At 33.9% G+C, this 72,089-nt stretch overlaps 2 protein-coding genes across 2 annotated transcripts; one reads left to right on the forward strand and one right to left on the reverse strand.

The window, feature by feature from the left end:
- The first annotated feature begins 16,359 nt into the window (after positions 1–16,359).
- On the forward strand, positions 16,360–51,558 carry LOC120251215 (CBL-interacting protein kinase 8-like). The gene is made up of 14 exons (XM_039259747.1): positions 16,360–16,626; positions 17,364–17,426; positions 17,531–17,602; positions 20,169–20,276; positions 20,362–20,436; positions 20,521–20,574; positions 23,531–23,656; positions 32,239–32,328; positions 42,034–42,156; positions 48,603–48,722; positions 49,142–49,258; positions 50,298–50,354; positions 50,453–50,527; positions 51,095–51,558. The coding sequence occupies exons 1-14, from the start codon at positions 16,468–16,470 to the stop codon at positions 51,188–51,190; spliced, it is 1,335 nt and encodes a 444-aa protein (XP_039115681.1). The 5' UTR covers positions 16,360–16,467; the 3' UTR covers positions 51,191–51,558.
- A 13,770-nt stretch (positions 51,559–65,328) lies between these two features.
- Positions 65,329–70,901, reverse strand: LOC120251639 (serine/threonine-protein kinase STN7, chloroplastic). The gene is made up of 10 exons (XM_039260235.1): positions 70,401–70,901; positions 70,233–70,322; positions 69,386–69,505; positions 69,159–69,263; positions 67,885–68,053; positions 67,699–67,792; positions 66,695–66,788; positions 66,550–66,606; positions 65,928–66,341; positions 65,329–65,762 (listed from the first exon to the last, which is right to left on the reverse strand). The coding sequence occupies exons 1-10, from the start codon at positions 70,797–70,799 to the stop codon at positions 65,604–65,606; spliced, it is 1,701 nt and encodes a 566-aa protein (XP_039116169.1). The 5' UTR covers positions 70,800–70,901; the 3' UTR covers positions 65,329–65,603.
- Between the last annotated feature and the right edge of the window lie 1,188 nt (positions 70,902–72,089).

The following is a 72,089-nucleotide window of genomic DNA, read 5'->3' on the forward strand; positions in this document are numbered from 1 at the left end:
GGAAGAAGCTAGAAAGCAAAGTTTCGTAAGAAATCCCTAACCAACCTGAGTTATATCAAAAGGCTGTCTTAGATACCTTACTTGGATGGCGAGAATATGTAAAGTGAAAGATCATCTTGACAATTTTAACCGAATTATTATAGATCTACAAGGTGTTGGTGTTAAAATTGATGATGAGGATCAAGCTATCATTCTCTTATGTTCCTCGCCAAATTCATACGAGAATTTTGTTTTACACTATGTTATACGGTAGAGAGTGATTTCTAGCATGTAGCAGGATGCTACGAGCCTAAGTAATTGAAGCGGAAGGTTTCTGGTTCTAAAGAAGATGGTGCACAAGCAAGTTTGCTTGTTAGCAAAGGCAGAATCAAAGAACGGGATGGTAGGAGCAGGGGAAAATCACGTTCTAAATCAAGACCTAGAGGATTATGTTGTTTTTTCTGTAAAAAAAAAAAGATCACTTCAGGAAGAATTTCCCACAGTGGATGAAAGGAAAATGAAAATAAAGAATCAAGTAATAATGCTAGTGCATCTTTAGTGCAGAAAAGAATTACAGTGATGTAAGATAATGATGATATAGCAGTGGATAGTTCGACGAATGGCGGAAGTGATGTTTTCGATCGCTAGTATTTCGTGATTCTCGCAAATACTTGGGTCTGGATAATCGAGCATCTTATCATATAACAATCTTAAAAGGGAATTGTTCACTTTTCTTTCAGGAAATGGAAAGGCAAGTGGGCATTTGGGTGATGATGAGAAGCTTTAGTATCAAGGCGTGGTTCTGCGTAGATTGAGATGTAATGATGGAATAGTCGTAACATTTGATGCATGGTATATTCCCTCGGGTCTCACGCAAGAACATGATTGCTATTAGTACCCTACCAAAACAGGGGTATAGTTTCTCTGGTGATGGTGAGCAGTTGAGAGTTTCTAAGAGCGCTCTGGTAGTGATGAAGGGTAGATTGCAGCATGGTATTTACTTATTGATGGGTAGTTCAATGATGCGAATAGTGGACAGTGGTTGTATCTCATTCCTCGGAGCAGCATGATGATAGAACAGAATTATGACATTACATACTAGGTTACATGAGTGAGAAAGGGCTTGTAGTGTTAAGCAAACAAGGATTGTTGGGTGGTGCAGAAACTGGGAAACTGAAATTTTGTGAGACTTGTGTTATAGGAAAGCAACGCAGGGTGAAATTCAGTTCCGGAAAGCACACTTCAACTTTTATTCTTGATTATATTCATTCAGATTTGTGGGGTTCCTCTCTAGTTGAGTCTCATGGTAGATACAGGTACTTCGTTACTTTCATTGACAATTATTCTAGAAAGGTCTGGGTATAATTTCTGAGATCAAAGGATGAGGTGTTTAGGAGGTTGAAGGAGTGGAAGACTATGGTTGAAAAGCGGACAGGAAAACAAGTCAAGACACTCAGAACAGATAATGGTTTAGAATTTTGTAATAAACCATTTGATGAGTTCCGCAAGAAAGAAGGTATAGTGAGACGCCACACTGTACGATATACAGCACAGTAGAATAGAGTTGTAGAACGCATGAACCAAACACTCTTACAGCGTGCTCGATGCATGCGATTAAGTGCTGGCCTCTCTAAGCAATTTCTTGCCGAAGCAGTTAACACTGCTTGTTATCTGGTGAATAGATCTCCATCAACTGCAATTGATTTGAAGACTCCTCAAGAGGTATGGTCCGGTAAATCCTCTGATTATTCTGGTTTGCGTATATTTGGTTGTCCTGCTTATGCTCATGTGAATGATGGTAAACTTGAGCAAGGGCAATGAAATGAATATTTCTAGGGTATATTGTTGGAGTTAAAGGATATAGATTATGGTATACTGAAAAAGATAGAACTCCAAAATTTATTATTAGCAGAGATGTTACTTTTGATGAATCTTCTATGTTTGGCCAGAGAGAGGAGCTTAATAATGTTGCAGTGTAATAAAGATCGTGGTGCTAACTGTAAGGTAGAGTTTGAGATTAAAGCTCAAAAAGGAATAGAAGAAATTGTTGAATCACAGAGTATAGCAGCAAGGAAACCAAGAAGGGAAATTAGAAAGCCCTCCCGAGGTACGCAGATTAGCGTCAATATCAGTAATACTAACTTTATTGCTTATGCCCTGGCGTAGGGAGAACATATTGATTCGGATGAACCGAGGTCATATAAAGAGGCAGTGCAGAGTAGAGAAGCATCAGAATGGTTGATTGCCATGAATGAGGAGATACAATCTCTAGCAAAGAATGGAACCTGGGAACTAGTTCCATTACCAAAGGGTGTAAAACCAGTGGGATGCAAATGAGTGCTCAAAAAAAAAAGAAGGGATTCCTAGGGTTGAACCAGAAAGGTTCAAAGCAAGGCTTGTGGCAAAGGGTTTCTCACAAAAGGAGCGAATTGATTATCATGAAGTATTCTCACCAGTTGTGAAGCACAAAATAATTCGGGTTCTTCTAGCCATTGTAAGTGCTTTTGATTTGGAGTTAGAATAGACTTGATGTCAAAACAACTTTTTACATGGGGAACTGAGGAACAGATTTATATGTCACAACCAGAGGGATTTTTGTTTCGAAAGGAAGACACCGTATGTTTGTTGAAAAAGATCTCAGTATGGGTTGAAGCAGTCCCCCGAGGCAAAGTGGTATAAAAAGGTTTGATGCATTCATGGTTTCTCATGATTTTGTGCGTAATGAGTATGATAATTGTGTTTACTCTATAAAGCTTCTAGATGGTTCCTTTATATATTTATTGCTATATGTGGATGACATGTTGATTGCAGGTAAGAATAAAACTGAAATTGATAGTTTGGAGGCATTATTGAGCAATGAGTTTGAAATGAAAATTTAGAGCAGTCAAAAAGATGTTAAAAGCATGGAGATTTGAGAGACAGAAAGCAGGACTGTTATATGTTTCACAACAGAAGTATATTGAAAAGTTATTGCTGTCTTTTCAGATAGAACACTCAAAGTCGGTTAGTACTCTTTTGGCAGCGCACTTTAAATTTGATGCTAGTATCTTACCTAGAACAAATGATGAGAGGGATTACATGAGTAGAGTCCCTTATTCAAATGTTGTTAGTAGCTTGATGTATGGAATGGTATGTACTAGGCCAGATTTGGCTCATGCAGTTAGTGTGGTAAGTAGGTTTATGAGTAATCTAGGGAAGGCTCATTTGAAAGGTACGAGTGATATTTGCTTGGTTTATGGTACTGATGGTTGTACTGGTGGTCTTGTTGGCTATACATGACTCGACCATGGTGGAGACCTTATTAAGAGGAGACCTTTGACTTGCTATATCTTTACCCCTATTTCGGTGTGCTATCATTGAAAAAGCAACACTTCAAATCTATGAGTTGCTTTTGTTCACTACTAAAACAGTAATACATGTCACCTGATAGAAGGGGTGAAGGGAAGGCATGGGGTGCGCTGGTCTTGTTGATAGTTTGGGCTTGAATGTTTAGAGACCAATTATTTATTATGATAGTCAGAGTGCATTAAGCTTGGCAAAGAATCTAGTCTATCATGAAAGATCAAAGCATATTGATGTCAGGTTAAACTTCATTTGGGATGTTATTGAAGACAAACAACTCTCCATAGAGAAAATAGGCACAGCAAACAATCCAGCAAATATGTTGACGAAGCCTTTACCTCACGTAAAAGTTCAAGCACACTTGACTTTGGTGAATATCCGCACAAAGATATATCTCTCTGGGGTGGATGGCAGCTGGATGTTCTTAGTTCTTGATGGCATGGGAAAAATTCAAGTCAAGATGGAGATTTGTTGAGATGCCTTGAATTTGAAAAATGATTGTGATTGTAACTCATCCAAATTATGACTCGAATTCTAATTTAGGGAGTTAACCCCTAAATTAGAGAATTCAAATGGAAACTGCGGGTGGGCTTTTTGCCTTGGGTTCGCCTGCAATGTGACTCGATCCATTGTGGGTTATATTATTTTTATTTTTAACTGGATATATATAGGGTTTTTATCTCAGATTATCTATATGAGTTTTTTCTTGAAAGAGAAGAATAAAAATCTTATCTCCTTGCTCCGTGGACGAGGTCATATAGACCGAAACCACGAATCTGCAGTGCAATTATTTTTCTTTTGTGTTTTCTTCATATTATTGTTGTGTTTGGCATAACAAGGAAGAGCTAACAAGAAGAGATGGCCTTAATAACAAGAGTTTAACCCCTTTATCAAGTACTTGATTTTCTTTTGATATGCTCACTAGTAAGCAAAAACCAAAAATTGAATGGGGTTTTTATTTCTTTGTGTTTCCCATAAATGGTGATTTCTTCCACTTTTTGTGAATGCATGTCGTACTGGACATTTGGTGGATGTGGCAAATATTTGTCATTCTTGTAACAAACCATAATACCAAAGAATGAAAGTTTGTAATTATGGCAAATTTCTAAATTATATTTTTCTTTTTACGCTCAACTTGTAGTCTTGTATGATATGAACTCTAATGACATTGAAAATTGAAGAAAAATGGTGTGTAAATTTTTGCTTGAAAGGTGTTTTGTGAAAAATGTCTTTTGTTCATCAGGAAATATTTCTCTAGATTTCTATTTTAAAGGGCATAACAAATTTAATTGAGCTTGGCCATTGCATTTTATTTACATTAGCTACCAAATCATAAGTAGTTTAAATAAGCATACACCACCTAAAAGATCATAAGCAATTTAAAACCATATGAAATATTATATAAAATTCTCTAAGATCAAACACTATTTAACATAGCAAAAAAAAAGTAAATCCCAAATAATTTGCTCATTTGTGTACAAAAACAACAGAAAAAATGACACAAGATCTTGCCCAATTAAAAAGATCAAAAACTAATTAAAAGAGCATCAACATTGCTCTAATTTACATTAAATCCCAAATATTTTAGTCAACTGTGTACAAAAGATCATGCCCAATTAAAAAAAAAATCAAAAACTTTGTAAAAGAGCATCAACATTGCTCATCTTTACATTCAATCCCAAATAATTTGTCCCTCTGTGTACAAGAGCAAAAAGCAACAAGATATACACAATCCACCAAAGCAAAAAATAAAAAATAAGAGAGCATCAACATTGCTCTATTTACTGGCAACAGCTTATAGTATTACATTTCAAAACAAAACCACATTTGAAAATCATATTTAAAAAGTCTTAAAATTCATCCCAAAATACATTGATCTACATTACATCCTAAGATACCATACAGAACATATGAATGAACTAGGTTGACTTTCTCTTGTGCATATGTTCATCTCCATGTTGAACTGCAAAATCTGGGAGTTGTCTAGGCCTTTCAAAATTGTTTGAGCTTGATGGTGAGTTAGGTGGCCCTTGTGCCCTGTGAATGACCATTTTCTATACACTTGACATAGTATGTGCATGATATGTTGAGGTTCTGCTTGCCATAGATGCTTCATTACCTGTTGGCTATAGTGAAAGGGTAAAGGATCAATTGTTTTAGAAGTGCAAGAACAATTCACAAGCACCATCCTCCAATCATGCAACAAAAATAAAGTAATGATAAAAAACAAAACAACATATATATATATATATATATACAATAAGTACATATGTATAAAATCATACTCTGTCCACTCCAAAGTCTATTCTGAGAGGTGGCTGGGACATTGGATTATCTTCTTTGCTTCGTGTTGAATTAGATGTCGTGTTTTGTTTACTCACTGGGTTTGTGTTCTTCCTTGGTCTTCCTCTTTTTTTTGGTAGACTCTAAAATGAAATACAACAAAAGTAGATTGTAAACCAAAAAATTGGAAACCAAAAAAAATGACAACAAACAAAGTAGACAGAAATTTAGAAAATAGATTAACATATACCTTGTTCGGCATATAAGCTCCACAATCCATTTCCTTTTGAATTCTAGCTCTTCTTTTCCATGATGTTTCCCCTGTAATAGAAGCTTTACATCCTCTAACATTGTGACCAGCTTGATGACAATTCCCACAAGTAACATTACCACCAACCCTAGAAACCTTGTAAGGGTTATGTGGTTCATCTGAATTTTTTCTCCTATTTCTCTTGGGTCTACTTGGGGACTTCCTCACAATCCATGGATGAATATTAGGCAAACTTGTCTTTTCCCAAGCATCTTAGCTAGGCATAGGTTGGATAGAATGCTTATACACTTCTAAATATGTTGCCTTTATAAAGAACTTGTGAACATATGCCTCTGGTTCCTCCTTATTACTGTGAATGGCAGCTATGGCATGTTTGTATGGAATTCCTGTGAGCTCCCGCATCTTATAGCTACATGTTCTGTCAGCCAACTTCACAACTGATGTGTTGTCATAAAAATCAACTTCATACATCCCTTGACAAGCATGTGTACAAAAACAATTTTTGCTCTAAATCGTAAGTTTTTATAGCATATCTTGATAGTTAGGATGAATATCACCCTTGTATTTTTTCATACCAGTTAGTTTCACATAAAACCTTTGCATTAGTTTCTTCCTAATCCACTCAAACATTCTTAAAATTGGTAAACTCCTAGCCTTCCTAATATAAGAATTGAAAGATTCACAGATGTTATTTTGTAGAGCATCTGATTTTGTATGTGTTGAGAAATAGCACCTGGCCCATGTATGAGAATTATGTTGCATAACCCAATTATATGCATTCTGATCCATCTCCTTCATTCTTGCCATATGCCTTTGAAAGAGCCTTTCAGTCCCAACAGAAGCTGTTGACCAAAGCATTTTCTTGTACTCAACTCCTTTGAATTTTTGTTTGAAGTTTTCATACATGTGTTTAACACAAAACCTGTGCTCTACATTGGCCATCAACTCGTTAAAAGCCTGTATTAGTCCCTACAAATTAAGGAAGGTAGATAGTTAATAGAGTATGACAAAATTAACTAAAGCTTGCCAGTTTAAAAATGCATAGTATGAAAAAATATGCATAGTATAAGTAAATATATGTACCAAATGCATAGTATAAGAAATGCACAGGAAAAAATAACTTAACCTTACCTTTTGCTGATCAGACATAAAAACCCAACCTGTTTCTTCTGGTCTACCAAAATTTGCACACAGAATAGTAAGGAACCATGCCCATGATTCCTTACACTCAGCATCAACACAAGCAATTACAATGGGCAACATGTTCTCATTCCCATCTCTGGCTATTACACATAATAGATGCCTTTCCATTGATGACTTTAAAAAACACCCATCCAAACAAATCAGAGGTCTTACACCTGAAAAGTAACACTACTTTTGAGCCATAAGCCTCATGTACATATATTGGAAGACTACAATTTCTTTTGGTATGCTTGCTACACCTTCAACTGAATGTGAATCCTTAGTCTGATTTTCTTTTTCAACAACCAAAGAAGTCTTGAATTTTACTGCACTCCCAGGATTTGTTTTCCTAATAGTTTCTGCATAGTCATACAACCTTCTATATTGCTCCCTTACATCTCCTGATATAATATCATTTGTCAATGCCTTAGCCCTGTAGCATTTGGTATATATACATCAGCTCCACATTCTCTGCTTATTCTTTTTTGCATACTAGATGCATCCCAAGTAGGAGCATCCTTATATTTTCAAGGTATCTTGATGCTATGTATTTAGAATTCACCATATAACCTAAAGTTTTCCTTAGACAACTATGTTCTGCCATAAAGGTCTTGATCTGAAATGAGAAAGTGTCTTTATATCTTGATGCATGAATTTTGAAGCCATAACCATCTTCACAGACAGCAGTTATCCTTGATTTGGTGTTCTTTGTTAATTTGTAGGAATATCCCCTTGTAATTACCCATGCTCTTAGGGCTTCTCTAAAGCATTTATGGCTGGAAAACTTCATGCCTGTTTCTAAATGTGGACTCTTTACATCACCATTTTCATTGAAATCAGCATACACATGACTAGTTTCATCATCAAACCCATGCAAACTAAGCAATTCATCCTCATAATGTGCAGGTTCGTTAAACTCCTCTATTTCATCTTCTTTCAGATTTTCTTTCTTTGGATTAGCTGCAGTCCCTTCCATTTTGGTAGCCTTAGAAGCATCAACACCATCTGATCTTCCATGATCAACATCTGGCCCTATGTTAAATATGTCATATTCATCTCCCTCAAAGTCTTCATACATCCAGCTAGCATTGCTTAAGTCTGAATCATCATAAATTTCTGCATCACTTGACTCTTTGGATGGCTGATATGTTTCATCTGAAGAACAACTGTCATGAATTCCACTATGTTCACCAGGTCTCTCCATGCTTTGTTGTCTCAGATCTTTGTTCATCGGAGGCTCATGCTCAACCATAAACACATCAATACTGTTACTGCCACTGTTGTAATATACCATATTACTTGTGTCAATATCATTCAAAATCTCTTCTATTCCATCATTAGTAGATAGTCCATTAATTTTAAACCACATTCTTCCCCCTCTTTCACACCCAACATCTAGAAAATAATTTAACAAGGTGAAGAATAATATGTAGTCAACATCCACTGATTTAATTATCTCAACCTGATCTCCCTCATACACTCTCTCATCCTCATTCCTCCATTTTCCTCCATAGTGTAGAACAAGGTCAACATATGTTCCCATAAGACTGTGTTATCAAAAGAGGATGCAAGGAAAAAAATTTGAATAAAGTTAACTGAGAAATAATTTGATATGTTATACGAACATTCTATAAAAAAATTAAAACAACAAATAATCTTAACATTTGTTTACTTAAATAAATTCATCAACCAATCATTTACTGCATCTTATACATGAATGCTCTCCTAATACATTAGCACTAGCATTATATGTGTTCATATTAATTTTACACTAGCATTAATTATGATGATCTTATATGTTTTGTTTTTAGCCTGTACATATACCAAACATTAACGCAGTCAAGTAAACAAAATCTACGTGGCTTTCATGCCTTTTGATTAATAGGTTCACATGGACTTTGATGAGTCAAATTTGGAAATAAATTGGGATTGTGCTAACAAAAAAAAAAAACAAGTGTTTCATCGTGAATGTATTCAAAAGAGGCCAAAATTAAAATTCATAGAAAAATAGAACATTATATGGGCAAGATAGTTAAACAACTAAAATTGAGACAAAGTGTTTTTTTAAGGCGTAGAATAAGTAAGCCTGGTTTCTTTGGAAAGAATTAAAGACCCAGATACATTCAATCTTATTCCTATAAAAGCATTGCAATGAAATTGGTTTAATCCCCACTTAATTCAAAGAGATGATCCTTTCATATAGGAATATAATAGGGTGCTACGAACATTCGGTTTTAAAGAGAAGTTCTACCGAACAAAACTTAAGCAAAAAAAAAATATCCCATTGTCTACATGCAACTTAGATTTGTTCACCAACCTTCTACAAACAAAAATTAAATTTTCCTAAACAAATCAATATTTTTTTTTTTTGTTTTAAGAAACAAGGCATATAGACAAGAAGGAAGGCATAATTTAGCACTTGAAGATCCCAGCACAAAAATCACAAGTACCACATATAACAGTATTCACAAGTAAATGAAAATATGTGTATCCAAAAGAAGGGGGAAAATTGACAAAATATAAGCTCAAAGTTGAAAGTTTGACAAACCAGGGAAGTAAAAGCACCAAATAGATACCTCCACCAAAATATAGTTTATTATTTTATGGAATAAGAAGAATGAAATGCATTAGAATCATAATCAAAAATAAAAATTTAGATAGAATAACTTCATCTGCAAAGGCACTACAACAATAAACAATTCACTAATCCAAAGCCTAAAAAAGAAAAGCTCAGGACATGAAGCCTGAAAAGCTTAGGAAAAAAATGGGTGCAAGCTGATAGAAAGAAAGTAAATGATGAAGTGAAGAACCCAGTATTGTTTGTTCAGCTTCAAGCATAATTCATCAGAAACAAATATCTAGATTTTTTAAACCAAACATCAAAGTAAGCATCTAGATTCTATAGGGTTTGAGAGAAATGAAAAAAATTTGAGAAAAAATAACTGAGTAGGAGATCGATACTCAATGATTCATACCTCTTTTTCTGAGAAAATTGGAGTGCCAGTGGCTCAATCACAACAATTCCTTGTCCGAAGTGGATGCAATACCCTAGCAATATTTGTCCAAAGAGGGCAATCTTAGTTATCTGACATCGATGCAATCGAGGCAAACCACATTGACAAAAGGGAATTGGGTTAATTAACAGGTTAATCTCTTATAATTAATAAAATAGGCACATAATATGATAAAAATAGTTTTTTTGCCACATCAGCCATACTTTATGGGATTTGACTATTATGCCCTTGCCACATAAGCAGCTATTAACGGTGTTAACGGATTTTCCTTTTTTTGCTAACTGGGGAAACCACAAGGTATCGAAACAAAAAAATAATTTCTCTGTCCCTAAATCAAAAAAGTGGGAAACCATTAGGTATTTTTTTTGAAATTTTCCCTTTTTTTTTTATTGCTCTAGAAAAACTCTAACAAGCAAATAAATAAATAAACAAACAAAAAAGAAATACATGTTAATGAGGATTTGTGATGGTGCGGCGTAATTTTATTAAATATATGATTTCGTATATTTTCTATAAAAATTCATGTACATTCCATAAACAATTTAAAAGTATAAAATAACAAAAACAATATAATAATGAAAGCCTAAAAAGGATAGGTCTAGTGATATAATACTACTTAAGACAATATAGATGTGTGATCTACATTGATAAGTAGAGAGAAAAATAAAAAAGATAAGATCAGATTGATGCAAGATATGTAAAATTAACAACAATGATCAAATAAAGACTCAAAAATAAATCGCAAGAATCTTACTTTTTAGACAAGATGATTAGTGCCGGGAAAGTGGAAGAAAAACTATTGTGTAATTAATTAAAAATAGAGGGTATTAAGGTCTATTTAAAAATTATATAATTTTAAGGAGGTTCTCTCTCCCCCAGCACTCCAAATCGAGGGGCTAGAAAAGTGGAGTTTGGAGAGTCGGAGTTAAACCTTTCTTTCCCTTCATTAGGTTAAAAAAATTTATTCAAACAAGGAAAGAGCTAACTCCAACCCTCCGAAACCTTCCCTCCGAAACCTTCCCCTTTCTTTATTTTCCCTCCTCGGCCCTCAATCCAAACATAGCGTAAAGGATGAGTACCATTAGATGGCCATCCATTTGTGTGATAAGTAAGAAAACAACATTCAAGACTTAAGAGAGCTTGTGTGAATGATTAGTAATACCTTTGTATTTTCTAATATACTTATCACATTTATGAGAATAGCGAATGAACCCATTTTATTGGGATATACAACATTGGTGACTGAACTGTCACTTGAAGCATTTAGTGGTAGTTGGAACAACCACTAAATAGCATTTAAATTGATGCATATATGTGCTTTTTGTAATGGCAATGCATGATATATGTTACGGATGGTTATGACATATGCAGTAATTTGAGGATATGGTTTTTGTAAGCAAGAAATAGGGCTACAATAATGGCATTGTATGCCTCCTAATTGCCTTGCCATACTCATCTGCCATAATACTTAGAAGCTATAGGGATAATAATAATCAATGAAGTCAAATAAATCCTTAACCTCCTGATATCAATTGCCAGTTGACTAAAAATAATAATAATAATAATAATAATAATAATAATAATAATAATAATAATAATTATAAAAAATAATTAGTGCCCCAAATATTGCCCTGCTAGTGCATCCCTTGGCATCGAGGTTATAAAATTAAGAATATAATATCCTACTCACGAAAATTTTTATTGGGCAAATATCAAATAATAGTGAAATAAGATATATTATAAGTGATGACAAAATAATGAAAATTTTAGAATATCAAAGAATTCAAGTATATTCATCTAAAATGTACAGCTCAGAAAGCTTTGCAGAAACAGAATAGACAACACCTATAGTTTCAGCATCATAAGACACAAAGTATATTATGAATATGAAGATGGTTTAGCTAGCTTTAAAACACTAGCTTTAAAACACAAGCCTATAATAAGAATGTTAATATTGAAGAAATCATTAGTAAAATGGATGAGTAATTAGATTTTATCTTTCATCAATAGTAGGAGGCATGCCTCAATGTAGAATCATCACCATAAAAATATTGGAAAAAAGAATTACATCAACAACATGCAAAACATGGTTGGAAGCCATGAAAAAGAAAAAAAATCGGAGATAATTGAAGAGCATGAAATAATTAAAGAAGCACGCACATCATCATAGAAGCATTGTACAAATAAATAAAATAAAATAAAAACACAACAACAACATACAAAACATGCTTTTAAGCCATGAAAAAGAAAATAAGTTTCAATTTAAAAGCAAACATGCATTCTAATCTTCAAATTGAAAAACTTAAGATTATCAAAGACAATTGAAGAGTATGAAATAATTAAAGAAGTATGAACATCACCATAGAAGCATTGCATAAAAATATTACAACAACAACAACATCCAAAACATGTTTTAAAGACATGAAAAAAAAAATGCTATCAGGACCATCCATACTATTTAAAAACAGCCAAATTCCCACTTAAGTTTTTGTTTCCAAAATCTAAGCACCAAAGTGAGGCTTTTGGTAGTATCACCTTATGGCATCAAGGCCCGACTTTAGGATAGATAACAAACGCACAAAATTGTCACATTATGCTTCACTTCAGTCATTTCGACCCCAAATTATGAAAAAACAAGTTAGCAACCCCGTAACGAGTACTCTAACAATAACATTACACATCCTACCACTACAAACTAACATAATTAGTGTGTTAGAAATAAAATTAAAGAAAAGACACATAGGATATGTATTTCATGACATATATTGAAAGAAAATATGAATACTTAGCTGGCAATGGGCATAAACAAATTTATTTAGTGGTATACAAAATTAAAGCAATAAAGTGAACCACTATATTATTTAATCAGGATGTTAACATTTCTATGGCAAAATGCATATCTCAATTGCCTTTAATTTAGCAAGAGAAATTCATGCTAAAGAGTATGAGAGTGTAAATGGCTGTGAGTCACCAAAATGTACCCTGATATATTTTTATTTATAAGTACTACAAAAGTAATTTTCTATTAAAATCTATTAGTTAAAAAATATATTATTGTAGGACCACATGCCAAGCAACTAATTTAACGGCTATCAAACAATAAGACCCATGCATGCTTCATAGAGTACAAAATTACCTTTGTTTTTCATTCTTGTGTCTTGTATGTTATCCGGCAATATACACTAAATAATACAATATAGTGGAAATTGCCAAAAACACCCTCTAAGTTTGCAATATGTACAAATTGTCCCTCTAAATTTGATTATCCATAAAAACCCCTCCTTTTGAATACAATGAATTTGAAACCCCCCCAAGCATGTAATGGAGTTAGTTTTGAATTTTTTGGACAAAATTATCTCTTGCATGGGAAATTGTGGCAAATGAGACATGGTTTGACCATAACGCCTTTTGCTGCAATAATTTTTCCTTTTGAAGAGGAAGTAGTTTTTTTTTCTTAGTTAATCCCAGAGAACACCATTATTGGCGCTGGTTTTCTTTTTTTCTCTTCATCTTTTCGAGGAACTCCCGCTCAACTCTTCGGTATTTCATTAGTTTGCGCTCCAAGGCATTGAGGCGAGGTGGACATCGTTGAAGATGTTGTGCAGTTTCCTTTTGTTTTGATATTCTATGGGTTTCTTTCTGGCTTGATTTGTAAAGTATTCTTTGCAAGATCTACGATTGTGTCCGCACTCGTGGTAGTGAAGTGAGTTTTTTAAATGGTTAGTGCCTATAAAACGTTGTCCGACATGCAATGACAAAACTTCAAATTGATCTAACGAGTAAGGAAGGCCTACTAAACCATCAGGATGGCCCTGAGGTGGAACGGATACGCTCGTACAATCCGAATACCTACTAAAATCATTTCTGTTTAAACAGAAACTGGATAAATTTAAACATAGACATAACATTTTAAACAAAAAACTTGATAAATTTAAATAGAAACATTTCTGTTTAAACAAAAAACTATATAATTTTAAATGGAAACAGGGACATGACAAGGATAGCTGAGAAAAAACATAAGTTTTAAGCGAAAACTGGGATAATTAATCAATAATTAACTTGTACAACTATGTTTCTGTTTAAATATCATTGTTTCGTTTTAAATTTGTGTTTATTTGTGAAAATGATTTTCATAAATAATGAGCAAAATGTACAATAATATGTGATAGTTTGTGGCAAACATATGTAACGAATATAAGTTGTCCTCTATGCTTAGTTGGTGACAGTTTCTTTGCAAGATTTTCGATTGTGTCCGCACTCGTGGTAGTGAAGTGAGTTTTTAAATGGTTAGCGCCTACAAAACGTTGTCCAACATGTAATGACAAAACTTTAAATTGATCTAACGAGTAAGGAATGCCTACTAAACCGTCTGGATGGCCCTGAGGTGGAACGGATACGCTCTTAGAATCCGAATACCCACTAAAATATTTTCTGTTTAAACACAAACTGGATAAATTTAAACAGAGACATAACATTTTAAACAGAAACTGGATAAATTTAAATGGAAACATTTCTGTTTAAATAAAAAAACCAAAAAGAATGTAAAAATGTATGCAAAAAGATTTAACATGATGTGATTGGACGGTTGTTTTCCCACCATTTTTAAGGGCAAGGATGGAATTTCATAACATTGAACCAATCCTAGTGAGTAGTGACATGCAGAGGGCAAAAAAGAAGTGAAACAATAAAGGGAGGGCTATCTGAGGTATTCAAAACTCACAGGGGCTGTTTGGGAGGTTTTGAAATTGTTGAGGGGTAAACAATAATTTTCACTACAATATATTTGTTACAAAGTAGTAAATCTAAGATTTTAATGTCATATAACAATAACAACTTACGGGAAAAAATTAAACAAGTATCTAATAGTAACACAAAAAGCAATTCAAAGTGATATATTTACGTATATATGCTAAAAAAAAAATTGAATCTAAGCTATGATTGTAATAGCTGAACAATTATAATATTTGACTCCCATACAGGAAGTTGAGAGTTCAACTTTCTTCTAATATGTAGTTAAAATGTAAATAGACCGTGTTTGTAAGTGGTGACTTATCTACCTATTAAAAAAAACCAAAAAACAAACATAACCTTACTGAAAACCAAACTACATAAAGCAATAATAATAATAATAATAATAATAATAATAATAATAAAAACTTAATACAATAATGCATGTAAGAATATATAAGTGTCCCAAACACTTCTCCTGGCAACCAAGTACAATTATTTATTATTTAATTTAATTTCACTCACTTTCAATAAAGTACAAGAACCTTCCTTTACTAAGAATTTATTTTATAATAATAATAAAATAAATGTTTTTGGCCCACTAACAAACCCATCTCATGAGAAGACACCACTATGTCGACATCTTTAGCCAAAATACTTGTCCTTAATTACATCGTCCGTCCAAACTTTCAAACGCATTTCTCAACAAACAGCGCAACATCATGATTCACGATTTCTCTCAAAATTGTGGTGTTTTACATTTCACCCCTGAAAAATTATAAATTATTTATCAATTGTTGTTTATTAAAAATATCTCATAATCACCCCTTTTTATTTTATTTCAGTTGCTCACAAAGCAATTTTTTATATTTTTTAATTAAATTATATATATTTATAATTATTTATCATGTTTACTATAAATTCTTTTAATCCAAACTATATGAGAATCATGTGTTGACATGTGCCTCGAAAAGCCCAAATAATAGCAAAGAGCTTATTTAATACTTTAATTTAATAGTTTTTTATTTGGTAGAATGTTATTGGTTGTTATTGAGATCTCTAACCTAAAAAAAAGTTATTGAAGCTATATTATAAAAATGTCATATTTGATATCTACTTTATAATTAATTTTTCATTAAAAAAATCAGTTTTTATTAGAAATAAATTAATATATAATTCGGTATTAATAAATAAATTATGATTTTTATAAAAATTAGAGTGATTAATAATCCATTCTAGTGAAAAGATAATGAGTTTTGATTATAATTAAAATATAATGTCTTATTTTGTCGATAACATTTGTATATATATATATATATTACAAAAAAAAGAATATATATTATACAAAATTCTTAATTAAAAATAAAAAAAATATCGAATATCCTTTGACTCAACTAAAAATTAAAACCGGCAAAAGGCAGCAAGAAAAATAATAAGAAGATTTATGAGGTGTTATTTGATAAATATGTAGTAGTAGGAAATATTCTTATTTTTTAGGGAGTGAAATGAAAATAATCCTCAAAAAATTTCCAATTCTAAAAAAGGAAGCAAAGCTTCAGTTCAAAAAGCTTCATCTCAATTGCAATCCGTCTTGCTTTCCCTTCTCCCCGATCGGAGTGTGGCAGAGTTGCTACTTCTGCTTCTTCAGTTCGGATTGGGGAAGTCGGAATGGGAGTTCGCAAGGTGGGCAAGTATGAGGTAGGGAGGACGATTGGGGAAGGAACGTTTGCCAAGGTGAAGTTCGCGCAGAACACGGAGACTGGCGAGAGCGTGGCTATGAAGGTCCTTGATCGCGCCACCATCATCAAGCACAAGATGGTTGATCAGGTTTTTCTCTCATTCATGAGTTTCTCTTGTTGCCCTCTTGATTTGCTGCACTACATTGTCTGCAAAGCTTGTTGACCTAACAAAGGAAATATTTTTTTCTGGTATTGTGATCGGAATGTTAGTTTTAGTATTTGAGAAGGAGTGTAGTAATTCGACTTTGTGAACTAGTGTTAATGAAGAATGCTGTGTGAATACCTGCTGTAGCTTTACTGGGGATAGGACTATAGGAATGATTGGTAAAGCTTCAATCTTCTGATGATGTTTTGAATTCTTAAACTACTTTATGAACTTTGTGAACTAGGATTGAAGAATGGTGTTGTGTGAATAATTACTTGCTATTAGCTTTGTCATGTTTCTTTTGATCATATTTTACAGATTAAACTAAAAATTTTCTTTAATGTCGGTTAAAGATCAATTTAACATAGGTTTTGCAATCAGAATGGTAGTTCTATTCTTTGTGGAGAAAGCTTGAATTTTGAGGCTACCATATCAAGCTTGTGAAACAGTAGTAGTGAAGAGTGCTGTTTAACTACTTTCTATAGCTCTATTGGGCACAGGAATGATTGTTGTATTATTAGCCCGTGGATGCATTGTGAGGAAAAACCATTAATCTTCTGATGATGTTTCTGAATTCTGTAACTAGAGCACAGACCTTGTGACCCGGTATTAATGAAAATTATGTGGTAAAGAAATATTTGCTATAACTCTGCTGTGCTCCTTTTGATCCCATTTTGCAGATCAAACGGGAAATTTCAATAATGAAGCTTGTTCGCCATCCCCATGTTGTCCGTCTTCATGAGGCAAGATTTTGTACTCATCCTTGTGAATTGTTGTTTCATGTTTTGGTATTATATTGACTATTTAGTAATAACAAAGTTTGCTTTCTTGAAACTGTGATGTTTAGGTATTGGCAAGCCGGACGAAGATATACATAATCCTGGAGTTTATTACAGGTGGCGAGCTGTTTGATAAAATTGTGAGCGTCAAACCCATGTTTTTTTAGCATCATTTGCTTACTGTTTTCTATTCATAGCATTTGATATAGGATCCTGCTACCCTCTTTGATAATGGTGATATGTTTGTAAGCTTAAAGTTTATTCACTTGTATGGTAAATGAATGTGAACATAATAGCTTGCAATGGAGAATAGAAAGCATTAATGATAAATGCAAGCCTACTTAGGACGTGCTTGTGTGCCCACACACTTATTTTTGTCTATGGCTACTGTACTGTTATATAAATCTCTATACATATATCGTAAGCATGATAATAATCATAAGTGTTACTTGTGGGTTTGAAACAGTGTGGTATTACTTGAGGAGGGTTTTAGCTAATGTTAGTGTTTTTAAATATTTTTTATTAATGTTTTTATGGCTTCCAGAACCTATAAGTGCAAATACAATGAAGGGATTCATGAATGGGATTAAAATCACGAATAATCCTTATGAGAAAATTGATTTTGAGAATAATTTATGATGTCTGCTTTTCTCTGCATATCATCTTTGGGAATAATATTTTTTCTGTTGGTGCTTCTTAATGTTTTGGATTATAAATTGTTCGGATTTTATCTCGCATTTCCAAGTCAAGGGACAAGTTTAATTTAGTTTTGCATTTCAAAATATAATTGAATTAGGATTTACTCTTGTTTGAGTGGAAAATTGAAGTGTATTGTTTTCAATGAGCTCTACATGACTTGCTAAGAAAAATAAGAATGTAAGTGTAAACAATCAAAATATAATTATAAAATATAGTATTATTGTGAAGATCTCTAGATTACATTCTTATATGAAAACATTAAACATTTACTATATTATATTAATTGTACCCTAAGTTATGACATGGTGGAATGCCATCTTTTTAGAGCTTCTTGCTCTTCTTGCTCATAAATGCTTGTTCAGTGGCTTCGCTTTTGGAAAAGTTCCCCATGACTCTTGTGTTTCACCATAATTGTTTCTAAAGTAATATGATGCAAAAAGCACCTTGCCAAGGTAATAATGAGATTAGAAGGAAAAAAAGATCATGCTCACAGATGATTTGATAAACAAGGGATATTACAAGCTCCAACTTTAGGCCTGATTGAAGTTTTTATATCAAAACTTGCATAAACAGCACAAAGAATAATTGCTTCAATTATTTGGATCGTGTACCTTATTGATTGGGTGCATGAATTTGTTTGACTATATACATAAGCTTACTAGAGATTAGAATGTAGCCATTGTCAGTGATCCAAACATTATTAGCTGCCGATGAACTTGCTCCAAGCACTGCCAAAGGATTTTTGGCGCACCAGTTTGCAGTGAAGTTCCAACTGATCGTGTAGCAGCCATTGTGGTTAATTGAGCTGGTGGATGCTGTCCTTGGTAAGAATGACCTGATTGGTTAAAGAATTCCAGTGCTTTGTGATTATTCTTCCCAAAAATTTGGCTTGGCAGTTTAATTGGTACACCATTAGGACCTTGTTGAACAAGCTGAACAGGGGAGCCAGAGTTTCCACCACGTCCGGATCTTCCGCCATGCTAAGTTCAATTAGATGAACGACCACTCCTTCTATTAGAATTGATTTGCAGACTTTGAAGGTGAGCAGCGAGCATAGCTGTAGGTTGGAAATTAGATTCCTGACATTTATCCTCCGATTAATTGCAACCTCTTCTGCTTTCAACATAACATGCAATTCTTCCAAGTGAAGAGGAGCTGAACGGGCATACAGGGATGTGGTGAAAACATTATAGACTTGTGTTAGACCATTAATTGTGTGCAAGATGATATCATTATCCTCTAAAATTACAAAAGCTGCCTGCAAGTTTGTCCCAGAGATCCTTAGGATGTGGTGAAAACATTATAGGCATATGTTAGACCATTAATTGTGTACAAGACAATATCATTATCCTCCAAAATTACAAAAGCTGCCTGCAAGTTTGTCCCATAGATCCTTAATGTGTCTGAGATATGAGTCGATCGATTCTCCAGGACATTGGGAAATTAGATCCAAAATGGGTTCAGGAACCCATGTTGGATTTGATAGGAAGATGCCAGAAATCACTAAGTTAACGCCAAAATCAACAAAACCCTAGGTTGACGGAGAACATGAGGTCAACAAAGATGGCGCTGGAAGTTGGAAAGCGGCGTTGGTTGGAAAAAAGGCCTGAAGTTAGTGGAAGAGGGTTGTTAGCTGTTGGCCTTTTGACGGCTCTGATACCATGAAGCAGTGTTGGATTAAAACAAATTTTCTATTCTTCTCATTAGGGCCATCCACCTTTTTCCTTTTGGAGGACACTAGTAGTGGTTGACGTGTATGCCTAACAAGGGCCATGCCATCTATTAGTTAAGGTATTAAAGATTTAGTGAAGCCATAATTTGGAGATTATCCTCTGACCCCCCATAATGTGCTGTCTATTTCTTTGAATTTTCACTCTTTCCTGTTTCTAGGCATGTGTTTGATTTCTGAATCTGACTTAAACTCTTTGCAAGTAACACATTTGTTTGAAGATTTTATTTCTTATTCATAATTGCTTTAATAATTTTTTTAATGACAATATACAACAGGTTCGCCATGGAAAACTCAGTGAAGCTGATTCACGCAAATATTTTCAGCAACTTATAGACGGTGTGGACTATTGTCATAGTAAGAGGGTCTACCATCGAGATCTGAAGGTCGTCGATGGCTTCATGTGGAGAAGCATGTTCTGAATTTGGATTTCTATGAGATTCTTAATTTTTTTTCCTATTGTATATACAGCCAGAAAATCTTCTTCTTGATTCGCTTGGAAATCTAAAAATTTCAGACTTTGGGCTTAGTGCATTGCCTGCTCAAGTAAGATTTTTTCTAATTTCACATATGTTCGTAAAATGGTCTAAATGTCTCAAGTAGTTGTTTATGTAATGGATCTCTGTATAGGGTGTTGGTCTTCTCCGTACAACTTGTGGAACACCAAACTATGTGGCACCAGAGGTATCTGTTATTCATTGAGAAAATGTTTTAATAATTTGCACGAATCCTAGTTTTATTATATTGTTACATATCTTAATTGCTGCATTTCTGAGACATTGGGGGTGCTAAATAACCATATTCGTTTTTCTTGTCTATCATTATGATGATGTCAAAGAGGTGATTCATATACGTGCCTATTATTGTTTTGTTTGCTCTTGATGTCCGTGTAAGAAAAGATGTAATTATAACATGCACATTAGTGATATAAATGTGTGAGGTCCTTTTGCTTGTTTTTCTTAGGAGCTATGCCCGAGTAATTGATGGTGCTAAAATTGCGAGGGAGTGAACAAATGCTGGGATATCATGTGGACCTTAACAATGCGATTTGATATTATCCAAAAATTTCTTGTGTTCATCTCTCTGTAATGCAGAACACATAATTTTGACAATTTCTTGCTACACATGACATTTCTCTATTGTCATTGTTTTGCAGAATGTTGATAGGATATTGGCATGCTTCTAGGTTAATGATCTGATTTACAATATGAGATTAGTGAGCTTGAAAAGTACCATTTAGGTTAAAAGGATATATTGCGATTTAAACTGCCATTAAAGTGCTACACAGATGGTCGAGTCAATCATGGTAGAAGTATGGGATTTTCAATTGACTTGAATATTTGAAATTCTTAATTTATTTCATATTTTTCTTAAAGAGTTAAAAGTGGTAGGTGAGTTATTTATAGGCTAGTCAGGGAGGAAAGAAAAAGGAAATCAAAATAAATTTGTAGGCTTTTTTATTTTGGAGAGTTTGGATAATGTCAGAGAGAAGCAAAATTGTGGTATGATTATCATTGGCATTTGGATTAGGTGAACCGATTGTGAACACTCGCCTTCGTGGTAAGGTATACTGATCCATGATCTGATTCCTTTCTAGTATTTGTGAGGTTGTTAGTGTCCAAGATTTACAGTTAGATTTATAATTTTTACCAATTATAATTTCCATGAGTAATATTTTTTTTCCTAGTTTAAAATTAAGTATTAAAAATTAATTAGTATTATGGATTGAAAACTAGATGTTAATTCCTTCCATTAGTTGAAGCATAACATTTTGATGATGAATAAGTTTTCCTATGGGTTAATGTTGAATCAGCCTAATTGACTGCTTAGTTGCATGGTTTAGGTTGGATTTCTTTTTAATCCAATTAATCACAATAAAGTAAATGAATGTTAGTTCATCCTGCAGGCAATCTAGATGAAAATACTGAATTGGGTTAATGTGGAATCAGTCCAATTGACTGTTCATTACATTGTTTAGGTTGGATTTCTTTGATCCAATTTATTGTGATAAAGAAAAGGAACATTTAGTTTATCATGAGGGCATTCTGAATGAATTATGTTGAATTAGCATCATCTGTTTTTACTTTGAGTAAGCTAGGTATGTGTCATTTTTAGCAATAATAATTGGGTAATTGATCATTTAAGGGTAAGCTAACTATTTATTATTTCCTGATATATTGAATAGGCTTGATTGATTGGTTAGTTGAATGGCTAACGTAAGCTGAGTGATATGATCAGTTATGTTGGCGTACTACAAAAAGCCTAACATAATTTTAATAGATGGTTATGAAACAAGATACATATTTTCTGCAACAAGGACAGGATTAAACATGTTTTAGTTCATTCAAGACCATTTTCCTCTCTATTTATTAGGTGTCATATAGGCCATTTTATGCTTTGCGAAGTTTGGTATTCATACTATATTGGTACATGTGGTCGCGCTCGTCGACCAATACTGAGGTGATAAGTACCACATTTCTTTCTATTAATGAGATCTCCTTGCCGATGATTTATGGCTATGAAGAAGAAGCAGCCAACAAGCTAGATGGTGTAAATGGTTATCTTGTGCCATTTTAAGTTGTAACTAAGTGGCTCCCATAGTGGAGATTGTTTAACTGTTTGAAGTTTTATGCGATCGGATTTATGAATGAAATGGAATTTCAGGTACAACTAACCTGTTAGCAACACATGAAATATAGGATAGGTAAGGCAACATGATGAAAGAGGTTATTTATTTGTATCTTTTTATAGGATATCATAAAATATGTATCTTGAAGATGTTCATTTGGCAAGATTGTCAGATCTCTCACCAAGATAATGACTATTAATTAGCATTGCAAGCCAGCCGAAAGTGCATCAAAAAAATTAGCGCAACAATAATCATTAAACATAATTTGTTACTGAATCCAAGTTTAAGCTCATAATAGAGGAAATTGGTCACAACCATTATAACATACTGTTTTCAAAAGCTTTATAAGGAAATCACTCCTGCTAAAGTACTTATTAATGCACATATGAGAAGTCTTAATGTTGTGGGCATACACCTTGGTTTTTATAATAACTATCAGGCTAAACACATGGCTGTTATTTTCCTTCTAGCTAAACATGTTTCTTTTAAAGGTGTTTGAGGTGTATATGGTGGTCGTGTATGGCTTATTAATGCAGTTGATTCCTCTTCTGACTAAAAATATGATATATCTCCATTAATCTACTTGACCTATCAAATTGTCCAACCAACATGCATTTCTACTACTTCAGTTAGCTGAGAACATTCTGCCAGTATTTTATGCTGCCATTTGCATAATGGATCCTAGATCCTTGCTAAGGTTAATGTTCTCTTATTTATGTTTATGCCTAGCACCAAATACCATAATGAAGATTCCTTTAAGTTACCAGTTAGTAAGCTAAATATTTCATACATTTATATTCTTTGTACAAGTGTAGCATTATAGGTGGTTTTGCATCCGCTTCCTTTAACTAGTGTCAAGCTTGCTTGAAATTTTACTTTAGTTTATCCTTTTGGCTGGAAAAGCAGTTGGTACTGGTTTGTTTCTGTTTTAAGTTTTTTAAATCTTCATGTGTTATTTAGCTATGTTGTAATATATGAAATTTTGCCTGGTAAACGCATGTTCTGTTGCAGGTACTTGGTCATAAAGGCTATGATGGTGCCATTGCTGATGTCTGGTCTTGTGGGGTCATTCTCTATGTTCTAATGGCAGGATATCTCCCATTTGATGATGTAGATTTAACTACTCTTTACAGCAAGGTATGCTGTTAATATCTTGAGTGATTTCAAGGTATCTCCCATTTGATTGATGAGATTGATCCAACTGCTCTCTAGATTAAATTACTCATGCTAATTCCTTGGACGCCATTTAGGGTCTTTAACCTTGTACCATCTTAGATATGAATATTATTTTTAAAAATGTAAAACCATGTGCCATCTGTTTAACATAAATCATTGCTATTTTCGATGTTTGTCACTGTCTGTAAAACCTGAAACTATAGGTGACCTGTGGAAATGAGTGTCCCGTTGTCGGCTAAAATGGGTTAATTAAATCATTGAGTACAACTTGATGGTATGCAGAGTCAGATATGTGATAGGTTTACATATGCATCAGAGTTGATTATGAAGGTGTAATCTCCTATTATCGAAGTTGAAAATAGGGAGATATTTGCTTTTTTTTTGTTCTAAGACTTCAATCTGGTACACATACACTTATTATAGACCAAATTAGGTACAACATGGTAAGTGTCACGGTACTGACCGAGCGTCACTTGACCCGTGCGGCAATTGGCTGCGCACTGCGCGCACCAACCCAACCAAGTCCAAGGATTGCACATCCGTGCCTCTACAAGCAAAGATACAAGTAACCACACCCACAAAACAAGAAAACAAGAAAGTGAAGAACCAGAGATTAGAGAGAAAAACTTAAACTCTCTAGAATGAAGTCAATGTTACACCATGAGCCTTAACAACACTGGCCAAGCCCTTCACCCAACTCCCAAAGGATGAAGGTAGTCCAAAGTCTTAACTTCCCTAAGACTAAGGACCAAGGGATGCCTAATGACCCACCAAAGATCAAAGGATCAAGAACTCCAAGGAAGAAACCTGTCTCTCCAAGGAAGCCTAAGATGATCTTCTCCTATTGCTTTTCACCCCCTTTTATAGGCAAAGGCAAAGTGATAACCTCTCTTGCCCATACCGGCCATGCCGCTCGCGTCATGCCGATGTGACCTACTCCATGCCGCGCCTTGCCTTGCCCAAGCCTTGGCCCATGTCGCGTCATGTCGTGCCCACGCCTTGGGTCATGTCATGCCATGCCTTACCCACTCCTTGGGCCATGTCACGCCATGCCATGCCCACGTCTTGGGTCATGTTGTGCCATGCCTTGCCCATTCCTTGGGCCATGCCACACCATATCTTTGCCCATATCTTGGGTCAGGTCACGCCTATATATGCTATCTCGGCTCACCGCTGGGCGAGAGCCCTCTCACGCCCACCCAATCAAGATGACCGACCGTACAATATCGGTGCTTACACTTGACCCTGTTGATCGGCCAACACTTAGCCAATCTTCGGCCCCTCGGCCTTTTCCCCACGATCACTCTCGGTCAAGGTCCCTCGGCCACGCGTTGCTCGGTAAGCACTTGGTCACACGTGACACCGGCTTATGTGATGCTTGCTCGGCACTCCCAGCTAGGATCCTCGATCGTGTGTGCCTCCCGCGCACCGCTCGGATGATCGTACGGACATCAACTTCTTTGGACTTAGATTTTGGCCTAGCTTGGCCTCCTTGGCCATCTCCCTTCGGGAAGGCATTGACCTTCCCGAGCATGTGAAGAAACCCTGTGACAGTATCTTCCTTATTTAGTCCATAATAGTAGAAACTATCCAAGACCAAGTCAGCTTACCAGATGGTTTCTCAAAATAAAAAAAAAAAACTTAATTTCAACAACCCTTTCAAGTTGGTGCATGTATATTCAACATGCCCAACTTACACAAGATTGAAACATAGCCTTAAAGAGATTCTTAGTGGACATATTTGCAATTTGATCTGTAGAAGGAACAAATGGAGTGCAAATTATTCCATTCTCAAGCTTTTCTTGTAGGAAATGCCGTTCAATCCCACGGTTTACTGATGTCATGCTAGATAGGATTGTGAGCTATGCTAATAGCTGCTTTGTTGTCACAAAATAGCCTTATAGGCGGATCAATTCTTTGGTTTAGCTCCTTTAAAACTTGTTGCAGCCGTATCACTTCACAAACACCTTGTGCCATGGCACGATACTTTGCCATGACACTGCTTTGAGCAATAACATTTTGTTTTTTTGTTTCTCCAAGTTACTAAATGACCCCACAGAAATGTACAGTAACTGGAAGTTGGATCTTATGCTTGTTATTGAACTAGCCCAATCTGCATTTGTGTAGACCTTAATATTTCTCTACTCACTCTTCTTGAAGCATAGTCCCAAACTTGGTGGCCTTTTTAAATATCATAAAACACGATAAACAGCTCTAAGATGAGCTTCTTGTGGTGAGTGCATATACCGACTTACCACACTCACAACAAAAACAATATTAGGTCTTGTATGGGAAAGATAAATCAGTTTTCCAATAAGACGCTGATATTTGCGCTTATCCAGAAAATTAGCATCATTTTCCTTTTTAAGTTTTTGATTTGGATCTATCAGTGTATCACTTAGTTTACATTCACTCATACCTGTCTCGACCAATAAATCAAGTACATACTTTCTTTGAGAAATTACAATTCCTTGCCTTGATCTTGCCATTTCCATTCCCAAGAAATACCTCATCTATCCTAAATCCATAAGTTCACATTCAGAAGCTAGGCTTCCCTTTGATCTTACAATTTCGTCTTCATAATCTTTAGTAATAATGGTGTCATGCACGTATACAATCAATACAGCTACTTTACCATCATTGGAGTGTTTGAAGAACATTGTGTGATGGTTGTTCCCTTTCTTAAACCTTTTTTTTTCCAGCCTTTGTAAATTTCTCAAACCATGGATGAGGGACTCTTTTAGACCATATAAGGCCTTACGAAATTTGCAACATTGATCTCCAAAATCCTTCTCAAACCCAGGTGAAGGATCCATAAACACTTCTTCTTCAAAAACTCCATTAAGAAGGTGTTCTTAACGTCTAGTTGATAGAGTGGCCAACCCTTATTTGTAGCAATCGAAATAATACTCCGAACAGTGTTCAATTTAGCCACAGAAGCAAATGTATCTTGGTAAACTATTTAATGTCTAAGTGAAGCCCTTTGCCATTAACCTTGCTTTATAATGGTTAATAGTACCATCGACATTGAATTTAACTGTAAAAACCCACTTGTAGTCCTTAGTTGTTTGTCCTTTCGGTTAAGGAGCCTTTTCCCAGCTGCCGTTCTTATCTAGGGTAGCTAGTTCTTCAAAAACGACTTTTTTGCATTCAGGAACTCTCAAAGCTTCTTGTATATTCTTTAGAACATCTACAGTGGACAAATTAGTAGTAAAGGCACATAAAGAGGGAGATAATTGACTACAGGGTCACGAACTTAGCAAGAGGATGTTTTGCACACGATAGAACACCTTTCCTAAGAGCAATAGGAAAATCTGTACCTTCAGGACAAGAGGATAATGCAGAATAATTTGTTGGTGAAGCAATAGAACTTACAACAGGTACATCATGTGGAAGTGAGCTCGGACTAGAGTCTTGGCCATGGTAAGAAGCAATATGCGTATCATTTCGAGAATGTTTGTGCCGTGAAGAGACCTGTAGCTCAAGTACATGAGCTCTATGTTAAGAATCTACACTTGTTGGAATAATAACGTTATTATATCAGATATAGGAGATGGTTTTCCAGGACCAAATTCATTTGAAAGGTCTATATCAAGTGAAAATAAATCCTCTGTATCAAAACTAAATATATTAACCGAATCTTGACTAGAGATCCCATCCTTAAGATCAGACTGGGCAAAGAAATGCTCATTTTCAACATAGGTAGCATCCATAGTGATATGGAATTTTTTTAGTCAACGGATCAAAACACTTATACCCCTTTTGATCGGAAGGATATCATGTTAAAACACACTTAATGGCTATTGGATCTAGTTTACCAGGGTTGTAACTATAAAGACTACACATCCAAAGACTTTTGGATCAAGATAGGAATTAGCTTTGTTAGCGGAAAACACGCATGCAACACGCTTAGAGTTGCCTTAAATTTAAGAATTAGACTAGGCATTCTATTGATCAAATAGATTGCACTTAGGATAGCCTCTTCCCATAGGTATTTTGGTACTTTTGTGATAATATAAGAGCTTTATCAATTTCCAAGATATGACGATTCTTCCTTTCAACAATGTCAATTGTTGTGACGTATTAATATAAGAACTTTGATGAACTATACCTTTTTCTTGAAACAAAGATACTAGGTATTGATTGAAATGTTCCTAGCATTGTCACTATGAAAAAATCTTAATTTTTTGACCAAATTGAGTTTCTACCATACTATAAAAATTCTGGCCAATTGTCACAGCATCTGATTTTTCCTTAAATAAGTAGACCTAACACTCTTTTGTATCATCATTTGTTGAAGTAATAAACCACTTATGACCTAAAATAGTTGGTATTCTAGAGGCCCCCATACATCACTCACTATGTACAAGTGTAAAAGGAGTAGAGGGTTGGTATAAACACGGGGGAAAAGTACTATGACGATATTTAGCTAATTCACATGCTTCACAAAAAAATAGGGAACAATGTTTATTAAGAAGCAACTTTGGAAACAAATATTCATGTATTGAAAACTAGGATGACCAAGCCTAAAATGCCAAAGCATAACATCGTAAATATTCTTAACAGAAAGAGATTTAGAACTAGAAAACTGAGCTTGTCTATTCACATTGTAGCCATCATCAAAATAATAGAGTCCACCACACTCTCTAGCAACTGCCAATCATGTTCCCTGAGCTAAAATCCTGAAATTGACACATAAAGAACAGAAATGTAGGACTACAATTAGTATCAAAGGTTATTTTACTGATTGAGAGTAGATTACTAGAAGGATTGGGAAGGGACATTCTTTGGTATAAAGGAATCATTGAGTTTGATGGATCCTTTCCTAGTTCCGTAGAGATGGATTTATTCGCAGTGGTGACTTTAAAATTGCAGGCATAAGGATTGTAGGTATGAAAGAGTGTGAAACAACTTGTCATGTGATCGGTGGTACCAAAGTCAATAATCCATGGAACACGAGAAATAGAAGAAAATTAAAGGCAGCTAAATTTATAAAATTACCTTTTGAGCTAGTGAACATGAGGAGGTTGCATTAGAGGAAAGTATGGATGAAAAATTTTATATAGTTCAAGTTGCTCCTTACTGAGAGTTGGTTGTTATGATGAATTAATAGCCTTAGATTGCTCAAATGACGCCACAGATCCAACTTGGAGTGCTTTATTATCATTAGCGGAGGGATTAAATGATCGGGGGGTTCCAATTAGGCGATTTGTTGTGTGAAGTTCCCAGTATATTTCCCTTGCATGATGTGGTTTATGATAGTGGTCACATCATACCTTTTTGGCCTGTTGGGATGGACTAGAGGACTGATTATGTTGAAGGGCTGCACTAGCAGAGGTCTCATGATGTGCAGTAATTGGATCACCAACCATGACATGTCTGCATCCATCTTCTCATTAAATTTTTTGAAAACTTCACATAGAGAAGGAAGTGGTCGTCGTCTAAGAATGCCTCCTCGTATCTCATCCAACAAGTTGTTAAGACCGGCGAGAAATTAAAAAACCTGATCATTCAACAACCGTTTCTTATGACAAGTAATATCTGTAGCACATGTCCACTCTTCATCATAGCATAAATCAAGCTCTTACCACAATGATGCCATCTTATTGTAGTTATCAACGATGCCCTAATCTCTTTGCTTGCACTTCCATAGTCGAGTTTTAAACTCAAAAACTTGAGAAGAATCCTCCAAATTGGAATAGGTTTCTCGTACTGCATCCCATACATCTTTAGCAGTTGGTAAGCATTGATAAGTTTTTCCTATTGCCAGTTCCATGGAGTCGATAAGCTAAGCGATCACCACATAATTGTAGACTGCTATACATGCAAGTTGGGGGGTCATTATCTGTAGGTCTCTGTGTTTCACCAGTGACATACCCGAGTTTTCCCTTGCCATCACTTACTGAAGGCATAGATTAAGCCCAATCCAAGTAATTTTTATTATTTAATTTTTGAATGGTTAGATGGAATGATGGATTGTTATGTCCATTATGAATTTGAGAGATTGAGGAATTATCTTCATCAGTATTTCCAGAAGAGGCAGAGCTTCTAGTCATGGCTCTAGATGCCATTAAAGCCGGATGGTAGGAACTAGGATCCATGTATCTCTGATGCCATGAAAACAGAGAATTTTTTATTTTTTTATTTTTTTGTTTCTCAAACTTCAACCTGGTACACATACACTTATTATAGACCAAGTTTGTTACATCATGATAAATATCTCTTAACTTAGTCCACAATAATAGAAACTACCCAAGACCAAGTCAGCTTATGAGTTGGTTTCTCATGATAAAAAATCCTTTATTATTTCAACAGAAGTAATAACAATTAACAACACTTCTTTATATTAGAAAATCAACTTATACAAGCCAGGTTATCTAGTTCATTCAACTATAGATTTTTGTGCAAATCTAGTATTCATGTATAACCCTTCATAAAAAAACATTTAATATACAATCTAGTCTACTATTATCTCTAGAAAAAGGGCGGGCCTTAGAAGCAATATAAGAATGAGGTTGAATTTCTATTACTTGAATTGAGATAATTCATTTATTCTGGTACTTTAGATGTCTTTTATTACATTTATTTATTGGGTTCTCTGCTTGCTTCTGTAAAAGTTGTGAATTGCTTATTTACCACAACAACATTGATGTTTTATTGCATATTTCTACAAATCTCCTGTTTTTGCTTACATATTCCAGTTGGTGGCCCTTTGTGGTGTCAAACTAATGGATGGAAAAAAAGAAATTGCCAAAATGGCTTTATGCTCATGCGCCTCTTAAAGTTTTTTCTTATTTTGTGGACTCAAGCTTTTTGAAGTCATAAATGACTGTTATAGGTTTGCTGATATACCAATATAAATTTATTTTGTGAACTTAAGTTATTTGAAATAATAAATTAACATCATTTGTTTGCTAATAACTATTTTATAGTAGTTAGTTGGGGAATAAATTTATAAAACTTGATAAAAAAAATTTACTTTGTCAATTGCATGAAAATGCTATTTGAGATTATATTTCTAATTATGTTACCATAACAACAATTACCGTAACAAGAACAAATTTTTTTTTTTACTTAGCGTTAAAATTTTAGTTTTGTAACTAAACCAGATGTAATTTTCAACCGTATCTCGACTAGACCAAAATTGTGCCACATTTTAGTTAACTTTGGTCACAACTTTATTTTAAAACTAGATCAAGAGTTTTTGTTGTTGAAATGGAAATTGTCAATGAACAAGAGTAGGATTTAGATGGTTATAATTATGGAGAAAATGGAAGTGAAGATGGAATATTGATTTAGAATTTTAATTTGATGATGATTTTTTTAATTAGTCATATTTGGAATATATCTCAGGAGGGATGGGTCAAACTTTGTCTTTAGTCTTAAAACAATCTTTTGAGGTACTTAATATCACTATTATCTTTTATTAAAGTTAAATCTTATTATATTTGTTGGAAATATAGTTCCACATCGGTTGTGTGATAGAAGTGTAATGGGTTTATACATAGGTATAGGGGTTGAGCCACTAAGTCTTGAGAATTTTTGGTGTAAGATCCCTAAGCTTATGTAACACCCATATAGGGCCTACTAGTACAAAATATAAAATCTTAACAATATTCATATATGTTGTGTGTGTGCATGTGCCTTGCTTAGCTCGATCAAGTGCTATTTTTGCGCCTCGTGCCTCGGGCAATATAAGGGTCCTAGCGCCTATGGTGTGCCTTTCGCCTTTGACAACATTGGGCCTCATAGTCGCTCCAGGGCTTGGCAACAAAGCTTGGCCTTTGGCAGAGCAAGCTGTGATGGAAAGAAGTGACGCTGATCCGATGAAGGTTGACAAACTTCAAGGTAGTGGAGGAGACCAGTTGGCTCGATAAGTGGTGATGCTAAAAAATGGCAGCAATGGGTGGTTACAGTGTCATGAAGAATGTGTTACTAAGAAGAGGTATGAAGGTAATGCTTACTTTGGCGGAGGAGAGAGAGAGCAAACCTATAATTGGCATGGAGAAGATGACTGGCTGTTCTGATGAAGTCTGGTATGGACTGTATCAGGTAAGCAGATGGTTTAGCAAGACCCATTAGCTTGTCGACAAGGAGATAGGGAGAAGACAACAAGGAACAGGAAGAAAAGAAGATTAAAGTTTAGACTTTGAAAGAGGAAGAGATCAAGCATCAGGTTATTTTTGAGATTTTAACCACGGGTTAGATTTGAACTATGGTTAAAACCTATAAGCCTGAAAACCACTCACGGAGGTTGATGGCAAGAGTATATAAGCAATAGAACTTGTTTTGCTGGGGTATGCAAACAAATATTATTATTGTTGGGCTAATAAGCAAATACACACTTTCCTAGGGTATACGTGCAATTTTCGCTTTATTATTTTTGCATTGATATGCAGCGTTAATTGTAGAATCTGCACTGCAAATTTTCTTTGAATTTCGTGAAACTAATGGATTTTCAATGTATGCCACCTTCATGCAAGAAATTCATTGTTAGTATATTATCTTAAAAACTAATGATTTTCTTCTTTCATATTCAACAGATTGAAAAGGCTGAATTTTCGTGCCCATCATGGTTTCCTATTGGAGCAAAGTCCTTGATTCATAGGATTCTTGACCCTAACCCAGCGTCTGTAAGTTTTTCTTCTGCATTTTAAACCCTGGCAGAGGAATCGATGTTCGACATTACGCCAGAATTAGTTCATTTTGTAAGATGTCCTCTTAAATCTCCTGTGCTTTGTGGTTGCAAGCAAGAAAGCGATATGGTTGAGATATTGCTGATATTATTGCATAAAGTCAGTGGTATTTTTAGTCATGTTTAGATGGCCAGAAATTATTTAAAGAACTCTTTAATGGATTTTCAGTGATCTTTAATTGTAGGCTATGATGAGAGGGCAGTTTGGATGGGTTCTTAAGAAAATTAAAATAAATCAGGTAATGAGATGCAATATTAGGATAAGGGCTTAGTTATGGGAAAAAAGACCTCATTAGTATGTTTTATTTAGTTTAAGTTCCTGTAATCAATTTATCATTACTTGTGCAAGTAACTTCAATTTTTTGCTACAATCAACTTTAAGTTGGTATATGTTAACCCAGCATCTAATTCATATTGATTTTTTTGGCCAATAACAATTCATAAGTAAATTTGTCGCCAATGAAACCTTGCCCAATAAGTTATGTTTGATTAATTTAATCTGTTGTACGTCAATATTTGTTGGTTCACTTGATTTTATATATCTTGCAAAAGTTTTGTGACTTTTAAATGTGTAAGTTAATTTTCATCCTGTTTTCCCTATGATCTCCTATCCATTGGATAGGATGTGCCTGTATGTTCCTTAGGGCCTGCTCTACCTTGTCACGTCTCCCTTTGCGTTGATATCTTGCATTGTGCCGCTGCAGTTGTGGTAGCACACAGATCTCCACTTTCAGTTTAGTGCCCTCACATCCATTGCACTATGCAACTTGCTGACACATGCAAGCATCACTGCTCTACTTCCTCTTGCAGCAGTTGACTAGGAATCTATCCAATAAAAATGATTGTAGCATAGATGGGTTTTTTTAGGCCAATATCAACTCAATTGCAGTCAAGATAGTGGCATCTAATCCTGATTCTAACCTGTGATCAGCCTCTAATTTTTTTTCGGCATTAGATCCAACCAAATACTGTTGTGTGTAGCTGATTTTAATGTTATGATGAGGACAATAAATATGTCTCACATGCCTGACATAGCTACCCTGATTTGTGACCACCATACAAAAGATTGAGTTCGCTCTAGAATTTGTAGTTAAACATGTTTTTTTCAATAAACTATAACTATCCGCTTATAGAATGGTTTGCCTTCTTGAATGTAATTAAAAATGATGTGATCCAAAGACACTGTTTAGATCCTGAATTCCTCTTGATTCTTGATTGGCCATGAAGGTTTCAGTATATGTCATGCATTAAATATGTTTGACTCCCAATCTGATGCTTGTAATGTTTTCTTTCATAATTTAAGGGTCTGTTTGTTTTGCAGGATTTGCAAATACTTGGATGTGAAAATCCCTGGATTTTAGAAATCCCCCGTTTGTTTGAAAGGATTTCAGAAATCCATGTATTTCCAGATCCCAAAAATGAGGGATTTTGGAATTCGGCCAAAATGGCCGAATTCCAAAATCCATGAGTTTTGAATCCACTATCTCCACTATAGTCTATGTTTAAAATAACTAACCCACTATCTCCAACATTAACTTTATCACAATTAAATATTTTTAACTTTATCATAATTGATATATTTAATTAATTAAAATTTAAAATAAATAACTATAATTATTTAAAAAATTTAAAACACATTTGAAAATTTTATATAGTGAGATTTTATCTTTAAAATTTTTTTAACAGCCTTACCTATTAATATAATATATAATTGATATAATTATTATATCCATCATTTTAATAAATAATTAATATATTATATTTTATTAGAATAAATTAAGTATATATTAATTATATTAATTATATAATATATATTAATTATTGATATAATATATATTAATTATTTATATTAATTATTAATATAATATAATATTATTATATCCAAATTTACAAATCTCTATAACCAAACACAAAATTCTGTGATCCAGTATTACAAATACATCCAACCAAACACTAGATTTGACTCTTCTGAATTTACAAATCCAAGGATTTCTAAATACAAATCCACTGCATTTTCAACTACATCCAACCAAACGCCCCCTAATGGGATATTATTATCCATCTGCTTTCTTGTTATGGAAATGATATTACATTAGAAAGTTGCAAAGAGAACTGTCGAGGTGTGAATGAGTTGTTAATAAATTAAGAAAATGGGCACATAGAAATGGGCAAACAGGTTAGGAAGATGAGTTTGAAATCCTTTAAATAGAGGAATAAAGCCAATTACTTAATTGGAGGGATGCCGTTAGAAAGGTTTCAGTTTTGGGAATGATTTAGTTTTCTATTTGGAGTGATTTAGTTTCCTATTTTTCCTCTTATAAATTACAATATAATACTATATAGTATTAATTCATATGATGTAAAGAATTTAAAATTCTCTTTCCCATATCATATTTTTGCTTCATTTTACTAGATGGTATCAGAACTTTAAGTTTTTGTTTTGGGATTTCTTCTTTCTTTAAGTAGCCTTCATTGCCACGTGTTTGTGTCTTTCTCTGAATATTGTTTCTTGTGTGTTCCAACCTTAGTTATTGTGAATTTCCTAACTTCATCATGTCAATCTCCGACACCTAGCACTACTAAAAAAATTCCAGTTCTGTTCAGAAAATTAGAGATTTGTAAAATGTTCAGGCCTTCTGTAGGCTTAATAGGAAAAACTATCTCAAATAGTCTCAATTTGTCCACACATATCTTATAAGTAGAAAAAGATAGCCATCTTACTGGAACAAGGCAGGGAAAGGATGACTCGATATGGAGTATTGGTTGATTATTTATGATAATGTCTTGGCTATGGGAGTTCATGGATACTGTGATTAGCGGCACATCTATGCTTTTGGCCATAAAGATTTGAAACTTCATTTGTCGCACATATTTGAAGGCCCATAATGATATGCTTAAGTGTATGATATCTGGGTCAAAATTCTAACCACTAAACAAAGAACCATATCTATCAGAGTACATAAACTTACTACAATATCTATGGTAAGCACTCGATCATTATTGAGTTTTCGAGATGAAATGCCCTGAGGATACTGCCATTTTGAAGAGCTTCATTGAAAAAAATTGGCTTAAATTTTCTAGCTAGAATGAATCCTGAATTTGTAAGTGAAGGATGCAGATCCTTGCCAAGAAAGACACCATTTCTCGAAGTAATAATTTATTGATTTGATGAGAAGAAAGCTGGAGTGTTATGCTTGAACACAAACCATGGACAGATCAACCCTTGCGGCAAAAATAAATCATCAAGAGGAATGAATGAGTGATATGCCCAAAAATGGTGAAACTTCATGAGGCTCAACAAGGAAGCAATTAAGAAGTTAAGCAGTTTGTTGGGGTTTCTCGAGAAGCCTGTTGGAGCTTTTCTTTAGATCTTTCAGATAAACCTTCATTTCTTCTTTGCATGAAATCTCAGGCAAAGGATATGCAAATTATTAGATAATAGACTCTAGTGCCAAAGACCATATGACCTGTACATGTCAACTCTTCCACATCTGTACTACATGCCCAAGTAAAAGACAATTATTAGTGGCCAATGGCTCTTTAACTACTATTAAAGGCTTTGGAGATATATATTGCATACTTACCCTTTAAAAATGTTCTCCATGTGCCAAAATTGTTAGCTAGCCTTTTTTTGCATTCACAAGTTCACCTATGATCTTGAATGTCATGTTAATTTTTTCCCTTCTTACTATGCTTTTCAAGATCAGGGGAAGAGGATTAGGCTTGCTAAGGAAATAAGTGGCTTTATTACCTTAAATCATCTACGGAAAGTGTGAGCAATTTATCATCTTTTCTTAATTCCTCAAATAAATACGCCATTTGGTTGTATCACCTATGTGTAGGGTATCCATCATTTAAGGTTTTAATAATCATGTTCTCGATTTGTTTCAACGGTTAGATATCTCAAAGTTTCATTTTGATATTTGTAAACTAGCAAAACATACTTACGTATGTTCCCATTAGAAATAAAAGAATCTTTCGTCGTTGTTATTAAATTCATAGTCACATTTGGTGTCCTTATACTGTACCTAATGTTTCTCGGGCACATTGGCTTGTATCTTTGATTGATGATTGCACTTGGGTTGCATGGCTCTTCCTTAAATAAAAAAATTTGATGTTAGCATTGTTATACCTATATTCTGCATAATGGTTCAGAACCAATTTGTGGTTAAAATAAAAAGCTTTAGGATAGACAATGCTATTTCAACTTTTAATGACAGGGCATTATTTATGATTCATCATTTATTTACACAATACAACAAAATGGGGAGGGCGGAAGGACAAATGAGCATTTACCCAACACCACCGATACTTTAAACTTTTAAAAGAATGTTCCTAAGTCCTATGTCCTATTGAGAAGAGGTGGTTCTTATTGTCACACACATGATAAATATATTTTCCTTACACGTGTTAGACAACAAGAGTCTTGTAGAGATCCTTAATAATTTTTTCTCTCTTCAGAACCTCTAATTGCCTCGAATGAAGCGTATTTAGGTGCTTTGCCTCTTATCCATGCCCGCAACCAATATAGAGGTAAGCTGGACTCCCAAGACATTGGATGTGTTTTTCTTGATTACTCATGTACTGAAAAAAGAGGTTACAACTCTTCACCCAAAAAATTTTACATCTCTACAGATGTCACATTTACTGAAAGTACACTTTTCAAGTCTCCCATCTTCAATAGGGGATTCCAATAGTGGGAAGTGGGACTTGTGAGTCTTTTCAACCACTTAATACCCTTGACTTTCCTAATGCTTTAGCTTGTGTTGATAAACCTGATTTCTCTAAGGTCATTACATCTAAGTCTCCCGATCTTACCATTGAACCCGAGTCATGTCTTGTCCTAGCCAATGTTGCTCACGATCTTCCAAGGTTCTCTTAGGTGTATTGAAGGAAGAAAGCGGTTCCAAAATTGGCATAGGTCCAAGAATCAAACTTTGAGCCTGCCAATGAGATCATGGTAAGATCTGATCCATATTTTCACATACCATCTATTAAGACATCTATTGGCATAACAAATGGCTTAGACTTTTCCATTGCTATCAGAAATTGTATTAGAAAGCGCATTAAATGACCATTTTATCCACCATTTCACTACGTTTTTCTTAACTGGCTGTCACTAGCCCACAGAAGGTTCATTGCGAGTTTATAGACCATGACTATCCTTAATACTGTATTTGATGGATTGTCAAAAGGGAGTGCAGTGATGCTTTTAGAGAAGAGATGAGTGCATTAGAAAAGAATAAAACATGGGAGATTGTTGATAAACTGAAAGGAAAAAATGTTGTTGTTTGCAATTGGTGGAGTTCAGGCGTTCGGTGGAGTTCTCTGAGTTCAAAAAAGGCTTTGGAAGTGGTGGGAAGTGGGTTTTTATAGGGTGGCTCACTTCTTCCATTTTAAAAAAAAAGAACATTAAAAGTGGGGGGAAGTCATATCACTTCCTTCCACCAATTCCAATTTTCCCCCAAAATGAACGCCTCCTTAGACCTATAAGGTTGATTATTGTGGGACTTCTGCTCCAATTGTAGAAACGAGTATTGTGAGAATTATGGTAGTACCATTGGCGGCTTCAATTGGCAACACCTACAAAATAACATTAAGAAGCTGAAAAAGAACTAGTTGTTGATAAAAGAATGTATTAGAGGCTAGTTGGTAGACTCATGTACCTTGCTACATTCGACTAGACATAGCATACTCAGTGGGCATGATCAACCAATTCATGTATGATCCTAGAGAACATTACCTTCAAGCGACTTATAGGGTGTTACATTACTTGAAAACAATATGGGAAAGGAATATTGTTTAAGAGGTACGATGCTCTTGCTCTAGAAGCTTACATTGATACTAACTATACAGGTTCTCTTGCAGGTAGAAGATCAACTACAGTGCATTGTGCTTTTCTTAGAAGTAATCTGCTAAAGTTGAAAAAGTAAAAACTAGAATATGGTGGCAAAGTCATCAGCATAATCAAAATTCAAGGCTAGTGCTCAAGGATTATGTGAACGATTACAACTAAAGATTGTCCTTGTTGACATGAGAATCAAGTGGAAAGGTCCTATGAATCTCTATTGTCACAACAAGTCAACTATCAATATTGCTCATAATCTTATGCAACATAAAAGGTCAAAGCATATTGAAATTGATAGACATTTCATTAAAGAACAATTGAAGCTAGGATTAGTGTGTATGTCCTATGTTCCATGAAAGCGCTAATTACTTGATGTTCTAAGTTCTAACAAAAGGGTAGAACATTTCAAATTTCCATGATCTTGTATTGAAGTTGGGAATTGAAGGCATCAATGCTTCAATTTCTTAGCTGAAAGGGGACTATCAAGGTGTGAATGAGCTGTAAATTTATTAGGAAAATGGGCTAAATTTAGCAAGATTGTTTTGAAATCTCTTAGATGGAGGGGTAGAACCAATTCCTTAAACACAGGGATTTGGTTAGAAAGTTTCTAGGTTTAGGAATGATTTAGTTTTATATTAGGAGTGATTTAGTTTCTATTTTCCTCTTTTAAATTATTGATGCGTATCGCAAGTGCACGGGTCATTAAGTAGTGAATAGGATATCGTTCCTATGAGGACTATGATGTCGATTACTAATTTCTTGCAACTAAAGGTCATCTAGACAAATCTAAATAAGAATAAACAAGATGATTAGAATAATTGTAATTGAAACTAAAACTATTAAAGTGTGACTAGTGGCAAGGAGGGAGAATTCAGAATTTAAAGGCTTCTAGGATTAGCATTTTACCCTAATGATAAACAAAAGACCTTATATAACTCTCTATTATGGTTAATTGTTTGAAGGTAGTTTATCCTAAAGTACTCACTATTTCCTTTCAGAATATAGCGAGTTATCTAATTTAGATCTGTTGGAAATATAGTACATCGGTTGTGTGATAGAAGTGTTATGGGTTTATATATAGGTATAGGGGTTGAGCCACTAAGCTTGAGATTTTTTAGTGTAAGACTCCTAAGCCCATATAGGGCCCATATAGGGCCCACTAGTACTAAAAATATAAAAGCTAACAAGATCAACTTCTACTTCCGTGATAATTGAATCTAATTTGACCTTTTGAGTTCCGTGATAACCATTGATTCTCTAGAAATCCAAATCTATAGTTTTAGGCTTAATCCTAGGGTTTGTAACACTGTTGTTCACTTTTTGGTCCTTCATTTGGTGTCTAAGATCATGCAAATATGGGATCCATCACATTCACAAGCATTAAGTATCAAAAGATTAAATCAAATGGAATTTAAACATTAAAGTAGAAAGCAAAGTTAATATAAAGAATCTTTGTTCATTAAGGGGCTAATCCCCAACCCTACAAAAATAGATCTACTTACTCATATTTGTTTTACAACCAATGATGTTCAAACTAAGCACCAATAAATAAAAAAAAAAATAAAGAAATAAAGAAAAATTGGTTTGATCGATGAGTTCCATGCTTGAAAGTTAATAGATCTTTAATTAATTCTTGATCTCCTCCGTCTTTGGGTGTGTGCTTTGCACTTCTAATGTTTCTCAACCTCTAACTCTCACCACGGCAGCCCAAGATCCCTTTCTCAAAACCTTCCATGGTCTTGTATAGAATGAAATAAACTAGGGTTTTCTTTGGCGGCTATGCGCCATGGGTGTGGTGTGCACCGTGGGTGAGTCAAGGTCCTTTCTGAATTAGGATCCTGCATTGTGCTCCATGCCCATGGTGGTTGACATTGGTGGTCATGGTCCTTGACGACTCTTTACTTATATTCCTTTATCTCCACAACTGTTCATCTTTTTTTCTTCTATAATGCTTCAAATAATTATATAATTGATGACAAATTCCAACCATATGCATATAAAGCACCAAAACGCAATAACCCAAACCAAAATGGTAAAATATTCAAGCAAAAATATTATGATTAATTGATGCGTACGGCAAGCGCACGGATTGTTCAAGTAGTAAATAACATATCATTCCCACAAGAACTTTGTTGCTAACTTCCAATTTCTTGCAATTAGGATTACTTAGTCGAATTGATAGGTATGTGCATTGTGGAAATAATAAGTAATGAAAACTAAAACTAAGGAAATTAAAGCTACTACCAATGGCTTGATTAATTTAGATTTCAAGGGCTTTTAGGATTAAGGTTCACCACAATGATTGATAAAAGACTTCGTATTGACTCTTTTTCGGTTTAGTTTAATTGTTTTGAAAACGGAATATCCTAGGATACTCACTATTTACTTTCAGAATATAACGAGGTATCTAAGAGCAACTCATACTTTTGTGATAATTGAATCTAATTAGATCTTTTAAGTTTTATGACATCCAGTAATCTTCAAGAAATCATAATCTAGGATTTCAGGTTCAATTCTAAGGTTCCAACACCTTAGTTCACCTTTCAGTCGTGTAAAATCATGAAAATATGAGGGACCTAACTCATTCACAAGCATTGAGTACCATAAAATCGAATCAAAAGCAAATAAACATTTATAAGAAAATAGAAGTCAATACATAATCAATTATCTAAACACTAGGCTAATCCCTATCCTACAATAAAAGATCTACTCATTCATGTTCGATTTATAAGCTAAAAGGTTCATATCAATCATAGACCGAAACATGGAATAAATCAAAGACAAAGAAGAAACTCTTGATTCTTCATGCACGATGTTCTTGTATATAGATAAATCTCTCCCTCTATCTTTGTTTTCTTTCTCCTTTTTGATAGCTTTTTATGATCCCAGCTCTTAGAGAAATTGTTTCCTTGTTCTTGTAGCCAGAGATCCTTTTAAATTTTTTTCTTGTCCTTATATAATGGAGGGTTAAATTAGGGTTGTGATGGCGGCAAAGATCCACAATTATGCTAGCTAGCACAGGTGGGTTGTGCTTTTTCTAGGGTTTTAGTCTTTATAATTTATGTACCATGATTCATGGATGTGGTAGTTGCCATAGGTTACTCGCGTTTCAAATAAAGGTTGAACTTCACTTATTTGCATGTAAACTGATAAATAGCATTAACTTGAACTAGAAGAGTAAAACTCAATTAAAACATAGGAAAAGATGCATGCCCTACTAAGAAATGAAACCTAAATCTATTAAAATATACTATAAATACAGCACTTATTACTAATGAACGAATTAGACCTAATCCTTGGTTAAAATGTCATAAGATTTTTCGCTTAACAATTGCTAGTAATATCAGTTCATTTGATGTGAAGAATTCATAATTTTCTTTATTATCTTATATTTTTGCTTCATTTTACTACAACTTTTTCTTAACTTCTTTTGCTTGTGTTTGGAGATATTACTAGAAGAAACAAACTTCATGGTAACTACTTTGTGGGTTGTATGCAGTTTGTTTCAGACAAGTAATTCTCATCCTTGAAGTCTCCAATTATAAATTATTCTCCATGTAGTGCATATGACAAATAAACTACTAGTGCATTCTTTCTTTCTTTCTTAATTTTTTTATAGATATATATGTTACTGTAGTCAATATTTTTATTTTTATTTTTTAATAATTGACTTGTATGTGTAATGTCTAACAAGAGTTTTTGCTATTTCTTGGTAGTTGACTGATTAATGAAATAAGGGGTGTCAATTTTCATGTTTAATTATGTTGATTTACTAGACTTTGTTTACTTTGTCAGCGGATTCGGATTGAAGATATCAGAAATGATGAATGGTTCAAGAAGAATTATGTGCCTGTTAAACCTATTGAAAATGAAGTTGTTAATCTGGATGACATTAATGCTGTTTTTGAAGATTCTGAGGTAAGGTTTTCAGTTTGTCTACTCGTACCATTTTTTTTATCTTAAAGAAAAAAATTTATCTTACAAAAATAAGTTTAGTTGTATGAAATTATAGTACCTAGAAACATTTGTTATTCTCTTTGACTGACTCTCTTATAAGATTAACTGGTAATTTGGTATCAGTTAATTTGGTAACTATGGATCTGAATATCTAAACATGGGTCTCATTCTATTAGCTTAAGCTTGTAGGTTGAATTGGATTTGGATGATATGTTTGGTTTGCATCGAACACCTCCCACTTGGATCTTCTGGTTGATGTTTGATAAAATAGTGGTACTAATCAACAGTCGGTCTTTTTTATACTTGACATGATGCAAGGAATGCAACAGACCAGGCTTGCCTGTTTGTTCAAAGGACTTGTGGAGCAACACGATTAAGTTTTGGTATGAAACATTATGGATCTGCCAGACCTATTTCGTTCAGAAATCATAGTTTTGATTTCTTAAACATAGTAGTATGACTATTTCTGTAAACCAAATATGGGCTTGATTCTGATCATGATAGAAAGAGACTCAGACTTATGTGTGCAAGTCAAAATGTACTGAATTAATTGGTGTGACCCTTTCATATGTGCTAGCCCATTTTAGGTAATTATGTTGTTAAAAAACTGTGAACAGAGAAGACAAGAAAGAGCAAAATTCTCTTGACATCTTCACTGAATAAACAATAAACAATGCATGTACATGCATGCACACACACAGACATGTATATGTATAGACATTTAACCATCAATTCAATCCCTAGTATCAAGTGAAACCATGATAAGGGTTAGAACAAAACATGAAATAACAAGAGAATCTAATTTTGATTCCTAATAATCCTTTACAGTCAAAGAGTAACAAGATTGCTTCTTTGATTATCATGCCAGACAAACACAATCAAGTCGTATTGGCTCTGGTGCTATGCTAAATGAAGCTGAATGTGTTTTAGTTCAAGAGTCATGAATGTCAAAAATGGCAAACCCAAAATCTCATGTTATTGTAGTTGGCATAATATGAGCAAGTTTAACCTTTTCAATTTCACCAAATTCTTTGACATAATCCTTCTCATGATTCTCCTCCCATGCAACATGTATACCATTTATGAAATTAGTTTTTGATAACATGTGTCACGATTTCATCATTTTGGTTCCACACAGTAGCAGTATGCAAGTGAAATCTTCGCAAGTTGATCAGCAATAAACCAAGCATCTTTTTTTTGCAAGTGCGTGCAAGCATCGATAGCATTCTTGCTTGACACAAACTCTAAGTAAATGAAGCCATAATGTCTCCCAGCATGCTTGCTTTCTTCTAGAATATTCAAATCTACCTTTTAATTCCATAACTGTTCATTGTAACATTTAAATGCTTATTTGTCCATGTTCTGCGGTGATTGCCAAGAAGAATATGGCACTGTCTTTGCTTGGGGCCAGACCACATCATTTGCCATTCACTACATAATTCTTATGATCTCTAAAACGTTTAGGTTTTCTTGCTCTGGAGTTTCAAATCATAAGTATTAAGTCTTTATTCTTCTTGGTTACAGGATTCATTGTTCATAAGTGTCACTGTTTATGTGCTTTATATGTTCAAATATCCTCATAGAACATGAATATATATATATATATATATATATAAATCCAAATATGACCCTAATGGTGAGTATAAGCGCATTTGATTTTCATCATGTCTATGAACAATATGTACTTTTGTGAGAGTAGTAATTAGGTGAATATGTATTAAATCATTATTATTTTATTTTAATAATTATGTGTTTAAATTTTGAATACAAGAAGGGTGTTTCTGACCTTTGATTTTTTCTTCTTTTTTTTAAACTACAAGTTCTGTGTTCTTTCCCTGCACTAACAAACATAACAGAGGAACAAAAACGTTGTTCTATTTTGTTTAACGTTGTCAAGTTTTGTCTTGTCCTTGTTGAACTATCATAATTACCAAATGCTAGCATAAGCCATAGTGGGTCCGATACAATCTTAAATATGAACCAAATACATTAACTAGGTATGATACAACCCAAAGGTTTAATAAGCTTAGTGGAAATTTGAAGAGAAAGCAAGAATTACATATTCACTGGAGAACTCTAGAAATGAATTTTTGGCAAACTGATTAGTTCCAAATCAGACTTCTTTTGTATTAAGGTGCCCAAATATAATTATACCATCCTTGTGTGAAACCGACTTAAGGAAAAGAACCTATGATTCATCAATAACTTTTCTTAAGGAAAAGAAACTATTATTCATCAGTAACTCTTCAAAGGAAAAGAAACTATTATTCATCAGTAACTCTTCAATGAATTCTTCAGTTGTTTTTGTTGGGTCAAGAACGATCAAATTCGGAAAAATGGCTTATCTACCATAGAACAAATTTACCCTAAGGGGAGATTGGTATAAACATCATGGAGTTTTTGTCCAATAGGGAGTGGCAAATTCAGTTATCCCTTTTATCCCAAATTTGTTGAATACAAACAAAAGTGGTCATTTGTTTTGTGCATGTTGATCCCATGAACTAAACATGGGTTATTAGAATCTTATGGCTAGAAGGTCGAAATTAACAATCCTGTCATACTAGTTCTGATATTATATCCAATGGAAACCAAAAACATATTAATTTGGGTTGATAAAATTTAAAAGTTTTAGCAGATGGTGATAAAGAATCTGGTGTACATATTCACGAAAAAAGTAATAATTCTTTATTTAAATAAATTCTTTTAAGGAAATATAAGATTAATGTTATATATATACATATAAAGAAAAAGTTTAGAACATGAAGTTCAATTTGGATAAACAACTTATCTCACTTTGTGACAAATTTATGCCACAGGGTAGTGGGAAAAAATTGTGCAGTTTGTCTGTTGCCATATGGCAAAATAAGTTATTTTTTTTCCTATACTTAGTAAACACAATACTTTCGAATGCCATAAGAAATGGCAGTAAAAAGTGATAAAGTAAGACAGGCTTGGATACCCAAGTAAATGCAAACTAAGGACATTAACTAGCTTTGTGACCGCCCAAAATTTTGGCTGATGAGAAAATTTTCAATATATTCACCAAAGGACTTTGCACATGAAAACTTTACATGTTAGGTACTAAACCTGCCATGTTATTTTCTTCAAATCCCTAGAAGTGCTTATGTCATCCTTGAATGAAACAAATGGTAAGAAAATGCAGCTAGGATTCATCGCACTATGTTTACTGTCTCCTAGAAGATTCAGTCTGCATAGTTCTCAATTCCATAACTATTCCATGTATTTATATTTTGTGAGGTTTTATGAATATTATGTACATTTATGGGAAGATGATTAAGTGATAAACCCTTAAGAATTACCTTTCAGTAGATTCGGGGTGATTTAAGAGGTTCCAAGTCCCAAGTTATCCTTTCAGTTAACCTAGATTTCTAAGATAGGCAAGTAATGCTTTCACAATTACAAGTTGTGTACTTAAATCAGAAATCAACTCAAGAAATCTACCATTAAGCATAAAAGATCCATACAAAGAGTATCAACACATCACACATTCAACACCTTGGGCTAATCCCAAACCTAAGAAAAATTCTACACACACATCATCTCAGTTACAAAGAAAAGATAGAAAGAATAAAAGTTCTGCAGGAAGCAGCACAACAAGGCTGAGAGGACTCCCTATGATGTCTACAGGGGTCTGATCTTCAATTTCCAGCTCTCCTTTCCTTCTTCAACCTTCCTCTAATTCTTTAGAGCTTCTTTTCTTCTTTTTCCAGCCGCCAGCCACTTTCTTCCAGTCTCTCCTACCCTAAAACCCCTTTATGGTCCTTTTTATAGCCAAAGATGGAAGCTGGGCCCAGATCACTTTACAGACCACAGGTATTTCTCGCAGACCACAGACGAGTTGTGTGCCCTCCAGAAACTAATCCTTAGGCTACCGAATTCTTGGTTAGCTCCAGCCTTCTACAAACAAAACAACTAAAAAGGAGTAGTTTGTACAAAAAGGAGGGAAAAATCATAACAAAGGCTAAGAAGATGCTTGATTAATGATGGATTACTAGCTAGGTGCATGGTAATAATAATGAAATTGTTATGTACAGCAGAAGATTATCAAAACAAGTCAAATTTGGAAAAATAGCTTATCGTTGGACAGTAAACATAGTGTGACATGAGTGAATCTTTTTTTTTTCTCTTGGTGCCATACTCACTTAGAGGACAAAGGTTTTGTGCACTAATATCCGATATGCCAAACACATCCTTAAAATATTATAAACAAATGGCAGAAATGAACAGTCAAGTTATACTGGTATGATAGCTTACTAAACTCTCAAGTTGAACCAACTCTGATACCATGTTCAACACAAACTAAAGACCTTAACTTGGTTGAGTTCTACCTAAAAGGTCAAGATATTGAAAAAGGAACCTGACTTATGTATTCATTAGAGGACTTTGCAAGTGAAATTATAATAGAACTGCATAGTGCCAAACCTGACATTTTTTTGCTACATGCCAAAACAAGTGTCTATGGCATCTTGTCAGTTGTCATAAACAAACTTTAAGTAAATGAAGCCATGATTGCTTTCTTTATTTTTACTATAAGATTGCCTTTACATAGTTCTCAATTCTATCCAATGTGTATTTATATAAAAATATGCAACAATTAAAGAAATAGCTTGGAAAATGAAGTTAAATTTTAAATAATAGCTTATCTTCAGTGTTATTAGGACATGGACATGATTGTTAAGTATTGAATTATCAGAGAGCATCTAGGACATGGTTTTAATGAAAATTGGATATGTGGATGTGACTATATGCATCTATACATATGATATATGTTTGTATATATAAGAGTTCATCTATGTGTATGAATGTGTATATAGACATGTAAATCACATTGTTTTTAGTAAGGATGGAGAACATGGTGGTAAAACAAGTTTTTAAAGAAATGGAACTTAGGACTAAAGAACATTCCTGAACCAATGCAAATTCATTAAAAAGATAAGCTCTAATTATTAAAATAAGAAGAGTATAAAAAATTTGGATTTTAAAAAGATAAGAAAAATGTAAGATAATTAAAATAAAACAAATGATTGAGATTGAAAATCGAATGAAAAAAAATTAAAATGGAGTTTGGAATGAAAATTAGATAAGCAAAGTAAAACCCTTTTTTGCCCAGACAAAATTAGTTTTATCACATGAGAAACAGGTGATTTAAATTTTTCCATAGAGTATCATATCATATTTAAAACGAAGATATATATATTGATAAGATTTGCTTTGATTGAATTGTCTCCATTCTCTTTTGATTTTTATTCAATAAATAGATGAATATATAGTAATCATAGGCTGATTCTTAGTGATCTAGGCTGATTTCTCTCTATCTGCAGCTAATCAATCTAATTATGTAAAGATACAAAATCAATATGTTGTTCAAAATTTGTTTATATATGGCAACAAATATTTGCTATATAGAGTAACATGCCCTCCTCAAATTGATTCCACGCAAAAGCCCTGTTTCAAGGGTTGAGAAAGGTCGATTTCCACATCCTGGCGAATTTTGCCCTCGTTTGGTGCTTTGTATGTTCATCTATTTTGAGGAGCCTACCAAAAAAAGGAACCAAAGAACTACAGCATCTCCCCATTCCAAAACTCCATCGGAAGATAATGAAGCTAAACCCAGACCGCTGCTGTGTTAGCTTTTCAAAGGTTGGTTGAAATTTGCTTCTCCATGGAGTAAGTTGAAGTGCCATACCCCCCAATGGTCCAGGGTCCATCCCACAGGAGTTTCTCCACCATTTCAGAAGAGTGACTGAATGAAATAGAATCCGTTCGGCATGTCAGTGACTGAGAATTTGCCGAATGATCCAGCTGCACCACCATTGGTTCTTTTCCCTTTGCAGACTGGGAACCTGCACCCCCACATGCCATGGCAAGTGGGGGCAATGCGAGCAGAACGCTGACATTCAGCGAGGGATTGCTGAAAGTTAGGAACTTGTGCAAGCACAGTAGCCAAGAGCTAAACTTGGGAGACAGTTTTTAAGTTTGTCATTGATTATGTTGATTGCACTCGACCATGACATTCAATAACTATTTTATGTACTGGATAACCATAAAATTTACCATTTTCGCCCATTAGAAATATTGGCATATTCTAGAGGTTGAACCATCAAATTTAGCTTTCAATTTGTACTTTGCATGGATGTTGCTTCCTCATGCATTTTCTTATTGTGCTAGATTTGTGAATTTGCTTGTGAACCAGGAATGTTAATTTGTGAATTTGCTTGTAATCTGATTTTAATGTTGTTATTAACGGAGGTAAAGTTATAACTAAAAGCTTGGTGTATTTTCTTTTTGTCTTTTTTTAATTTAATCCCAATAGTAATGCATGCGTATCAATTCTAAGGTTTTATTGTGCTGCATCCAAATTACCTCTTGTTGATGAACATATGCAGGATGGGCAGGTTAATACCCAAGCAGGGAATGAAGAATTTGGTCCTCTGTCTTTGAATGCATTTGATCTGATTATTCTCTCACAAGGGCTTAACCTTTCTGCACTCTTTGATCGAAAAGAGGTATGCTTTGTGAACTAATTGGCCATCTTGAGACAGATGATTGTATTATTGTTTTAATTTCAGCTTCCTATTCTCTCCTTGTTGGAGGGACAACATTTGGACAATCTAAAACTTTTTGGATAGTAATTTGCTATCCAAGGGCAAAAATATTTACTGATTATCCTGGAGTTGTCAATAAAAAATATTTTTTTCTAATATCTTAGGTGTTTGTCTAGGCAACAAATAATGAACTCTTCAAATTCCTAGGTCTAGACACTTGTTATTATTTGTATGTTGAACTATTATTTTTGTTGGAGAGTTTGGGTTCCATGCTAAATGAATAAAGCTAGGTTAATTTTCCAACGCAGCTCTGCCACCGCCATCATGGAATGAATCTATTAGTTTTCATCCTGCTACTAACTGGCTTTTTCCCTTATCAGGATTATGTTAAGCATCGGACTCTTTTTCTTTCACTTAAGCCGGCAAGGGTTATTTTATCAACCATGGAAGTTGTTGCACAATCAATGGGCTTCAAGACTCATATTCGTAACTATAAGGTAAGTTATTCTTTCTGTGAACTTGGCCCTTAGTTTCTCTGAAGCAATGATGCATTATAAATTTCCAATTCAATGCCTAAAGCATACTCAGTGTTTGAAGTCTTGGTCAAATAAGCATCTGGCTGCAGATGCTTGCAATAACCTTGTGGTTGGCAATTTGGGTAAATTACAACTGAATGGATTTCTTTTTAACTGTCACAACTTTTTCTTTTGACAAACTCCTACAATGATTTGATGGGCCTGAACTTCTATGTTTGTGTGACATAAGTGCAAGTGTTAGTTACTGCAATCTAAAATAAAGTTCAGTAACATAGGCGCACATCATGCCTGCTGTATTGGAGAACTCTTTGAACATGCCCCAGATTCATGTCTTCAACCATGGCACTGATATTTATATGGTGCACCTATCTGTCTCTTATTTGGTTTTTGAAGGATGCAGTAATTCCCTAATTGGACTTATCCATGTATGGTAGCATGGGTCTCACTGGACGCAAGAACCCTGTATGACCATGCCTGTTCTATGCTCAAACTTATTTTCTGAATATGGCATGCAGTAAATAGTGTAATTTATAATTAGAAGCATAGTTTTGATTCCTGCACGTGGGAAGGGAAATTTGAGTACCTCCCTCATCTCCTGCTCATGGTTGAAATATTATTTACAATAAAATCTATGTTGCTAATATTTTGCCTTTATTCAGACATTTTGGGACTGTATAATATAAATATTCTGAAAATAGATATCGTGTTAGTATTTGTTGCTAGTATTTGTTAGGTAATAATTCAATTTCATTCTCAAACACAAGGTCATGATCTAGCTACCCAGAAAGCATTGTGTTTGGTACTGAGCAAATTCTTATGAGAAAATGAACTTAGATGTGTCAAACTAGTAAACCAAAATGATGAGATAAAACTGCTATGTATATTAGAATCTTAAAACTCTGTATGATATACAGATTATTTTTTTTTATGTCGAACAATTTTTGTATATGTTATATTTTCACCTCTATGATGCTTAAATTATTCGCACTCTTATTTGCAGATGAGGGTGGAAGGCCTATCACTTGACAAAACTGGTTATTTGTCTGTCATGCTTGAGGTTGGTTCCTCTACTGTTAATTTCATTCATTTCCACTCTACTTGTTTCTTTGCATGATATTTGATGTCAGTTTTCTATTCACATTGTCACTGAATCAGATTTTTGAAGTTGCTCCTTCGTTCTTCATGGTGGAAATCCAAAGGGGATCTGGAGATCCTGCTGAATACTTCAAGGTCAGACGATTGTTTCTCTTCCATCTGTTTATTTTTATCCATTTGTTTCAGATATTGCATGTAAATGAACTTACCTTGGGGTCATATGCCACTTTTGCGTCATGTCAGTATAATGGATGAAAATGAACACTTCAAACTATAGGGAGATTTATCCATTTGACTGGGGATTTCCAGTTCCCTGATTAAAAAAAGGGCCTTGTGTGAAAGATATGTCAAATTGCATGAACATTTACAGTAAAGCAATATTCTATCTTTTCCTCGTTAATTTTCTCACTGCCAAAATTTTGTAAATTCATCTAGATCAGTTAAGTTAACAACCAAATGATGAACTAGCTGCAGGTTACAGAACTATGGACAGTTGATATACCATGGAAGTTTCACAACAACTAGAATAAACCAGCTAAAACCCTTTTAGGTTCACTATGGGCAAAGAGTCTCACTGATGCATGCTACTACCTTTCTTTTTCCTCTTGCTTCTGATGCACTTTCTTAGCTCGGTTTTGTTCTGTTTTAGAACCACTTCATAATCATGTTGAACTACTAACAAACTAATTAACTTATTTTCAGTTCAACACTGACTTCCGTAGTAAACTGGATGAAATTATATGGAAACCACCTGGCGAGAAGACTAAATCACAGAGTACAAGGGGTTCAAAGCACTGAATACGGCAGTCGGTGTTCTTGCAGTTACTGACACATACAGCATACCATACAGTCCTCAATTATAGTCTTGTTGTAGAAGAGCTTCTATGGTTTTACTAAGTTCCGCTGATGGACTGATACAAAGTCTGGAGGAGGGCAGAGTTTTATGATGGAATTTAATTGTCAGAAGTATGCATGTATATTATATTAAAAACTAATATGTTTGAGATACATTTACTATACAAAGTTCGCCATCTCCCCTGGTTCGGGCAGTCTATTTGTAACTACCATACCTGGAAATTCATCGTAAGTGAAAGGTTTGAGATGCTACATGTTATTTCACTAATTATTTAAATGTATTATTGATCCTTGTGCTTTAGTGTTGTGAATTTGGTGCTTGTGCTGTGAGAATGTTGGATATATTTCTGGTGAAATTTATTAAATTGACAATTTATTTTATAGTGGCCGGTATGGATCATATATTACCATCCTAACAATGTTATTTGTAAATAATAATAATAAAAAAAAAAAAAAAGACTTCCATAACAAGCATTAAAAATATAAAGTACAATAGCTTTAGTAGCAAATTAGGATTAAAAGAACAATGGTAACATTGTGTGTATGAAATAGAAAAAGAAAAAGAAAGTGGTAACCCTGATACTCTATTAAAAACAAGGAGAACAATAACACAAGCATCATATTAAAAGCAAATAAAATATTAGTTTTGATGCTATATCAATAATGGAGATTGTGAATTAGGTTAATATAATTATATTAGAGTAAACAAAGATATATAGTAGGGTATGCTCACCTATATTAAGATGCAACTATGTAAAAGAATTATGTAGAATAACAATATAATTTTGACTTAGCTTAGTATAATATTAATACATAACATAACATCTTATTATATCTAATGATAATAGATGGTAGAGATTATACAAATGGAAGAATTAATGATAAGTGTACATTTGCGCATTATTTGATATTATTTTGTGCACGTAGCTGGTGTGTATTAGAGTATTTTTGTGGAAGATGATGCTAAACATGGTAAAAATTGTATTCTCAGGTACTGGGCAGTGCTTAAGAATGAGAGAGAGAGAGAGAGAGAGAGAGAGAGAGAGAGAGCCAAAAGAAGCCATTGAGAGCCAAAAACGAGGAAGATGGAGCTCTCTTGACACCAACAACTGAAGAACAGGTCAGGTAGAACCATTTAGAGGCACCTTACGACCGTAAGTCTCGAGCAGAAAACCTTGCGAGCATGCTTATGCCTTTAAGGGGAAAGATCAAATTGAGGGACTTAGGTAGGACTTATGCTTATAGGCCAAATCGTAAAGGGTGTCCAAAGGAGCTTGCAAGGAGCACATACGCCCGTAAGGATGGTCGCAAGAGCCATCTAGAGAAGATTATGGCCCAGCGCTTACTACGGTAAAATGGGTCGTAATATCGAGATAGAAGACCTTACAGGCATGACTTACACCCATAAATCAGCCTGTAAGGCGCACGACCCATCATCTCAAATTCCTTAAGGCCTAGTTCTCACACTCGTAAGATACCCATAAGTGGCTAGATATAAGAGATTCTGACAGAGTTTTAAAACAATCTTTTGACGGCCAAGTTTTATGAAAGAGGTAAAAGTTTTCTCCAGAGTTTTGAGGGTGATTCATCAAGGAGAGAAGGCTTACCCATCTTCAAGGAAAAGGATTGAAGCCTTTGAGGAGCACCTTGGCGGCGTTCGTCGAAGAAAAGGGGAAAGTTCTTCAGCAATCTCAGGAGGAACAATAGAAAATGGGGTTTTAATGCTTTCAATCATACTTGTTGCCTCTTGTGAATTATTTGAATGTTCTCCATTGATGATAACCTAATTTTGTAGGTATTTGGGCATAGATGAACTCTAGGGTTAAGATTTGATTGACTTTGGTGTTGGATCTTTCATATTTTACATTGATTTTCAATTGCAATCCTTCACCTCTGAATTCAATTGCGTGCTCTTATTGTCTTGAACGCTATTGAGGTGAAAGTCCTAGATTCATGTTTGATGTGCTTATGTGACAAGTCGAGAGACCCACTTAGCATAGGCAAGCCGCGATTGAAGGGGATTTGTGAGTAAACCTAGAGATAGAGTACTTTGGAGTCGAGAGTTCTTTTCTCACAATCCTTCCAAGTGAATTGGCTAGTAATTCCTTACTCTTTGCAATCATAGGGAGTAGGTCTAAAGAGAGATCTCATTTCTACTTAATATGGTATTTCTAAAGAAAGATCTCATTTCTCCTTAATATGGTATTAGGGGCAATTTCTTCGAGAGAAGGATTGTCTACAGTTTGAATTCTTATCAATTCTTTTTAAGATTTCATAAAGTGCAATGCAATCGTAGGGTGTCTGTATGCACTGTACTGGATCAGTTACTATTCATCTTGAGAAAGGGGATAGTATATTTTAGGATTTCTCTCAATTCAATTAGGATTGCTACACTTACAACCATTGTCCTAGACTTATACCCTCAGTTTGATTTCCAGAATGGGGATTGGGAATGGGGGAATGGGGGAATGGGGATGTGAATAAAGTAATAGAGATGAGAATCAAAACTGTGTTTGGTAGGAGGTAATAAGAGTGGGAATGTGGATAGAATAAAGAAAGAAACTTGTTAAATTATTTTTATACCCCTAATTTAAATAAGTGAAAATATATAAGTTTGTGCATTGTTAATGATCAAGTTATTCACTTATTATAAAATAATTTTGAAAATATTATTAATTAAAAAACTTTCATTGATTAATGAACATTAATGGTAATTAACTTTAATGACAATTATGCATTTTAATTATTATAATTAAATCAATTGGGTAATTTGACTATTATTATTTGTTAAAAAGTTTATTTTTAACTATTATACACTTTGTTTTAAATTATACATTTTAGAGAATATTTTTAATCATGAAATAACCTACTTATGCATGAAAATTGATTAAGCAATCAACATAAAGTAAATAAGTTAGTTCCGAACCTCTCAATCACAAGCAACAAAATAAAAAGGTGTTTGTCGCCAATTTATCAAAAAAAATAATGTAAATATGTTTTGTTTACAAAACATAATACAATAAGTAAATAAGCAAGATCACACGAATTAATATAACAATTTTTTTTTTTTTAACAAAAACACAATACATAAAGTCTATTAAGGCATCACAAGATAACACATCACATTACACCATACATATATACAATTCATAACAAGTTCTTACAAAAGCATGACCTAGGAGAAAGATATTACTCCATACATAAAGGTTGTAGAAATTCCGACATTGAACTTGGCATGGAATCTTCATGAATATAAATCACACTGTAGGGGTACTATATCCCAATCTTGCTAGAAGTACATGACAAAAAGGCAGCTTCATGTTGCCAGGTAACTCCATAAAAATTTTAAGTTCATCTTCATATTTTGGCAAAACCTGCAAAATAAACATCACTTCAGGAATGGAGTCCTTCAACCATAGGAGGTATTTGATGTAGCAATTTTCTTTGCTCTTCATGCTCCGCATAGGAAGCTTTTTTTATAGCAGCTACTTCAGCCGTGGAATGAAATCCGGTCCTACCATTTCTAAAACTTTTTTGAATTTTACAGAAATTGAATCCATAGCGGGGTCCTTCTCAACGCTTTTTCTTTTCCAACATGTTTTTGAGGTACTAGTCTCTGATGCCATAGGTTAAGGATTTGTAGTAGGTTCCTCTGTGGGCGTGGTAAATTGATCATTTGGTGTTTGAGAAAAACTAGTACCCTCATCCAAATTAATACTTTCATGTGCATATTGCTCTGCATCATCCCCAATATCTCCACTTGCATTGCTATGCGCCCGATCCTTTGGTGAATACAAAAGCCAAGTCATTAAAACAAGGAAAAGATTTTCCATAGAGGCCCACCACTTCCTTATGGCTCTGTATAGCAATTAAAAAAGGTTAATAAAACAGATTGCATATCCCTCAAATTAACATGAATTACCCATTATAATAATATATACCTTAACATATTCATTATATGGACTCTTCTTGCACTCAGTAATGCCTTTTTAATAGTTCCGGATGAAGCCATTCATTTGTAGGATATCAACGATTACAGTAGTTTGCTTCCTCAATAGCTTCACACAAGACTCGATATTGGGCGAGGCTTTTAAAGTGCTTTGTGCAAGCTTTTCCTTTATCATTCTCTCTATTTGAATAAGATAACCATTGTGAAACCCATTCTCGGTCTGCCACATAGGATTTGTTGATAGTTCTACTAAGGCTTTAATGAGAGCCTTGCCTTCATCCGTTCGCCAATAATGTTTATATTGTCCCCGGGGTCCTACTTGAGAATCTGAATCCATACTAACAAAGATAGTAGAACAATACATTATTTGAATTCATACATTGCCCAATATAAGATTGTTCGTATGTTACTAACCAAGTAAACAACTTAAACATATATTGCTATAGACTGAACTCATATAGGTATTAAGCAATGGGTCATGCTCTACATCACTAATTTCACAAATAAATGAAGATGATCCATTAATCTACATATGCATTTATTCAAATAATAAAAGAAATTGAAATTTTAACATGTCCTGCAGATCTTTGGCTGCAAATCCAATCAAAACAATGTTCATCCAAACTTACTTTCCCATTGCATTTTTTAATTAATTTACAAAGCAATAGATATTCCAATTTACATAAATCCAACCAAATGCAATAAAAACAATAAAAAAAACATTATAGTATGGTTACATAAACAAAAACAACAATGTTCACAGTACATATTTCTCACATCAAAACATTCATGTACGGTTGCCCAAAAAAAAAAAATACATTGTAGCAACACACACATTTCATATTATCAAGCAAAAAAGTCTCAGTCTGCATGCTGTCATCTAAATTTAGATTGTCAAGTTCATTTCCTATAGTGTCTTCAGCCATCTCCATTCCAATAAAATTATGCAAAAAGAAACACGCATTAATGATACATCGTTGGGTGACTATATTATATAAACTTGGGCTAGATAGAATTTTCCACCGAATGTTCTCTTAATTACATTCCTAGAGCTAGCATGTTTTATATTAAAAAACTCTTTAGGTGTACGCGGTTGATGTCCATCCGCCCAAGACCTCAAGTGGTATCTCTGTCCTCGAAAAGGTGAAAGAAAACCAGTGCAATTTGCATATCCAGAATCCACCAAGTAGTAAACCCCTATCCAAGCAAAGATTTTTTGTTAGCCAATGGTTTTTCAGTTCTTTTGTTGTTAGAATTTTATAGAAAACTAAAGAATGATTTATTTACCGGTGGGACCTTTAATCTATTGTGATTTGTTATAGCATCTCTAAGAACTTGGCCATCATAAGCTAAGCCCTCCTAGCCAGATAGAACATATTTAAATTGCATGTCTTGAGTACAAATGGTGAGTACATTGGTAGTGATTTCAGATTTCCTTGATCTATATCTTGGTTGATCAGCTTTAGGCACATTCACTCTAATATGAGTACCATCTAATGCTCCAAGACAACTCTACATTAAATAAAAGATGAATCCTTATTTGTAAAATAGTCACATGGATTAAAAATTAAAATTTTTAAAAAAAATATATGGACATGAATTATTTACCTTAAACCACTTCCATGTAGGGTCAGTTGAATTTTTTGGGATAGGTTCAGGTTTCTTTAGTAAGACACCATGACATAGAATAATTGACCTCAAAACAACATGAAAATGTCTACTAACTGTTTCTCTAGACTGGAAGAAATCAAATTTAATTATTCTGTTTTTCACATGATATGCTATGATATTCAAAAACATTGCCGTCATCTCTTCAACCATAACATTTCTTGTGCCTCGTAGCCCACCAATTGTAGATAGTAGTTGGCATAGTCTATTAAAACTACGTCAATCCATGCATAGTTTATCACTGCATTTAACATCACTTTCATAAAATACGCGATGCAGGTAGTCATATTGTTTGCGGTATCTAATAGATGATGACTCAAGCTCTTTTTCAATTATGCTATTCCTAAAAATGTGTTGCTTTATTGCACATGCAATGATTACAATGTTTACTACAATGAAGAAGCATATATACAAAGCATATAGTTGTAGTTCTTCAAAGTCATCCATATTGTTAATGTCCATATATAAAATAAAAAGAATGGCCTACAGTGAAATTCATAATTCAACATAAAAAGCAATACAAAAAAAATTAATATTTAATAATTCTATAATCAATTAAAAAAATGAAGAAGAAGAAAAGTGTAACTCTAGTTGGCCGTATAATTCATTAATACTAATTATGTGCTTAATTATTATAATGAGCTCTTTTTATAATTATAATAATTAGTTCTTGGTTTTCTCAATTGTTATTATATTTGCTTTTGGTGTCCTGTTCTTCTTCTTCTTTTGTTGGTTTGCTTGAGCTTTTAGAGAAAGCTCCATTATCAACAATGTTTTACTTTTAATTTTTCATATTGAGCTTCTCCTAAGGATTCTCTTACTTAAAATTTCTAACTTTTCCTTTCTGATTCATATTTATGTTTCTTTTATGTTTGTTATTTTGGTTAAAATTTGGTTTTTTGAAGGAATTCTTGTGTTCTTCCTTTTTGTAGGAATTTCATGAGGGTTCTATGCTAAATTTTGTTAGAATTTATCAATATTTTGGTTTTCTAATGTCATTTATGTGTTGGATCTGGCTTACAAAGATTGAATTAGTTTTCAAAGATTCAAGCTTTATTGTTTCCATTTTTCTTTAGTATGCTGTACTAATTCATTAAATATAATAAGCAACAACCAAAGTTTATGCATGTATTTGCATATTATCATTATAGATATATTATTTTTTTATTGTTCGTCAGTAAATTAAGTGGGGTGCTAGAAATGGTAAAACAAACATACTTTGCTTCTGAAGATTTGAAAAGTTTGAGGATACCTAAAGAAATAACAACAACTTGCAAAAGAAAGAACTTGATGGATGCAACGGATGTGACGGTGGAGTCGCAATTGTGGCGTTGAGCAATGGAGCCGATGATGGAGTGCCAAGCTATTCTGAAGGTGGAGGTGACTGCAAGCTATTCTGAAGGCGATGGCAGAGTGTGAAGATGAGAGATGAAAACAGAATAATTGGGATTAGGGCTGAAAATGTGTCATTTTTTTTTTCTTTTCAAGGGCAAATTAGTATTTCTGGGTCACTTGGATTAGCATTCCCCTCAAAATTTGGTGGCATGCTAGTTCCAGGTCGTGGAGGGATGGAAACACTCTCCAAACCTAGTCCCACATTTTATGGTGCATACCCAAACATAAGTATGCACCAAAAATGGGATTGATGCCCATTATCTGGGGATCATGCCCTCCATCGAAATGGAGAGATAAACCCTAGAGGGAGTCTATGCCCAAGCATCTCGTTCCCCTTACTTTCTTAGTCGTACTTACTTCAGTGTTTTAGATTCCTGTTTTCCTTTTAATTTGTTTCACATCACACCACTTTGAGTAGGCTAGTTTTCGGACTAAGGATTAGTACTACTAGACTCTATTTTCTCCAAAGATCGATAACTTTCTTTTCAGCACACTCTATTACAAAATTCGCACGTACACATGCGTCCCTATAAATTAACTTATCATTGCATGCCTACAAAATCAAATTACTATAGAAGATAACTAAACACATAGCAATTAAATCAAATTGTTGTAGTGCTGCATGTGGCAATCACCACATGTTGGTGCATGTTGTGTGTACTATTGAGATTATATATACCTTTCCATTTTAATGGAATAGTGAATCTTCCCAATTTTTATTCTTCTTCTTGTTAATTTTTATGGTACTAGAGCCAATTCCCTATTTTTGACATCTTCTTTCATTGTAGCTGTTTAGAAAGTCATTTTTAAAATAATGGAGGAATCTAAGACAGTGGTCACTTTAAACTTTTTATTATATCTTTTGCTTCATAACCATTAGTAGTAACTACTATAAATTACAAAATAGTTGTAATTATGTCTTGGGTTGCATTAGTAGAGTTATGGTTTATGTGTCAAGGATATGACGATTATTTCATAAAAAAATGGTAGTGATATTTTTACTGCTAATAAAATAAATTTGATTAAAACTGAAGTTTGACTGATAGTTTATTATGGAATTCATTTAATTTAAAATTACTCATCATATTCCAATCCTACAAAACTTGTTTTAAAGTATGAGCCTAAGCCAAAGCTTGTATGCCGATAACGTTCAAGGGATATATAGCATTGTTTCAAATGTGATCCACTTGTAACAAGAGAATGATATGGTCATATACTTGAGTTTGGTTAAGTGGAATCTCTTAAAATTGAGATTAATTCTTTGATGCCTACTTATGATAGAGTTGATTAGTAGGGAATTTAAAGGGATAAGTTTTTCATTGTGCTAGTTTTTATCCTACTTAATCTAATATAACTTCTGAGTAAGATCATATCATCTAATCTAACTTCTAAGTAAGATCAGATTTTGATTGGTTTGAGGTTCCAACTTTGAAAGATGTGTCCACAAGACTTTTCGATCTTTCTTCTACCCTAAATAATATCTTAAAGACTATTTCAAGTGAGTCAGCTATGTTTGCCAAAAAAACTAAACAAGAGAGGAATTCGTGGTGGTAAGCATAGAAACTTAGATCTCATTGCACAAATTGTGACCATTTGGTCTTACACGTGACATCTATTGGATATTCCAAAGCCCATCACTACGAAAAAAATCAACCTTATAGGTCCAATTCTAGTTGTTTATAGGTATAGTATACCACCTATATTATTCACACTATTGGGGTTGGTATTCTTCCTTGACCAAATATAAATGAGTGATTGTCATGTGCTATCACCTTAACAAAAGTTAATCATGTTGAATATTCATAGTATTAGACAGCCAAAAAGTCTTCCTTTACCATTTCTTCCGCTTGTTTCATTCAGTTGTTGTATCACCTAAACTTCACCTATAGATTGATGGATTCTTGATGCAAAAGCCTTTGATTATATCCCTAGTAATAAAACTCTAATCTATATTCTTGTTTCTTCCTCATCTTTTTCTATGGTTGCCTTAGCTATTAGATCTAAAACAATAGTTAAAGGAATTTGCAAAAATCATCTTCCTTCCATTTCTTTGTCTTCTGTTCCAATCTCATTTCTATTAGTAAATTAACTAGAGAAGTAAATTGTTCCATTAATTTTTTCCCTAATTATGTTCTTATGCAAGATCAGACTAGACAAACGATTACTGAAGGATGAGATCACGTAAGACAAACCATTGTTGAAGGACGTGAGTCACATAATTGCACTAGCATAAAGAAAGGTGCTTCGAGAACTCATAAACCTAGAAATCATTCTAACCAACTGCAGGATGTTAGATCTAGATTGATTGAGACTAGGTGAGTAAGATACATTAAAAAACCAACCAAACTTCTGAACATTGTATTGTCAACCTTCTTAGTTTTATCTTACATATTCAAATTTTCACTTACAACCTAAGATATAGCAACAGGTTTGGAATTTTGCATATTTTTCTTAAGAGATGTTTTCCCCTCTTTTGCTTCAGCTAGATCCCTAGGAAATATTTCATCATTGTGAGATTAGGCATATCAAATTCTTTCATCATGGAATTTTAAAATCTACAATTACCTTCAAATTAGTTCCCATATAAAGAAGATCATCAACATAAATGCAAACTATGATAAAACTTTGTCCATTATTCTTCATATACAAAGAAGGTTCACTAGGGCTGCTTTGCGATCCATATTTTGAAAGTAGTATCAATGTGACTGTTCCATGCTTTTGAAGCTTGATTTAGGTCATACAATGACTTTTTAGCTAATAAATGTTTCTTTCTTTCCATTTGATTGCAAAGCCTTAAGGTTGTTCAACATACACTTCTTCATGAAGCTTTCTATTGAAAAATGTTGATTTTATATTTAGTTGATAAACTTACAATTCAAGTTGTGTTGCAATAGCAAGAACAATTCTAACAGTTTTCATTCTTGCCACAGAAGCAAGCATCTTATTAAACTCAATCCCTGTCTATTCTGAATAGCCTTTGCAACCAATCTAGCATTTTGCTTTTGAATACCTCCTTCATTAAATTTGGTCTTATAGATCCATTTCAGGCTTCCAACCCTAAGACATCTCTGTTATTTGGAAAAAGCACAAGCTCCCAGTTTAGTTCTTTCCAATCATGATGAGTTCCTCCTTCATAAGCTTTACCCATATGTTATACTTTCTGGCCTATTCAAATTTCTGCGGTTCACATGACAATAATGCAAACTTATTAGTAACATATTCATAACAGCTTCTAAAGTCACCATACATGTCCAGTTATCTTTAACATAATCAAATCTTCTTAGAACAGGTTTTGCATGTTATGGACTTTGAATTATGGGGCCTATTATACTAAAGTTTCAAAAGTAAGAACACCAGAATTATGTGCTTTAAAGTTCTATCATGCTTTAGAGCTAGCTGCAGAAGCGAAATCAAGAAGATTTCCTAGATTTTGATAGCTTTTCTTCTACTCTAGCACCCCTCCCCCCTCCCCCCTAAATCATATCAAATATATCGCTTGCAGCAACCAACTTCTTATTTAAAGGATTAATCAATGTACAACCTTTCTATCCATCACTATAACCAACAAATAAGAACTTCTCCCTTTTCTCATCGAATTTATTTCTTGAGGGAGTTTATCAAGACAAAATGTTGGATAACCAAACATTTTAATATTACTAACCTAATATTTTTTGGGGTCTTATTTCTTACAATCTTGGTGGGAGAATGACTCAAAATAAAGTCTGTGGTAGAGACTGCTTCCACCTAAAAATATTTGGAAGACTTTTTTTCCTTTCAACATACTATGTGCCATCTCAACAATGATGCGGTTTTTCTTCTCAGTAACAATATTTTTGTAAAGGACTCCTACTCATGGTTTTCTACCTTTTAGCCCTTTTTACAAAAACTCTACAAATGGGTGATATATGAATTCTACGCCATGATCAGTTCATAAGGACTTTGTTTTGAAGTTACATTTCTTATCAAAAACGACCTTAAAGTAAACAAATGTGCGAAATGCTTTTGATTTCTGCTTTAAAAAGTAAACCTAGATCATTCTAATAAAATCATCAACAAATAAAATATTACATCTTTCCTTTAAGTGGTCATGTAGGACTAAGGATATTTGCATGTACAAGCTCTAAAGAAGCTTTAGTTCTCCATGCTGATTTTGGAAAAAGGAAGATTGCACATCTTCCAATACATGTATACTTCATGAATTTTATCACACTTTTGAATTTTTGGAAAGCCAATCACCATCTTCATTTGTTATAGTAAATGTAGCCCTTTTTATTTTTTGTGGTTGTATCTCAAATGTTAAAAATGCCACTCATCTACTTGCACTTTCAGTGCCTTATCTTTAGAATATGACAAAGAAAAACAGAAAGGCTTTCATTATAGCCATTTGCATTTGGTCATAAAGGAGTTTCTCTTACTATAAAAAATTGTGCATTTTTTACCTTCAAAATTGACTTAGCATCCTTTATGAATCAATAGGCCATCACATAACAAATTGTGAGCAAGTTTAGGTACATATAAAAGATCTTGAATGTAACTTTGCTAGCTTGCTTTTTTATTTATAGCAATAATATTATTTCTTTAAATCTTTCTCCTTTATATCTTCATCAAGCTCCATAATTAAATATCTCCATATTCCTAGTTATATGGTTATTGCAACCACTGTCAAAGAACCAAACTGTATCTTTTATTATTGTTGCATTCATGCAGGTTAGAAACACATACTCTTCTTAATTTTCTTTTGTTAATTTGCTACTTGTCTTTGTCTGGTACCAATAATTTCTTTGAGAGTGGTTGAGGATTTTGCATTTTTTTTCATCTTTATTGACAATCTTCTAATGAAAGGCTTTCTTTTTAATTTATTATTATTTTTTTAATGCAATCTCCACAAGCATTATTTGGTAGATTTGAAACTATTTTGAAAGGATTTGTGTTGAGTCATAGTGAGCCTGATCACTTTTTGTTTTATCATTGTGACTCGTTACAAAAATATTTTTGTCAAGTTTTTTATGTGGATCACATTGTCAAGCAGTGATCATGATGGTATCAATCAATTGAAGCAATATCTTTTTAGTCATTTTTAGATTAAAAATTTATAAAAATTAAAATATTTTATGGTAAGACAACTCTAATCCAATACCAATATTATAATTTCACGAAGGAATTTGCACTAGATATATTGGAAGAAACTAGAATGCCAAATTGTAAGCTAGCTCCTACCCCTAAAGATTCAACGTGGAATCTCTACCAAGATAAAGAGAGTCCTTAGCTGATATTGGAAGATATGGGAGACTTGTGGGAAAACTCAATTATCTTAGTGCAAATAGACTAGATTTTATCTCCTTTGCAATTAGTGTGGTAAGTTAGGTGTAATAGTCTCCATGTGATAGTTATTAGGATGTAGTGAATCAAATCCTCAAGTACATTATAGAAGCACAAGGTCAAGGTTTGTTGTATGAAGATCAAGTACAAAAACAAGAAGTTGGTCATTTTTTATAATGAATATTGGACTAGTTCTCTTGGGAATAAATGTTCTCTTGGGGACTAGTTCTCCATTTTCTCTTGGATAATCTCATATTCTTGAAAAGTAAGATGCAAGATGTAGTTGCTAGATTGAGTGCAAAAGTAGAATTTGTGCCATGGCTTTACTTACAATTGAACTCATGTTGTTAAAACAGCTTCTTCAAGAATTGAAAGTTTAAAATATTAAATAAAAGAAACAAAAAGATGATAATCAAACAACAGTGCATATTGCCTTAAACCTTGTCCTTCAGTAATGAACCAAGTACATAGAAGTTGACTGTCACTTTATCAGGCACAAGACAAAGTCAATATATATTGCTACCAGCATTGTGAACTTAAATGACCAATTAGAGGATGCTTTTAATAAAACCCTCAAAGAATCTCAAATTGGATATACTTGTAACAAGCGAAGAGCATATTACATGTACATTCTAACTTTAGGGGGAATATTGGAATAGTTGTAAATTCATGATTATATAGTTAAAATTAAGGGATTGTAATTGTATATAATTAAGGGACTGATTATATAATGCCTATTTTGGATGTATTAGTGAGATAATATATGTCAAGCTTGAAAGAATAATAATAATAAGCTATTATTCGAAAGGCTTGTTCTTCAATGGATAATGTATTTTAAAATAACTAATTCAAATATATCTTTAGCTTTCATCCAATGGGTTGTTGCAATAGACAACATTTAGGTAAAACTTTAATCCTTGCTAATAATGATATGCCTTTTAGGTAATGTAACTAGTATAATATCTAACTTCATCAAAAAATTTTATTTAATAAGACTATTGCAATTGTAAAAGAAAATTAACGTTGTTTTACTATAATAATAATAATAATAATAATAATAATAATAATAATAATAATAATAATAATAATAATAACAACTACTACTACTTCTAAAGCAACAACAATAAAAAAAATTGTGAGATAATGTACTCAAATACATTATTTTTTTATTTCATTAGTGAAGATTTAAGCAGAAAATGGAAACAAAGTTTAAGTCACAAAAAAAAATATTAAAATTGTATTATAAAAAGAAAAAAATAATAAAAATAACCCGTTTAGACTTTACCTTAATGTTGAATGGATCGTATGATTCTTGGTCATCTAATGAATTATTTTAGTTTGTAATTCCTTTGAGTTGCTAAAAAATAAGTGTATTTATATAATTCGGGTACCAAATCAATATATTTATAAAATTTACAAATCAAATTAACATAGTAGCATTTAAAAATGAAGGTGAATACATTTAATAATTCAAAAATCAAAAGTAAGAGTATTTATGTAGTTTAAAAAACAAATTAATATTTTTTTTTAAATCAAAATAAAGTTTACTTGTACTACAGCAACTTTTTTTTGACCCGTGTGTTTAAAGATATACCTGTTGCTGCCATTCATGTACCTCACTGTTGAGAGTTCTCATACATCAGTGTAAATAATCCTTCACTTGAATACGTAAAATTATCGGCGAAATAACCTGACTCAAAAAATTAACTAGAGGCCATTCAGTTGGCCAACTAACAATGACCATAGACACTGAGACAGCAACTGGCCAGAATTTAATAAATACATACAAAGTCAATGCCAAAAAGCAATTCAGATCAAAACAATTGTTGTTTGTGAAAACTAATTTACACTGCACATTTAAGCCTTAATTTTCAAACTCATTATACACAATATGAAATACAGTGTAGGACGACACCGATCGTTTTGCTTGTGCCTTCATCTTCTAAATTACATGATGAATCTTTCCCACCAGAATAGTAGATGCCATACAGCACATATTTACAGATATCGGTCTTGGGTGTTACATCACTCTTCCCTCGGAATCCATCTGCTCCACCATAGGCTCTTCCGCTGCCTGTTCAGCTCGTCCATACTCTCATTTAGGGTCCTGAGTACCTTCCTCTGGAGACGAAGAACAGAAGCAAGAACATTCCGCCGAGCACTACTCTTTTTTGGCTCCATTTCCTGCACATGCATTGTTGCAGTAAATTAATAGGCAAGGTAATGATTGACGGACAACCGAAACTAGAAATGACATGAACAGAAAACTTTAAGATGTTTTCAGTGGTAATCTATAGGTGCAAAGTTAATTATTAACTAAGCAGTTAAATTAGAGTATGAATCAAATACCTTCAGCTCTTGAAGTTGGGCTTCTGTGAATCCACCATCAGTTGGAGTACCGGATCTGGCCATAAGCCTGATAATCCATTTGACAGCTTCACTATAGTCCTTTTGTGTTGCACGAAACAATTGCAACCTTAGATTTTGCATGAAGGATAGACCCATGAGGCCCTCCCCTTTGAAATATGGGTGTGCTAATGCCGCTTTGGCACTTGTTCTTTGGCCTGCTTTGTACCGGACAATGGAAGTGAGAAGCTCCCATCCAATTCCTCCATCTAAATCTAACAATTCAAAGCCTTTCCTGAGTTCTGGGCTAGCACGAGGTTCTACTGTGTTCCTCCAAGCAGCCATGTCATATCCACATCTCTTCAGCTGCCGATTAAACTGGATGAGGCCATTGTCGGATCTCAATGGAGGAAATGCCTAAAGAGAACCATGAGACATGTTTAGTTGCAAATCATGTGAGTAACCTTTTCACAAAGTTTTGTGCTTGACTAGTAGAGTTGGCATTAATGGACACAGAATATTGTTGACGTAGATGAATTGTTAATAAGGAGATGAATTGCGAATATTGCTATAAATTTGGAATGTACATGATAAGTTCATGGAAATCAGAATAGAGACTACTTACCATTTGTAGAAAAATGAGCCCCACACTGTACATGTCAAATCTATCAGGTAAATTCATCTGTTAAGGGAAAAACACCACAATAATCCAGAAGTTGAGTTCAGACTTCATAAAGATAAATATTTTATGGCCATAGTAGGAAAAACACCTGCCATAGGACCGGGGATAATGCAGTTGCCACAGGAGCAGAGGGGGCCGAGGGGGTTTGTGTGCTCATTATATACTGCTCAGGAGCAGAATATCTGAAAAAAAAAAAAAATTGATACTACCAATGGTGAATAAAACAGAGATGAATTTAAGAATTGTCAAATAGAAGGGGTTAAGGGAAAAAGTATGTATTACTGAACAGCATAAAGGGATTTAAACATCAAGTGCAAGCTAAGGAAAATGAAAACATTTATCAGAAATAATTTTGGTCTCAATTCTCATTATCATCAGTAAGTTTGGTAGCAATTCCCGTTAGCATCAATCACCAGTCATATCTTCCCAAAAAGTTGAATCAGCTACAAGAAAACGCAGATCAGCAAACAAAAACCAACTAGAAAGAAAATTTAACAATCATTGTTGACACTAAGTGATAAAACAAGTCACTTTTGAGTTGCTTTTGTTCATACAACTGTCAAACCTAGCAATTATTTTGTTCTCCTAACTGAATTTAAGGGGAAAAATTCAAAAATTTTATGAAGATTCTTATGGTGTTTTTAAATATGAAATGGAAATTTATATTCTATCTGTAGCAAGTGCTCATTTAGTATTCACAAGTATGTTTTTTTTGTCACAACAGTTTAAATTAAACCTTACATGTGATTTACATTGACTACCAAATTAGAAGAAGCCTTTTACTCAAATCTTAATCAACAGTTTATTTAAAAGAGAGAGTAGAAAGAGACATTCTTGGCTTTCACACTTCTGTAGCAAAAGAAATGGATACAGCACAAGAATAAACTTCAAATTGGAAGAAAAATTAATAAAATGCATATGCAAAAAAGAAATAACAGCATACCTCAACCTCAAGTACTCAAACATCTGACTTTAAGCTTGTTTTGCACCAATCGGTGCCAAATAACTTACCCATGCCATTATGGTCTCCAACCAAAAAAATAATAAAATCATCAAATTACTTTCAAGGAAATTGTTTTGAACTTGGATTACCTAGGATCCAGTAGGAACTCTTTAGGAATATAATTAATGCCAACTCGCAAATCAGTAGCAGCTCCAAGGTCAATGATTTTGAAAGTGCGAGATCCTAAAATTTGAAATGCACGGTTACTACATAGCATTTTACGAAGTGCACCCTTTTGGACTGATATGTACAAAAGCAAGAAGAGGATGTTTTACCTTCTGAGAAGATAACATTTTGGGGTTTCATGTCTCTATGAACTATCCCAGTTGAATGCAATCCATCCAATGCAAACAAAACTTGCCTCATGATCGTTTGAATAATTTTGTTTTCTCTTTCCAACCCTTTTGGCAAGTCTTGAACCTCTCCAAGAATCTTTGTCTCAACCTGATGGTATTCAAATATGTTAAGATTGGGTAACTTAAGCAAATCAAATGAGCTTAAATGATATTTGAATTCCCAAAAACAAGAACTAAAAAGCTAAAACACTAAGGTAAATACAATTATAAGATGTTATTCATACTTCAATATGATTAAAAAAGAAAACCCTTGCAGCTTAAATAGAAAAATTTTAAGAAAAATCCCATCAAACTTCAAATAAAACTAAGCATAAAACCACTTACAAAATAAAGAAATTTTAAAAAAAAAGTATTAATTACAAATAACACTAGAACGAACTTCAACACTAGTCAAACCAAATAAAGATTTTTCTACAATAGACCATGAATTGTTTAGGATGATTCAAGGTGTAATCAAATTTAAGTATTGATATGTTTTCCACCATCATCGACTTTACATTTTATTGTAGTCATTATAAATGTGGTAATCTCTCAAGTAGTTTCAATAATCTTTTTCATTTCTCCAAACAATACAGTTTCAATAAAATTTCTCTATTACAGAGTGAAAAACTCACTCGCTGCTGTTACAGCTAAAGGATCAAATAAACCCATTGTCCAGATCATAGGTAATGGCCAACGCTCAGCAACACATATGCTCACACAATGACACTAATAATTGGAGGCAATTATATGCACAACAGATCAAAATTATGATGGTTGCCTTATTCAAGGAAGACAGACCTGATTCTCAGGGACCTAACTATCGCAGCAAAATAGAAAGGTTCTCTACTGTTACATTTAACCTTGAAGTGTAACAATTTACAATTTCAAACCCAAATCAAACTATGATTGGCGATGCAGGTCTGGTACCTCTTCCCATTTCTCGTTTATCTACCTTCCTTTACTCATAGCTTTTTTTAGTTATGGATGTCTATTTCAAAACACATGCATCAAATTAAAATGAATCTGACATCTACAATGTTCAAGCAAAACCTGCAATGTCATTTTCTTCATTAAATTGAATTAATTATTTTGTTGCATGAAAAAGTGAAAGAACTCAAGGCGTATTATTTCAGATCAATCTATGCACATCATGTCGTACAAAGAATAAACAAGAGAAAGAAGACCAGCCAAACAGGGAATACATTACTCACATTATACGGGAACTCTTTACTCTGGATAAGCTCTGCAAGGGTTTCCTCCCCTTCAAAACGCCATACAAGCCAATATTCATCACTACCTTTTCCTTTGGCAGAACTCTAAAGGTGTGAATTAGGAAATACCAAGTAAGAAAAATGCTCGTATCACCAAAACAGAGCCCATCCATCCACAATGAATGATCACCAAAACAAATTGTAAAAAACAAAAAGTTAAAAAGCACCTCAAGAAATCCATATACAAAATCTGCACAGCTACTAGCACAGGCTCTACGCACACGCTCATTCATCCATATCTCAACAGCACCATATTCCGTAGCCTTTTTCACGACTAGGTCACCTTGCTTCATGAATCATAGCAGGAATTAAGAAGCAATCCAGTAGCAATATAGATGCAAGGATGTTAATATCAGCTGAAACCAACCATCACTGTTTCTTTACAGAAAAAGATCATGTAGAACGAGGAACTAACACAGGAAAATAAAAAAAAAGAAAGATGACAAGAAATCTCAAAAACAAGCACAATAACACAAGGTGCAACAATTTTAATGACAGCTGTGAACAACTGAACATCAACCAGTTGCATTATTACAGAGAAAAAGATCATGTAAAGCCACAAACTACAAGGATAACCAACTAGCTAAAAAAACTAGCATTTGAAGACTCAAACAAGGTGCAAGAATGTTAACATCAACTATGAGCAAAAAACCATTCCATTTACAAGAAGAAAAGCCCATTTTAATCCATAAACTAAAGGCCAAAATAGAGATGATCAGTGGGTAAAAACTAGCATATTAAACATACAATATTCAAGATTGCTAGTGTCAGCTGTGAGCAACAAGCCAACAAACACTGCCTCATTCTCTAAGAAAAGAACGCATAAAACCAAGTACTAACATGAAGAAAAAAAAATCACCATTTAAGGACTCATACAACCATTGCCACAATACCAAGGTACAATACAACTAAAATCAGAGATTAACACCATAAACACAGATGACCATCAAAGCAAGAAAAAAAGAAAATCAAAATCAAAATCTAATGACTTAAACAAGGAAGAAGACAACAGACCTTGGGAGAAGCCTTGTTTTTGGCAAATGTGGCCTTATAAACAACACCAAAAGCACCCTCTCCAAGCTTCTTCCCAAGAACAAAGTCATCCTTCAAGCAATCAAGAAGAAACAACAACAATTTAGAAGAGAAACACAACAAAGGAAACATAATAAAATCAATCCAGACCTTGCGGTAAGTAGGACGGAACAAGCGTTCAAAAAAGGCAAGAACAAACATATCCCAGAAGCCAGGGGCAACCCCAGGAGTAGCCCAGAGGTAGGAGACGGCGGCGAGAGCAAGGGCAACGCCGGGGGCAGTGACAGTGAGGCCACTGGAGCGGGGAAGGGTGCTCCTATAGATGATGTCCCCGCACTCCATCACCGTGCAAGGGAGGCCAACTCCAACGCCGAGAAAGAGGTCGTCAAGACCGGAGGTCCCCCATGCCAAAGCTTTGATTGTGGTCGCCGCAGGCTTCCGGCCATTGCTGGGAGACAAGGTTCGCTTGCGTTGTAGTTTGTTAAGGCCGGCGGCGAGGAAGGACGAGTAGGAGGTGAGCTGAACGCCGGCAGCTCCAGCGGTCGCCATTGATGCCAGTGAAATGCTTCACTGATTGCTTCTGAGAAATTGTGAGATTTTTTTTTTGTTGAATTTTTTTTTAAAAAAAAAAAAGAAAAAAAATTAGAGAGATAAAAGAACAGCCTCAGTTTATTAAATTTTTAGTTTGAAAAAAAAAGAAATATATATTTATTTAAAAGTAATAAATTAATAATAGGCTTTGTTTTAAATTCCTCCCACAAGTTATTTAGTTATTATCCGTTGTTTTTTCGCATTTGAATTTATTTATTTATTTATTTATTCATTTAGATATTTTGGTGTTTTTTGAGGCTGAAAATTGGATGAGTGTCTGGTAATGCATCCGTTGCGTGTGTTTTTGAGTCGTTGGCAAATTTCAACCATGAAATTAATTATTTGTTATTTTTTTTTCTTTTGTGGATATTATGAAGAGTGCATATAAATTAGATTTTTTATGTAGTCAAGTGAATCGTTATTATTCGAATGTAGTTTTTTTTATTTAATTAGTTAATTCGTCATTTAAGTATGTCTTTGGGCCATTTATATAATTGGATGTGGCGATTGGGTTATTGAATAAGAGACCAAATGAATTGAATTTGATATGTTGGATTAAATGTCTAACTATTGGATTTTTAGTTACAATTTTAGATATAGAAGTTCATAATCAAATTGACTGGAGCAAACAAATAATAATTAGAATATTAATAATAAGTTTAAACTGAAATTTAACTCAAGACATTAACATGAACAACCAAAGGTTCGTAGTTATTATAAGAAAATAGGGGCATCAAGAAAATTCCTGTCACTAATAATTAAACTTCCGTCAATAATGATTACCCACAGAATTTTGTCCATGAAAGATTAGCAACGGAATTACGTCACTGAAGATATTTATTACTAACAGAATTCCGTCATTAATAGTCCTTATCATTCACGGAATTTCTCTGAAAATGTTTATTATCAAGGGAATTTCGTCTCTAATAGTCTTTATCACTCACGAAATTCTGTCAATGGAAGTTTTTATTACCAATAAAATTCAATCATTGTAAATGTTTATTACCAACGAAATTCCATCCCTCACGGTGCTTATTACCAATGGAATTCCATCTCTAGAAGCGTTTATCACACACGGAATTCTATCTATGATAGTCTTTATTAACTATGGATTCCTCTTTGAAAGTTTTTATTACCCACAAAATTCACTCACAAAGGTGTTTATTATCCAATGAATTCCGTTTCTAATAATGTTTATCACCCACGGAATTCCATCCCTAATAGTATTTTTTTTATTTATTTTTTTAT

Source organism: Dioscorea cayenensis, chromosome 20, assembly GCF_009730915.1.
Source record: "Dioscorea cayenensis subsp. rotundata cultivar TDr96_F1 chromosome 20, TDr96_F1_v2_PseudoChromosome.rev07_lg8_w22 25.fasta, whole genome shotgun sequence".
NCBI lineage: Eukaryota > Viridiplantae > Streptophyta > Magnoliopsida > Dioscoreales > Dioscoreaceae > Dioscorea > Dioscorea cayenensis.

What these genes read in the sequence shown, in the direction of transcription:
- LOC120251215 (XM_039259747.1), top strand. Translation starts at nt 16,468, where the DNA reads ATGGGAGTTCGCAAGGTGGGCAAGTATGAGGTAGGGAGGACGATTGGG. An exon ending in TAACTACTCTTTACAGCAAG is followed by an intron (nt 23,657 to 32,238) that starts GTATGCTGTTAA and finishes CATATTCAACAG; the next exon opens with ATTGAAAAGGCTGAATTTTC. An exon ending in TTGACCCTAACCCAGCGTCT is followed by an intron (nt 32,329 to 42,033) that starts GTAAGTTTTTCT and finishes TTACTTTGTCAG; the next exon opens with CGGATTCGGATTGAAGATAT.
- LOC120251639 (XM_039260235.1), bottom strand. Translation starts at nt 70,799, where the DNA reads ATGGCGACCGCTGGAGCTGCCGGCGTTCAGCTCACCTCCTACTCGTCC. An exon ending in TATCCCCGGTCCTATGGCAG is followed by an intron (nt 66,607 to 66,694) that starts GTGTTTTTCCTA and finishes TTCCCTTAACAG; the next exon opens with ATGAATTTACCTGATAGATT. An exon ending in CCCAACTTCAAGAGCTGAAG is followed by an intron (nt 65,763 to 65,927) that starts GTATTTGATTCA and finishes ATGCATGTGCAG; the next exon opens with GAAATGGAGCCAAAAAAGAG.